General features: G+C 39.4%; 3 protein-coding genes and 1 non-coding gene across 4 annotated transcripts; all 4 read left to right on the forward strand.

The window, feature by feature from the left end:
- Positions 1 to 3497: 3497 nt before the first annotated feature.
- On the forward strand, positions 3498 to 5493 carry LOC110159359 (DNA damage-inducible transcript 4-like protein). Its single transcript, XM_020923911.2, has 3 exons — positions 3498 to 3615; positions 3784 to 3931; positions 4277 to 5493. Exons 2-3 carry the CDS (start codon positions 3841 to 3843, stop codon positions 4765 to 4767), a joined length of 582 nt encoding a protein of 193 aa, XP_020779570.1. The 5' UTR covers positions 3498 to 3615; positions 3784 to 3840; the 3' UTR covers positions 4768 to 5493.
- A 7035-nt stretch (positions 5494 to 12528) lies between these two features.
- On the forward strand, positions 12529 to 31289 carry spag17 (sperm associated antigen 17). The gene is made up of 47 exons (XM_055156829.1): positions 12529 to 12618; positions 13357 to 13497; positions 13758 to 13817; positions 13891 to 14019; positions 14102 to 14264; positions 14347 to 14535; positions 14613 to 14794; positions 14881 to 15027; positions 15106 to 15175; positions 15256 to 15368; positions 15444 to 15644; positions 16251 to 16349; positions 16429 to 16576; positions 16664 to 16873; positions 16983 to 17020; positions 17097 to 17210; positions 17282 to 17436; positions 17524 to 17624; positions 19036 to 19103; positions 19179 to 19421; positions 19501 to 19615; positions 20302 to 20442; positions 20560 to 20655; positions 20743 to 20876; positions 21167 to 21275; positions 21396 to 21544; positions 22108 to 22216; positions 22321 to 22475; positions 22662 to 22785; positions 23548 to 23882; positions 24456 to 24650; positions 25870 to 25991; positions 26415 to 26545; positions 26832 to 26965; positions 27035 to 27226; positions 27819 to 27932; positions 28009 to 28039; positions 28139 to 28223; positions 28298 to 28348; positions 28436 to 28529; positions 28640 to 28739; positions 28838 to 28877; positions 28972 to 29030; positions 30272 to 30405; positions 30483 to 30661; positions 30991 to 31051; positions 31122 to 31289. Exons 1-47 carry the CDS (start codon positions 12529 to 12531, stop codon positions 31287 to 31289), a joined length of 6018 nt encoding a protein of 2005 aa, XP_055012804.1.
- Positions 15708 to 15778, forward strand: trnag-gcc (transfer RNA glycine (anticodon GCC)). Its single transcript has one exon. It is a non-coding gene; the product is annotated as a tRNA-Gly (tRNA).
- Positions 31290 to 32354: 1065 nt separating the features above from the next.
- On the forward strand, positions 32355 to 47274 carry LOC110159320 (transmembrane protein 151B). Its single transcript, XM_055156709.1, has 6 exons — positions 32355 to 32473; positions 44208 to 44543; positions 44943 to 45077; positions 45351 to 45490; positions 45574 to 45613; positions 45694 to 47274. Exons 1-6 carry the CDS (start codon positions 32405 to 32407, stop codon positions 46861 to 46863), a joined length of 1890 nt encoding a protein of 629 aa, XP_055012684.1. The 5' UTR covers positions 32355 to 32404; the 3' UTR covers positions 46864 to 47274.
- Positions 47275 to 72089: the final 24815 nt, after the last annotated feature.

Raw genomic sequence — 72089 nt, forward strand, 5'->3', positions numbered from 1 at the left:
TAGTAGCTGAAGTAGTAGTAGTAATAGAAGTAGTAGTAATAGTAGGTAGGAGTAGTAGTAGTAGTAGTAATAGTAGTAGTGGTAGAAGTAGTAGTAGTAGTAACAGTAGTAGCAGTAATAGAAGTACTAGTAATAGTAGTAGTAGCTGTAGTAGTAGTAGTAGTTGTAGTTACTGTAGTAGTTGTAGTTGTAGTAGTAATAGTGGTAGAAGTAGTAGTAGTAGTAATAGTGGTAGAAGTAGTAGTAGTAGTAATAGTGGTAGAAGTAGTAGTAGTAGTAATAATAGTAGTAGTAGTAGTAGTAGTAGTAGTAGTAGTAGTAGTAGTAGTAGTAGTAGTAGTAGTAGTTGTTGTAGTTGCTGTAGTAGTAGTAGCAGTAATAGTATAGTAGCAGCAGCAGCAATAGCAGTAATAGTAGTAGTTGTTGTAGTTGCTGTAGTAGTAGTAGCAGTAATAGTCATAGTAGCAGCAGCAGCAATAGCAGTAATAGTATTAGAGTAGTTGTAGTAGCTGTAGTTGTAGCTCTAGTAGCAGAGTAGTTGGTATAATATTTGTTTTACATTTTTAATTGTAATACATTGTTAATTGTTAATATTTGTGTTGCATTGTTAATTTCTATGGCAACCACAGACTGATGGCAACTGTCCTCATTGTCCTCATGCTGAAACCTGTATTGTTGCAGTGGACAACAAAACAATTCAAATGCTTTCTTGTGGCGATTTTTGTCAGTAGCAATAAAAATAGTATCTGTTGCAGGTTATAGTAGTATTTATAGTTGTAGTACTGGTAGTATTTTAGTAGTAGTTGTTGTTATAGTAGTTTTAAACGTTGTTGCATCATAATTGAATCAAAACGTCAAAACCTACAGACTTACTTTAGCATGTACATGAAAAATCTTTAGCACTGCCAATGGAAATGAACATCTTTGAAATCTGTGGCAGCTGCAGTAAACACTCGGGTCTCTGGCAGAGGTCAGTCAGTCCTATCCAGAAGCATTTAAAGTAAACTAAACACCAAATAATTTTTAAACAAATACTTCATTTCTTATCAGTGCAGAATGGGGCTGAGTGAGATAGAGATCCTTGTTTTGATTGATGTAAAGTTTCGAGGCTTTTAGTAATGAGCTTAAATGAAATAAACAAGACTTGTGTAACAGATGAACCCTTTCAACCCCAAAACTATTCAACATACAAATATTGCCATGTAACTCCTCCAAAGTCTCAACTTCCCACAACATTCTTTTACTGATACATGCAGGATTGGCTGTAGACATCTTGAATAAAAAGCCCCTAAGTTTATAATTTGTGATTTTAAATACACATTATCTTGATCAGAAATAGCAATATTCCAAGTTTAGGAATATCTTAAAAATTATTTCCACTGATTAAGATAGTGTCAGTGTGAGAATTTGCCCTTGACATATACTATTGCTTAAGTTTTTTATGAGAAGTGTAAAATGTGCTACTGGGTCTAAAGGCTGTCTGTCTTGTAAAGTGAAGCAGAGAGAAGGAGAGAAAATCACATATGTGGGTCAGGACCTGATTATACTACACCATACACCATCTGCTATATTTACTGTCTATAGGCCCAAAGATCAGGTCACACAGGCTAACGTGCTATCAAATATTTACTTTTGGGTACTGCAGTGAAGTTTAGGTTAACATGTAAAAGCCTCATTTATATTTAGTTTATTTAAATGCTCAGTTTTTGTTTGTTACTTCTGTATAATTTTGAGATGTAATATTCAGATGAGGGGAATGAATTTTGACATTTGTAATACATAATTTTAGTCACACAAACAGACAGAACAGACCTCACTCCCCCTTCTTCTTCTTCTTCCCTCGTAGCCTTTTACAGTGGTAAGAGCAGCTGGACTGAAAGGGCTTAGCACCTGTGGCTGTGAATGCTCTCACCTCACAGCCACATGGATTCCTGGTTCGACTCCCAGGTCACTCAGACCTTTCAGAAGTCAGAAGTTTGCATGTTTGTTCTCATGGGTGTGTTTCTCCATTTGACCACAACATGCACAATAAAAGTGGGTAAACAAAATCCCATGAAGTTCTTGTAAGAGAAGTACAATATTAGTGTTAGTTGATAAGAATAGTTTCTGTAGTCATGGAACTAGGCTGTAATAGCTTGGCTTAGGCCTGTCACAATAATTACTGTATTGAGAGATTTTTTTTTTTTTTTTTGCAAAAGCTGGAAGATTTGGAGTATTAAACAGAATTACATTTGAGCTATAAAAGGTTGGCGAATCATTGGTACATTCTGTTATTTATTTGTTGCAGTTTATGCGACTGAATGATACTGTCTATTTCAAAATTGTTTACTGGGATTATCCTGCATTATTGTTGTTGTGTCAGTGGCATAAAGTAGCTTCAGTATTATTGTTTATCACACTGTATCTGTGTAGTTTCAAATTTTGTTATCAGTCCAAGCATGATTTTCCTTTTTCGAGCCAAAAACAATGCTTATGTACCCATTTCTACTGTATCAATATTTTATCTATGACAGATTTGAAAGCAGCCAATGCATGTGACGCTGTGACGAAGATACAGTCTCTGCTTTGGCACATGTGACGGGAGAAACTCTCGTTCACTAGATTCTGTTACCCTCACTGGGCTGAGCTGCTGGGGGCAGGAGGGGCAGATCCAGTTACTGCATGGGGCAAAATGTGTGTTGAGAGCTTGAGTGAGTGGGATAACAACTGTCTTCAATACCCTGTCTGCCAAGTCACATACACAAGCTATACACATTTTGGTATAGTAGTAGTAGTAGTAGTATGCCAACTCATGTTTTTATTTCTTAGAAGTTATTATAAAACTTGAATCATTTCCCCACTGTTACTACTACTACTTTTACTACTATTACTAGGCTTGTAACTGTATAAATATAAATGTAACTCTAAATTTATCTATGTAATCCATTTAAATTACACATTTGCCAGCAGTATTATCCTTTTATATGAATGGCTTCTGATATGTTTGATATGTGATAAACTTTCACCGACCACAATAATGTAACACAATAGACCATTTATCAAGAATAGTTTTAGTTAGTGTGTTATCTCTTTGTACATATTGTTTGTACCTTGTGCATGATTAAACTAAACGCTGACAAGAGTCCAAGTGTTCTAAAATATAAAACTCAAACACTGATCAACTGGCAAGCCTCTGAAAGTCCTGTCAAAGAAACACTATACAGGCAATAATAAAAAAAAAAATTAGCAAGGTTTTTTCTTCCTTTTCTGTGCAATAATTAGCCAAGTTTTTTCCCATTCCTAGATTTTTTCCCAAATCAAATTTCAAAGGTCACTGGGCAAACTGTGGTCACATATTTACTCGATGCATGTAGCAACACACGTTTTCTGGGACGGAATTGGTCAGTTATTTAATTTAAAGCTCCAGACCAGCCAATCAGCGTGATCCGTGGAGGCGCGCTGTGATTGGTCCAACCCTCCTGTCAGCTGAGCGCAGGGTATAAAAGACCCGCAGGAGAGTCTGGGGCGCGTGTTCGTGCGTGCGTCTGTTTGTCAGTGTTTGTGGAAGAGGCAGTGCGTGTGTCTGCGTTTATTTATGGAAACCCGATTAAACTAAAGCACTAAATAATATTTAAGGTAGGTGCATTCAGCCTAGTGACATTAATTTGGGCGTGAACATGATTTGAAAGTTATTTTGTTAATGATTACCCCGCTGTGGCTCCTGTTTCCGTCCTGACTCGGCTTTTTGAATGTCGCTTGGAGTTTGGTTGATGTTGACGCTACCGCTGCTACTTTTGTTCACAGGCAGCTTCGTTTAAAGCAGAAAAAAACAACTCAATCCCAAAGAAGTAGACTGCCACCATGGTCGCCACAAGCACATTAAAGACCAAGAGCGGCGAGTGTATCTCTGAGCTGGTTGAACGGCGGTATGACCAGGCGTGCATTGAAAAAGGTGAGCGTTTGTACACACAAGTAGTGGGTCTTTAAGCCCGAGGTGCGCTTGTTTATGTCTGTGTGGTGCAGGGCTGCAGCGGAGCAGGAGGGAGGGGCGGGCGGCTGGAGATGAAGTCATATTTAGCCTCTGCACAGCATCAGGCCATCTGCTTAAAATGGCATGTTTTATATTAAATGCATCACTATGATATAATGCACTTATGCATGTATGACTGCTTACAATAACAAGAAAAGCAACTTGTGTCCCATAATGTTTTATTTTCTATATTAATCTTGTGAGTTGTTGTAGCATTACATGGCACTGTAAGTAGGTCTGACAGTTATGTTATTGTCTTTTTTGCAGAGCTGGACTTCTGGGAGCGCTGCCTGGCGGAGCCGGAAAGGACGGCAGATGTAACTGAGGACAGGACCTGTCAGCAGCTAGCTAAGATGTTTGAGAGCTGTTTGTCCCGCTCTAAAAAGACTGCGCTGCACTGCTCATCTGTGCTGGTGCCGGAGCGTCTGACGTGGAGAATCGCGCGGGAGGTTGTGAGGCTGGCCTCATGTGAGCCCTGTGGTCTGAGGGGATGTGTGCTCTATGTTCACCTGGAGCTGGACAAAGGCGTGAAGCGACTGGATCGCATCGTGTACGACGCCTCAGTGGTGCCAACCTTTGAGCTGACTCTTGTGTTTAAACAAGATGGCACAGCCTGGCCCAGCCTCAGAGACTTCCTCTTCATGGGCACATGCTTCGCCCCTTCGTTTAGGCACGCACTCAAACTGAGTCCAGGATTCCGATTGGTCAAAAAGAAGCTGTACTCCTCCGCGGCTGGCACCGTGATCGAGGAGTGCTGAACTATGGGGACAAGACTTTATTTTTGTGTGCACTTATTCCACCCAAATCTGACACTCCTGTGTCTCCTTTTCTACTCTGCTTTTGTACATGCTTTTTCATTGAACACTCTGAGCTGCTCAAGCCATACTTCATGTGTTCACCTGGGACTGATGTCAGAGTTTGTGCGAGCATAGGCCTGACATCTGTGGGTTTGGTGAAGTGCAGTTATTGACTTCAGATTGTTTACACAATTTGAACTGATACATTTTGCAGATGAATGTAGAGCCACGTTTGACTTTATTTGGGAGCGATTTGCTTTTAGTGGGTACACGTTAAACACTAGCCACTTTGTTTTACATGAGCGTTAAAGCACACTGTTTGACTGGCTGGCTGATTGGACAGCAGTCAGTGGGGCCATATGTAGCAGTGTTGGGGCTAAGGAGATTCCTGCGCCCTGAATGTATAATTGTTTTTTGTATGGGGAATGAATGCCTTAAATTTAATAGAAACATATTGACCTCTGAGATTACATGTGCAATCCTAACTTTTATCTTTTTTATAGCCTACTATATAACTTCATCTGCACCTTTTAGACAATTAGAACAGATTGCCTGAAACTTAAGGTTTTATCAAAACTATGACTGGATATCCATGTTGTTTGTGAGTGTTGTCTCTTCTCAATTTTGCAAACTTTTTGACCATAAAGCAGTTTTTGTCTACTAGACAATAAAATATTTAAATCCTAACTCAGTGAAATGTGCTTTTTTTCTTCACTCTGGACACATTATTGTAGCAACTGGTAGATTATGTTACAAGGGCTGCAGTCAGTCCCTGAAACCTCATGCAATACCTTTTTATCTACTCTTCAGAATTTAGTGATTTATTTGACAAAGTGTGTAAAATTTGCATTCTGAACACAACAGACCTGTGTGCAGAGGGGGCATGACCTTTGAGAGTAAGGTGAGCGTGCAAGGTCTATAGTTTGTGTGGCATTTCTCACTATCTTTAATGAACACGTCTCCTGGTGATTTTTCATAAGCCAAACAAATAAACCCAACATACATTTACAGCTCATTGTAAAATCTTAATATTTCCAAGTATAGCTCACAATAACCTCACAAGTTGTACTATTCTGAGGTGACCGCTGTTTACTAGTTACACAGTTGAGTCATTCATGCACAGGCTGCAGACTGACACAGATACAGTGGGGTCATGTGATGTTTCATTTCATTGTGAAGGGACAAAGCTGTGGTGTCCTGTCACTCCCTTTGCTGCTGTTCTGCTGTAAACAGCACAGAAACTGTTACAATGTACTTTAACAAGAAGCAAATCTGTGGTCTGCAACTTAGTGTTCAAGGACAAATTATTAATAATGTACCAGAAGTTAAATATTTAGGCCTGTATTTGGATTCAGCTCTATATGATAAACAAATTAAATATCTAAAGTAAAGTTATGAAATTTAATATTGTAAACTTCAGGCATACTCAAAACTCCCTAAACATGCCATGATTTTTTCTCACTTACATTATTGCTTAGTTTGTTGGTCATAAACAGGAAAGACCTAAAAAAAAATTGAGACTCTTTTTAAGCATGTTAAACTTTGACAATATGATTTTTTAATTCTGATATGCTGCTGCTCCATAGAGTTCTCCACCATGCCGCTCCCCCTCCTTTAAAAGGCTTCTTCCAGTTAAGATCAAAACAGATGAGTAGAACATCTCGCTCATCTGTAAATTCTGATCTGACCGTTCCCTTTTAAACGTACTGTGATGGGACAGTCGACAGCAAAAAACTGGAACACGCCTCCAGCTGATCTTAAAACTTGCACATACTCCCATACTTTCTGTCAGGGGCTAAAATAATGTTTTTTGAGCAGCAGGCGTGTCAACATTAGGCTTCTTCAAACATTTAAACATTCCAGTTGATTGTACTATAAATGTATTGTGCAGCGGTAGATGTATTGACATTTGTCTTCATGTTAATGTTGTTGATTAATTGTATTTTAGAGGGTTATAATACTGATGAATTTGGTAACTGCACATTTTAGAGGATACTGATGACAAAAATTTTGAGTATTTTAACAAGATAATGATTTAACGTCTTGTATTTATGGAAATTACAATTAATACATTTAGATTGCTTTTTAAATGTTTAATGATGAGCTGGATTGTAGTTATTTTAAGGAGACACTGTTACTGATTAAATGTTGTTGTTAGAGTTGGTCTAATGTAAATATTTTCTTTAATGTATTTTTACCTGCCCAAGGACAGCAGATGGAAAGTAGTTTGTAGCTAAATCTGGCGCAGAGCATCTTTTTTGTCTGAGATTAATGTTTTCTGTGCACTGTCCTTGCTTTAAATAAATAAATAAATAAATAAAAACACTCACAAGAGGATTGCATCAGTTTTCCCAAAGGTCATTGCATGTAATTCTGTACCATGCCATGGAAAAGTATCAAAGGGTTAGAGTGACCTGACTTGGACACCATTTTGCCTAAGCGCATGAATTTACAGTGGAGACATTAGACCCTTCTGTCAACATGTATTTACTGCAAAGAGTGGTCCCAACACCTGTACCAATACTGCATTTCAAATACGTAATGAGTGGCTCTATATTTTATGATCTGGCAACTATTTAATGTCAGATATGCTTGCAATATGACTGGAGTTGGCCGTATGGGTGAAGTGTCTTCCAACTGCTGTTCTCCTCTTGGCAAACGAACTAACCTCTCTCTGGGAACAAGGAAATCTGATGAACTAGGTCAGATGGAAACAGCTTCCTTATTTGTTGGAAGCTGTGAACACATTTCAAACTGGAGATTTTTACCAATTAATTTTACTTGGTTTATTTTTTTCTGCATGTCAAAATTAAGAATCAAGATTACTTCATTTGTCCTGAGGGAAATTTATCTTGGACACAGGCTGCACACTGAATAACACTCCTCAAACAGACACTGAAAATGACACTGGGTCCATATACCAACAACATCCTAAAACATACAAGGGTGATCATATACAATTTAAAACATGCTTTCTTAGTAAATCCTTAAAATTGAAATCTTATTTACGTATTTCATCTTTCATAACATGGTGGTAATATAATACAAATGGGTACCACATACCACAGAGGTACAGAGGGAGGAGATGTGTGGCAATCTTTCCATGAACACTGAGCTACTTTTAATTGCCACACTATAAATTCATTCTTTGACCTGTTTATTGAAGATTGCGTAAGGTTTTGGCACTCCGCAAGTGTGTACAGTTTTCAGATGACCAGACCTACAAATAATTACCTAATCTTTGGTGGTGTGGTGTGATGCTAATTCTATGTTCTGCTTTGTATGACTCTCTGCTGCTCAAGTTAGACTTTAATCTGAACTTTAATTTAACACTATCTGACCAGAACGAGGTGACAGTCCAACAAGGTCCATTTGGTCTTCCGATAATTTATGTTATTAGGTTCTTTTTTTCAGACCAAGAGTTTGTCTTCATACATGACACTTTCGACTGCTCACTAGCAGTCTTCCTCAGAGTGGTCAAGTGATGCTACTGGGGACGAGGGCGCTTTTTTACTCTCACACACCTGGGATACTGTCCTGAGGAAGTTGGACTGCAGATGGCGCTGTTGTCCTGCCTCCACTGGTAGGAAGACAGTGCCAAAACCTGTATAAATCAGCTCACTGGACACGTCACAGTAACATTACGTGATCACTCTGAAGAAGACCGCTAACTCGAAACTGTCATGTATGAAAACAAACTCTTGGTCTGAAAAAAGAACCTAATAACATAAGAGGTGACTTAGTTGGAACCACAACAGGTGATCTGATTTTGTGCTGTTAAACAATGTCTCACAGATGGAATTACAGTCACAAGCTGGAAAGTGTTCAGTCTGTCATTCTCATATTTTAGTTGAAAATTAAATACCAAACAAGACCATGAATGCTCGTATTGGTCATCTTGAGTTTTCATACTATCTTAAACTATTACTTGACAGTGTTTACTAATGCATACAGTATGTCTCCATGGTAGCTGCTGAACATTCTACCACAGAGATACATGTAGAGCACCTCAGTGTGATGTCACTGCAAAGTATCAATCTGTCCTCGCCATCTTATAATCTCTGTATCAAGAAATAGCCTAGACACATTCCAACATTGCGCCCAACATGTTATAACTATTGACCGGAACACTTTGCTGTCAGTTACTTTTAAAAACTTGTGTAAGCAAATATCCGAGTCACACGCACATGTTTATCAGCAGCAGTGTAATTCCCAAAATAAGAGGTATTTTAGGATGTTGCTATGCTATATGCAGCCCAAGTGTTACTATAGTCACTCATGTTGACCTTGGAGGGACCCTTTACTTCAGATGTGGATTTCATCTCTGACAGCTGTGGTGCCACACTGTCTGTTTTGGTATATTCAGAATGCGCTGGGCAAAACCTCATTTAAATAGCTAATGATATTACTTGAATAGAAAACAAGTAGGTCAATGATGATGTTGCAAAACGTGAAACAGACACTTAATTATATCACTCAGACGGCCTATTCAAAGACGTGTAGCTGAGGTTTCTTTGTGTGACAGAGCGGGGGAGGTGAAGTGGCCTTCCTCAGCCTCGTCAACATCATTATGACTGTTTTATTATTAGGCCCACTTAAACTTCAGCCAGTGCACAGCATCTCACTTCACATACTGTATATATATATCAACACGGCATCTTGGAGCAATATATGTTATGGGTTGCATTTCTTCCCTGTGTTTTCTTATTGTAGGTCAGATGCTCTTTATGTTATTGAGCTGTTTGGGAGTTTTGTTTTGTTTCATTCACACAACTTTAACACACAAACCCTGCACATTTAGGCCAAGTTCATTTCTCATATGAAAAAACACTATTCCACCTTGTCCTGCCATATGGTAATACAAGAAGTGCTCCACTGTTGTTGTTGTTGTTTTTTTAACCCATATATCTTCACTAGAATAATGGATGATTTCAGCCCTATAATTGCCAGTCTCCGCCGACTTCAAGGTAAAAGGTAGCTGTTAACTTGAAAAAGCTTCATGACATCAAAGGTGGAAAAGAGCATTTTACACTTTGGAGATGTAGGCAAATATGTTTTTGATCAGGTAACAACAATATAACATGGCTTAATGGAATAACTTATGTTGTGTACATTTTGGCATGGTGAGCAAAACATCACATAAAATAGCTAAAAAATATAGATGTTACTGTATTATTATAAAAGCATTAACTGGCTGGACTAAAATCTAACTAAAAATTACTTCATTACTTTTACATTTATATCAAACCGTCCAATATTTTAGGTGTAGGAGAAATTTATGGTGTTACAGAAAAACAAACAAACAACGACTACAATAATAATAATAATAATAATAATAATGATGATGATGATGATGATGATGATGATGATAATAATAATATAATAATATATAATAATAATAATAATAATAATAATAATTAAAGCCGCGCGCGGCGATGGTGGCCCTCGCCCCGCGCCCCCTGGCGAATGCCGGGGACTCGCGACCGCCCCGACACACCGCTCTCTCTTCCCGACAGCTCTCGAGGCCAACAGCTCATCCACCAGAAAAATGACATAGTGTACCTTTAAAATTGGATAAAGTGAATGATTCTAGAGACAAACTGTAGACACTAAGCCACAGGTCACGTGACTTTAATGGTCAAGAGCACTGTCACACTAAGGTCGTTTTCACACCGCTAGTTCGATTATTTGGTTCGCACCAGGCAATAAAATTGTTATTATGTAGCAAATACACTCCAGTGTGATCCGCGTTCACACCGGCAAACGAACCAAAACTGGTTCGATTGACTCTGTTTCCCCGGTAAAACAGCGATACTCCAGTTATCAACACCGATGTTCCTGTTAATACCACGGGCCGTCCTCATCTCAAATTATCACCATGAACTCATAAAACAGCAACATGTAGAACTTTGTACAAACTCACCGCATCAGCCCAGAGTTCGGGTAACAGCAGCAGCCAACAGCTCCTCAGGACGGGGCTGGGGTCTGGTCCTTGGTCTTCTGTTACAAGCTCGTTGGTCAGATGGTCCGGAGGCTCTGTCCTCCATGTGCTGGTTCCAAACGGTGGCGAGCAAGACCAGTGCTTGATGGACTGAGTCCGAGCGGGTAACTTTCAGTCGTCTGCGCGCTGTTTCCGTGCGGGAAAAGCAAGAATGCGCTGTGGACTACAGGTCCGGGTGGGCTGCTCCGGTTCTCCGCGCTCAAGAACCGCGGCTGGTTCCAAAACTGTCGTGTGAAAAACCCGAAACACCTCCACCAGTGTTACATAGTGCTTTTAAATTTTCAAAGTGAAATTATTCTAGAGGCAAAGTGGTCAAAACGGGATTCTTACTGACTTTTATGATGAGGAGTACGTCATGAGTTTTGCAAAGTTTCAAATGACAGTGTAAAACAACTTTATGGTCACACAATCAATAAATTGTGTGCATTCATATAGGTGGCGCGTGACCCTGATAACACTGTTATTTGGCAATAATCAAATGGAACAAGGGTCATGCAGTGGTGTATAGACTGATAGAAAAACTGTCATTTCACCAATCGGTGATAAACATGTGTCATATAAAGTCAATTTTTACAATGGATTCTTTGGGGGGTTCTCTTGCTTGCCCCTGCTGGCCAAACGTTTTGGAAAAATGACACCATGACTGTAATAGAACCATTTTTGCTTATAAATCATGCAAAGAATTTATTCCCCGAATTTGGTCCAAGTCCGATAATGTTGACAATTTCATGTCTAAAGGGGGCACTGTTCACACCAAATGCGTCAAAAAAACGCCATGACGCCTCTATTTGGACGCGTTTGCATTTGAGTTTAGAATTCTTTGACGCCGTGAACAAACCAAAAATAACTTTGACCGCGTCCGTGCAAACAAAAGCCCAGTGGTCTTTAAACAATTTAAGAGAGTGTTTTATGACATAAAACATCAGGACAATTAATGTGGCCATGACAGGTCACCGAAAAAACAGGAAATGAAGGCGTTATTCGCCGGCGTGCTACGGGCGAACCGTAAGAAGTATCCCAAAAAAAATTGCCAACTTCTGTGAGTTCATGTCTGTAGATGTGACATGTCAAATCTGAGCTCATTTGGACCAAACCCCGGGGACTTGAATCTTTTTGTAGACCCCCAAGTCAAAACGGCGGCGAATGTTTGATCCAATATGGCCGACTTCCTGTTCGTCATAGGGTCATGCTCCAATTCATCTTTTGGCTTGTCTCATTGTTCTCTATCACTGTCCCGAATTTCGTTTCCCTGCGACAAACTTTGCCTGTCCCCACTCCCATAGGGGTCCAATTCTAGGCGGCGCTGTTGAGTCGGGTCACTCGGGTCATTGTTGCGATGCCCATTTTATCGAATTTTTCGCCGGGCCGATCGATCTGGACCCGGTTTGGGGACTTTTCGTCGATGTTCAGGGGGTCAAAAATGCGATTCAATGTGGGGAAAAAGAAAAAAAAAAAGAAACCGACGAAGAACAATACCCCTCGCCCCTAACTTTGTTAGTGGCGAGGGCCAATAAAGACCACAACAGCAACAACAAAAACCTCGTAAATAAATAATATGTGTTTACGGTAGCCCGGATGGTTCAACATTTGTGTACTGTCGTCGCTATGGTAACACAGCACCGATCGAAGCTGGAGCTGAACGAGCTTTTTACAACAAACGAGGCTTCCCATGTTTAAGATAACATTTTACTCTTATTCTGTATGTTAAAAGTTGAACAAGAATGGCGCCAAAACCAGCAAAAGGCTCAGCTATAAGAGATGCGGGAAACAAGAACTGGGAGGCAGCTCTGACAAGTGAACACTTTGAAGAGGTTTGTTCAGCTTTAGTTCACAGTTAATATTTAGTAACTTTATCAATGAATTAAAATGTATTTCTGGGCGTGTTTAAGACTTTTTTGTATAATTTTATCTTTCTGGTTATTGTAAAAAAACAGGTGCCTTACCTCTAGCTGTGAACTGCTCATAGCATTAGCATGTTGTTGTTATTATGGAACGTAAGCTTTTGTTATTATATCTTAAGTGTTTGTCGCAATGAGCAAAAGTTTTATGGTGTTAAATTAATCTCCTAAGAGAAATTATTTATTGACCATCACTAGATTTGAAAATAATGACATCTTGTGGTAAAATAGTAAACTGCACTTGTTTTGAAAGATGGCTGCTATGAGTTATGGTGTTATCTGTGTAACAATCCAGTCCACTTTATTTATATAGCTCATTTCATAAACAAAACTGTTACCAAAATGCTGCACAAAACAAATAAAACGTATCTAACAGAAGTATAAAATAAAGCTCTACTTAACTTCACTAGTCCTCGTTAAGACAATAAAAATAGTAAAATCATATAAGAGCAAGAATATCAATAAATAAGAAAAGGGTAAAAAACATAAAAATAAAATAAAAGACACAGATGACCACTCAACTCATGCAGTGTTAAAAGCCAGAGTGGGTCTTAAGATGAGACTTAAAACTCTCTATTGTGGGGCTGTTTGGACGAGTACTGTCATATTTGTTTATTTTTATGCATGCATGCTTTGTCGTGTTCATTCCAGGATTCATGGAAGGCCTGTGTGTCTCTGGTGGTGGAGACTTCCCCAAAGGTTGAAGTATTGATCGCAGCACTCTCTGCAGCTGTGCAAAAACCACTGCGGAAACTTTTCTCACTCTTGACCTGGGACGACACCCAAGCTAAGGTTCTCAATATTTGTACTTAAAAGTTCACTATACATATTGTTTGTTGGAGGGTCACCTGTTTGTCTCATAATTATGTTTAGTTTTTCCTTGAATGTTCCGCAATATGGCATTAAAGGTACTTGTCCTGCTTTATTTATTGGTCTTTTTAATGCCAAATAATACTTGCTTCAGACCCTCCATCTAAAAATGACTCAGTGCACCTTTTATATGTTTTGCTGTATTATGATGTTGTTTATAACATGTTGTTACAAAATCACAGATTCATGAATTTGGTAATCCCAAGAATAAGAAACGTGATAATGTACTCAAGTTCTCTGAGGTAAAATTTTCATAGATACATTGTTTTGTTTTTTTAAATTATTAATTTTACTTTGATCTGATTGTGTTGCCAGGTTACAGAACCAGCAAAGATGCTACTAGATGCCGGGGAGGAGATTCCCGTAGATCTTCTGGCAAAACTAGTAAAATTTCAATTGCTGCAAATTAAAATCAATGATCAGCAGAGAAGACAAGCTGAAATGGCAAGTACACAACCAAATATTTACTATTAATGTACATTACAAGAAGATTTTGAATAACATTTTAATATTTTTTTTCTTCAAGGTTAAACCTTCAGAGGAGAAGGCCAGAGAGCCTCCTCGCTCTGCTACTAGAGATAAAGATAAAGGAAACGGTAAAGACAAGAAGGGAAAGCCACCCTCTCCTGTACTGGAGAAAAAGACCAAGCTAAAACGCAGGGATGAAGTGGACCTTCCTAACTATATTGGTAACAAGTCACACATTACTATGCTTAAAACAATACTTCACAATTGTTTTATATTATGTCTTTTTCTGTTTTGTGACTAAAGATGATGAGCCGGATGATGGTCCCCAGCATTACATCCTGATAGTGGGTTTTTATCACCCACATTTGTTTAGAGCACTTGATTCCATAGGCGTACAGATATCCAATGTCATTAAATTATCACAAGAGACAAAAGAGCAACAGACTACTCAGAGCAACAAGGAAACTGAAGACATACCTATAAAGGACACAGGTGGATACAAAGTTTGATGAAAGGAGGGGAAATTCTAATATCAGTATTAGTTTAAAATTGTGTTTTTTTTTCTATAGAAAATGAAGATGAAGTTTGCAGGATGAGGCTTGCTGCTCAGACCAAGAGGTTGGATGACTTCTGGTCTGGTCTGCGCTCTCATTTAGATGGTGGACCTCCTCACTCAAAGCTCCATGATGTGGCTGAACTCAGCTACAGCACCAGTCTCTCCTCTGTCAATATAAAAGAGCCAGAAGCTATGGTAAAGTTCAGAATGTTCAGAATGTTCTTTGTGTGAATATTTTTTTTTTGTTTTATTTGTTATATGTTTTGTTTTTCTCTTCACAGCTAACCTTTGGAAGCAGTATTTTTGAAGGTGTAGCATGTCTCATCTATGACACTCTGGACTGGCGTAGGCAGCATCAGCGCTATCTGGACAACTTGAAAATTATTGATGTGCCCAAACTGACCACACCAGACCCACAGCCCGTTGACGTATGATTTTACAGTTAATACAGATAATATATGTATTTTTCATTCTATACACTAAAAGTCCAAATATTGCTTTTTTAGCCAGTAGTGTCCACCCCTCTCGACCGCTCTAAAAAGAAACTAGCACATGAAGACAGCCTTTTAACACAAGGTATAATTATCTATATGGTATGTAAAATGCATATAACACAATAATATCCAATGTTATTTACAATCAAATTTTTTGTCTAGAAACTAAGGCACTCACTACTGATGTTGACATGTCTCACTACACCAAACTACTGGACACAGTTCCTCCTGAAGCCTGCTCTGTCCCCCTTGTGTTACACTGCATACTCGAACAGGTCTGTCTATAATGTGATAGGATAAGGTTGACTATTTGAAGAGAGAATTTTTATTAAGTTGATTTGTGCTTTTAGGTTGTTTTGACTTCAGACCCACCTGCTCCTGCTCCCTCTGAAGACAAAGAAGAATCTACAGATTATAAAGGCCCATTCTTAGACCAGCAGTTGGTCAGCTGCATGCTCCATGAATTCCTTCCTCTAGTTTACACAGAAAATGAGAAAAGCCACTTGCTGAACAGTTTGATTGCCATGGTGACTACAAATGAGAATAAAAAAGTAAGAACTCAGTACCACGTGCAGAAAGGAATTATAGGATATATGCAAAAATTGGTACCCGTAGCATTGGTGGTTCAGTGGTAGAATTCTCGCCTGCCACGCGGGAGGCCCGGGTTCGATTCCCGGCCAATGCACATTCCCTTTTTCCTCGATGGGGTCTGTCTGCACATGCTCAGATCGCATTTCCCGGAGGTCAAGGTGATGGAGTCAACGCGTTGCCAAAAATGTTTGAACAGCAGCTGTGTGAATAGTTAAGAGCTATTTCAACGCAAGACAATATGAGACACAGAGCTGCAGAGCGGGGGATGTGCCGTGGGAGGGGGATCGCCTTTTACAGATCACGTGAGACCACATGACCTAGAGGGGGAGGGGTGTGCAGAGAGTGCACTGGTTTAAATTAATTAAATTTTAATTCAACAACAAACAATACAACAACTCAAAAGTCAGAACAAAACAAGTAATATATGTATGAATTTCATTTACAAAAATATGCAATTATCATAGAATTATTTATTTTTCTATGCATTTACAAAAATGTCCACCAGATGGTGCTGTAACCACAATATAAATACTGCATTAATACTCACATAATGTATTTTTTCTTAGAGACTTTTGGAGCAGTATGGGACAAATGACGAGAAAGCGACAGATCCTCAGGTTTTCAGACATCATGATGAAAGGGCCCTACGCTTGAGGAACTGCAAAGTATTCTTCTGCTTCTGTTTTGCTTTTTTAAGATACCTACACTGCTTAAGATCTAATTACACATCATGTTTCACCTTAGGCCGTGGAGAAGTTTAATCCTATGGAGGCGGAGGAGAACATGCTGAGGTTGTCTCCAGTGTTTAACCTGATCCAGTCTGTGTCTCAGCAGAAGAATGCCTTCTGCTGGATGGCCATCAAACAGCAACTACAATACTACTGCACTAATGGTTTGTATTACTTATTTCTGTATTTGTTTTCTTGACTTGTCAAATTTCTAAACTTATAATCTTATATGATACTTTAACCCCACACAGATGTTGTCCCATGGCCCGATGTGGAGCGCTTGTTTGACCAGAGTGTGTTTGAGAGCATGCCCCTGACTCAGCTGGACCAGAGGGGAGTGCTGCTGAAACCCAATCAACCGCTGGACTCATTAGGATCAAGACAAGACTCCACAACCGCAATACCCTGGGACGACCCGCTGTCTTTTGCTAAACAACAGCTCTGGCAGCTGCAAAACCTAGGTCTTCAAAATTCCTAACAACTGAATAGAAATAAAAAATGCAGATAAATATATGAATGTTTTGTAATTGTGCAATGACTTTAGTCATTTTTACATCTGTCTCCTTCTAGGTCCAGCATTTGTGACTGAATATCTGACTAACACAGAGGTATTTGATTGTTGATATCTGTAATATACATAATTAATATAGTATTAATTTGTTCTTATTTTTTGCTGTTGTTAAGGTCAATAAAGATGTCCCCATTCATCTGAAGCTATCTGACATTCAAAGTTGCAGACATAGATCATTATTTGACTGGCACTATACTGAACACCACAATGCTGCCATATTTCCTCAGGTAACAAATGCAAATGTTCTTCATATTTTTGTTTGAATAATTGAAAATAATTGATCAGTATCTTTGTGTAGGTTCTTCAAGAAGCCTCAGAGCAATATCTCTGCTTAGACACTTTTCAGGGAAGTAATAAAAATATTCTGTACATTTATTGTCACAATCTGATGAACAAGAATCGCCAATTCAAGGAGTCATGGGATGTAACTCTACACACAAATGTCAAGTTCAGGTTAGAATTTAACTACCACTTTCTTTTATTGTTTAACTAATATATCATATTATCTGATTATTTATTATTTATGGTTTTTTTTTAAAGAAAATATCTAGAAAATGTTGCAGATAGAATTTCTGAATGGACAAGGGAGGAGGAGGCTAAGAGAGAGGCAATGATGAATAAAACTGTTGCAACAACAAAAGGTACTTACCCATAAACGGTATTAGGATAAATATACAAATCCGTGTATCATTCGTTTTTCAATATAAAACTAAAAATAAGAAAACGAAAAAACAACAGTTTTCTTCGTTATTTGTCTCCAAAACCAAAATGAAAAAACGGATAACGATTCGTTTTTTTCAGTTTTCGATTTTGTGTTTAAATGAAGAATGGAAAAAACGGATAACGGCCGTTTCCCGTTTACGTGACTTCCGTGACTGCGATACCGAACTTTTGCACCGGGTACGTACTGAACTAGGACTGATCCAGGTCCGAGACCAGATCGAGACCAGAGCGGGACTGAGACCGGGACCAGACCAGGACCAGAGCGGGACTGAGACCGGGACCAGGGCGGGACCAGGGCGGACTCCGAGCTTTGACTCCGAGTCTCCACGGGGTCCGAGCCTCAGCTTCGAGCTCCTGTCCTGCCGTGGGCTCTGAGCCTCCGGTCTGGTCCCGGTCTTGTCTCGGTCTCGGTCTCGGTCTCAGGCCCGCTCTGGTCCCGGTCTGGTCCTGGTCTGGTCCCGGTCTCAGTCCCGCTCTGGTCCTGGTCTGGTCCCGGTCTCAGTCCCGCTCTGGTCCTGGTCTGGTCCCAGTCTCAGTAGCGCTTTGGTCCCGGTCTAGTCCCGGACCTGGTCCATTTGAACCAAAAGCTCTTAGTTTGATTCATTTTCATTGGTGTGAATGCGTCAGTCGGAGGCTTTGCACCACCTCGGATCCAGCCGCGGTTCTTGAGCACAGAGGACCAGAGCAGCTCTGTCCCGGTCTCAGTCCTGCTCTGGTCCCGGTCTGGTCTCGGACCTGGATCCGTCCTGATTCAGTCCGTATGCGGTGAGACTGGGACCAGACCGGGACCAGAGCGGGCCTGAGACCGAGACCGAGACAAGACCAGGACCAGACCGGGACCAGACCGGAGGCTCAGAGCCCACGGCAGGGCCGGAGCTCGAAGCTGAGGCTCGGACCCCGTGGAGGCTCGGAGTCAAAACTGGGAGTCCGCCCTGGTCCCGCTCTGGTCCCTGTCTGGTCCCGGTGTGGTCTCGGTCTCAGTCCCGCTCTGGTCCCGGTCTGGTCCCGGTCTCAGTCCGTACCCGGTGCAAAAGTTCGGCATTGCAGTCACGGAAGTCACGTAAACGGGAAACGGCCGTTATCCGTTTTTTCCATTCTTCATTTAAACACAAAATCGAAAACTGAAAAAACGAATCGTTATCCGTTTTTTCATTTTGGTTTTGGAGACAAATAACGAAGAAAACTGTTGTTTTTTCGTTTTCTTATTTTTGGTTTTATATTGAAAAACGAATGAACGAATGATACACGGATTTATACAGTCTATGGTACTTGCACTTGTTATTGACAAATAATCAAAACAAGTAATCAAAACAAATCTTATTTTGTTAGTGGAGGACATAGCACCAACTCCAATCGATAATGTGCAGGAGCCACTCATCAGAAAAGAATCTCTCAAAGTCAGTATCGCGCAAAACTACAATATGTCTATGTTTAATTTATGACAGTAATTCACTGCGTGATTGTTAACACAGGCATGGAAGCTGGAACAAGACAGGCTTAAAGAAGAGGAGTTAGCCAAAAAAAACAAGAAAGAGCCAGTACAGAAGGACAAACAGGCAAAAGAGGAGACCGCTGCTAAGGACAAGAAGCAAAAGAAAGCTCCAGAAATTGCGAAGAAGGGCAGAGTGGACACAGCCAGTTCAGCCAAGACACTCACCGACTCCATAAAAGTGGAGGAAAATAGAGAAACCAAGGAAACACAAGAAGAGTTTAATGTGAGATAGTATAATTATATTGCCAATGACACGTGCTGTTTTGTAGGTGACTCCAAAATGACTAATGTGTGAATTACAGGGGTTTATAGGTTATGACATGGATGGAAAGTTGATTCATGTTTCAGGAAATCTTCATCATCTTTACCCCTCAGATGGAGGATGCATCATTGTTGAGACTGCCAGCTATGTTGAAGGTATGAATAGTGGCAATGGTGAAAAATCACTTAAAGCGGCCAATATTTTCTAATCTATGTTATACTGTTGTTTTCTCATCAAAAAGATACATGAAGTTGTGTTTTGTTTCACTCACACATGTTTAACACATAAATTATACATATTTAGGCTGAGTCTGTTCCATCTTGTAATGTCATTGGATGATTTCAGCCCTGGAATTGCCGATCTCTACTAAACAATAGGTAAAAGGTCGCTGTTAATTTGAAAACTACCACTATATGACATCACAAGTTGGAAAAGAGCATTTTTAGCATTGGAGATGTAGACTAATAATAAAGGATTACTCAAACCTGTGTGAATGAAACAAAATACAACTCCAGGTATGTTTTTGAGAAGGTAACAGCATTATAACATGACTTAAAACTCACAAGAATGAATTTTGAATAATAATTTATATTACAGTATTGTATTTTATATTACAGTTATACAATTTTGTGACAATATTTTACATTTACTTGACAACTCTTAAAATGAATGGGCTGCAGCTAACAACTATTTTGCATTTTGCCAAGTGATTTTAAAAATTTTGATTGATTACAAAATTAGTTGCTGATTATTCCTGTTATCCACTATTCATCTGTCTATCCACTGTTAGCCCCAGCTTGTCAATTTAGGTCATAGCCATCTCCTGTTCTTTTTACTGCAGGTTCCAGTCTCATGAAAGTTGCTGTTAAAAAGGACGGCCATAGTTTCTACACACATATAAGCCACATTATTGAAGAGTTGACCCCAGCCCCTCAGCATACTCAACCCAACGAGCCCATTACACCCAAGGAGGAAAACAAAAGTAAATGCCTTGTTTATTCACTTCTGCACCAAACTGATTATGCCTTTGTTTTATAGTGACCTTGTTGTACTGAAATAGCTCATCCGCCTGTCTGCTTTTCTGTGTCACTGTCTGCAGGAACTGTTAAAGTGAAGCAGGGCTCTCTCACCGCCATGTTGAACAGTGGAATCCGCCTTTCTTACAGTTTCTATGGTCCAACGGGACAACACAGAGGTTCACCATATAAATTCCTAGTGCATTTTAAAACCTTGAATGCTGTACTGGAGACAAAATTGCCAAGTTTCATATGTGATTTTTCAGAGGATACTCAAGAATCAGAACATCCTGAGACTTCATCTAATAAAAATGTTAATCATGACCTCAAGGATACGCAACCAGGTTCACAAAACAAGCCCCAGAGTACATCAAGTCCAACTGAAGCACCAGTAGCTCAGGTCTTGCTCATAACACGAAAAGACTATAATGTTAAAATGTGTATTCTGTTGCCCTTTTAGATTACAACAGTTGCCTTAATTAAGTTCTTATCTCCGCTTTTACACCCTTTGTCTTCTTGTCCTCTTTCACTACATGCATACATCTTGTGTTTTTCAGTGCTTCTATACATCACCTTTCTATATTCATTATACTGTTCTTGACTAGATTAATTTACTCTCCCCACTTTGCAATAAAGCAATGACAAAAAACTACTTATAATTTATTATAATCATGTTTTTTGTACATTTAGGAAGTTGAAACTGGGTTAGTCGCCCCCTGTTGCTCATTTAACAGCCTCAGTGTATCTCTCCCCAATTGCCTCCTGCTGCAGTTGCTATGCGAGGATTCACAAGGTCAGTGTCTACTTATGCCCTGTGGAGCTTAAACTAGTCAATTTAAAGTGCCCTTGACACAAAGTCATACCAGGACAGATATTTCTACTCTATTACTTTTCTAAAGCTATAGCCTGTGTGTTCTAGGTGTACCATCTGAAGAAGTGGGTATGCTGGTCAGACAGAGCTTCCCTTTGAGCAAAGAGATTCCTGATTTGTCATTGTCTAAAGAAGTGTCTCGTCTGATCACAAGTCAAGGGGCTGTAGTCCGCAATATGAAAGATGGCTCCACTGAGGTACAAAATCTACAAATACATATAAATTATCAAAGCTAGTGTTTCTTAAATGGTGGTAAATGTCCTAATGTAAAGCAAGGGGAAGTAAAGGTTTGGATAACTTATTGATTTGGTTACATAATATACCAAAATATAGCAGTATTGATCAATAATAAGGAATAGGCTACTAGTTCAGATATAGATGAAGATAATTTGTAAAACCATTCAGAAAAATTCCAAGTTGGTCTACAGTTGTCAAAAGTATGGAAACTCAGATGCTAATCAATACTAAAACTAGTACCAAAACTAGATACATATTTGAAAAAGTATCTATATTAAAAAAGTCACATTCACAGGACAGAAATGAACGTTTCCAGAAATAGATTTAAAATGAGCTTGAGCTGTATCAGAACAAGTGTAAAATCACATAGACTAGTATACGTCCATGGACTGATGTGTAACATTACCGGACGACTGAGGGATTACACAGATATAAGGTCATGTGGCAGTATAAAATACAGTACTATTATTTAATGTAGTTTCAAATGTATTTAAACTTAATCTAATCTTCGTTTATCGTGCAGGTTCTCTTTGCAGATGGGTCTGTGAGTTCCAGTCAGGATTCAGGTCCTGTCTGGGTCCCTGTCTCTGATACTCATAACACAACTCAAGAAACCATGAATGACACAAAAGGTTCCACTTGAGCAAAGGATAATAAGATTGAAAATTAGATTCTTTAGTCATGATTAATTTGCATTCAGTGTTGTACGTCCTTGTCATTCTGATTGTCTACACAGAACGAAGCCTCGCACATAATAAAGAAAATGAAAGAGGATTTTGGTCAACAACAACGCCATCTGGAGCCCGTATTAGCACTGTCGGTACTAGCCACAAATGTTTACCCACTTCACCGCTTCTAATTTTTAAAGCTACAGACCCAAAGACCAAAGAGGTGAAAGAGATGCATTGCAAATTTTAAACGTATTTAACCATAACACTTAACTGAACTATTTTTTCATCATGAATTCTTTCTTCCTGCTTTATTAAGGTTATAAATGTTGTAGTTACTCTAAAGCGTCACCATTTCTTTAGCACATCAAGTCGAAATGATCAGTTAACTTTGACTATCAAACCTCAGGTGATGCTGACAAGGGAGGATGGAGTGGTGTCTGTTCAAAACCCCGATGGATCGATGATAGTGGAGCACGCAGACGGGACCAGGATCACCAGTCTATACGAAGAGTCTCTGCCCATACACAAAGGTGATACAAAACTGACAATATTTATGATCATATAATAATGCATTAACCATACATTTTACTTAGCATCTGTAACATGCAGGTAGTAAAACTATCACATTAAATAAATAACAATTGTATGGACCAATGTTTAGTTTACAATAGTTACAGTTTCAGCTTGATAATGTAATATGAAATGGGCATATTGAAGTTTAGTTGTAGTGGGCAAGATTTTAATAGCCTACAGCCACACTAGGGATGCACTGATCCAGCTTTTTCAATTCCAATACTGATATCAGTACTTTGAATTTAAGTATTTGCTGATATCAATTAATTCCAGGGCAGAAACTGCATGTATTTTCTTAAAACACAAATAAACTGGTTCAAAATTGTTATGTGTAGCTCTTCAAGTAACTAAAGAAAGGGTATAATTTGAACCTATATCTTGGAATTGATATCCAATCCAGCAATATTTAGTTAACTATATAACATCTAAATAGTCCAACAAGGTTCATTTGGTCGTTTATTAGATAACTTTTTCGCACCAAGAGTTTGTTTTCGTACCTGACAATTTAAACTGCTCACTGGTTGTCTTCCTCAGAGTGGTCACGTGATGTTGCTGTGACATGTCTGGTCAGCTGATTTAAACATGTTTTGACCAGACACGTCACAGCAACATCTTATGACCACTCGGAGAAAGACCCTTACTGAGCAGTTGAAAAAAACTCTAATAAAATAAAAATATATAATAGCTTCTTCTATTCTAACTCTTGGTCACCTTTGTAGGAGAAAGGCCTAAAAGTACAACTCTCAAGTCCTCTTCTGCTGAGTCTGAAGTGAGCCTGAACAATCACAGTAGTGAGAACACAGACTCTGCTTATTTAGAGCTGGGGAATAAGGGAAGAGCTCACACCACCATCTATGAAAACAGCCACGAGAGTTTGTCTGACAGTCGCAAAAGCAGCTCAAGTGAAAATGAGTGCGTGCCCATGAAGGAGAAAGTGGTTTTAGTGGAGAAGGAGGGCTGTGCCACTGTGGCCATGTACCCGGACCGCCACATGGCTCACATCTTCCTGGCAGATGGTACTGTCATCACAGGGAACAATGAAGGGGCATATCAGGTGCGTGGCTTTGGAAGTATTAAATGTATAAAAAGATACTATGATCATATATGAGAACCAATACGCACAAAACTGATGCACTGTATTCTGGCATCTTTTTCTCACAAGTGGCTGTACAGTGATATGTTGATGTTAAGCCAAATTGTTATCTGACCCTGTAAAGAACTGCCAATTTAAGGGATGGTTATGTTCTGATTCAGAGCTTGCAAATTAATGAAGCTCTATTCTTAAAACTGACACTTTTCCCCTATTTCCTCCCAGAAAGCATGAACTCTCAGTAGAAACAGATTAATAATTATCTCTGAAGTCAGTGTTATGCTGCAAAATATTAGGCTCTAATAAACATGAGGTTTTTTTTTCTTTCAATTACAATCTCTTGATAGATTGACCAAGAAGTGATCCAGTCTAAATATTCAAATAATACCCACAGTTTTAATGATGATAATTCCCAGGCCCTAAATTAAATATATTACATAATCCTTTATTCTCCGTGGTCATAAAATTATGCTTTATCAACATTTCTACCAGTAATTATGTGTTAAGTAACATTTCTATCCAATTCTGTCATAATAGGTTTTCCCAAATGTTGTTTCAAATGTGGGCTTACTCCAGATCCACAGCGATGGAAAATGCATGTACACCTCTGACCCGCTTGACACGCACCGACCAGGAGGAGGCGCCACCGTAAACCAGTGTGGGACATACACCATGAGTCACCGCGATGCCGTGGCTTGTGACGTCACGGATCAGGAGGGGAACCATTTTCAGGTCTGAGCTCGGAGTGTGGCTCGGAGTGAGAGATCAGATTCAGCATTAGCTCAGACGAGTAATAAGACCGTAAAGACACCATAAACCAACTGTCATTAGGAGGAGACAGAATAATGTATACATAATCGTGGACTTCACAGGGGGTCGGACTGTATTTCAGTGGTTTATTGCTATAATGGCTCCGTCAAGATTATATGCTCTCGGGGCAAAAAAAGAAATTATGTTAAGACTGGGCACTATACTGGTGTACTGGTACAAACTGAACTGTGATCTCATCCCTGAGATGATCTGCCTTTTAGGTCATATTGTGATTCTTTTTTTTTTTCAAATTCAGATTTTTTTCCACTTACTTCGCCTATTGGTTAGCCTCTGGAATAAGGCTTTGAGTGAGTGACAGCTGGATTTAACCAATGATAGAAAAGCATGAACATTCAGAAGAAGCACTTTATTTCCCTCTTAAAGGCAACAGAAATAAACAGTTTACATGAACTGTGATTAAATCAAATTAGTGATTTGATGCCAAGAAAATTGTGATATTACATATGTTTTTTCATATTGCTAACTAGTAATATATCTATAATTATAAGAAAGAGAATCAGTCAATTAAAAGTTTTGAGATTAGAGGTTACTAGTAGAGCCTACATTTCTCTGGGGACATGCAGCTCAAGCCACAGGAGGGGGTACAACTTTAAATTTTCAGGAAACAACTGTGAAATTGAATCGTACTTGAAAGTACAATGTTCTTTGTAGTACATTTTACATCCTCTAAGTGTGAGACAAGACTTCAGGGGCACTCAAGAGAAATGGGATTGGAACCACTGTCTTACATGATACCAAGTTTGGGGGGAAAAAAAGACAAAAGGATAAAAAAAACAATATTGGAGTCCTGAGACAGTATTTCAGTTTGTCAGATGAATCTAGAATCAGTATTACTTCAAGACATTGGCTTTATACTCTGCCTGTATTCTCACTTATTTAGATGCTCCCAATTCATTGAAAAACACGATAGTTCAAGTGGCTTGCAGACTTGCATACTGATGACCCATCTTTGTTAGAGCTGTAATAAAAGTGGGCTTCTATTTAAAGATTCAGACAGGCAGCTCTGGGACAGGGGTGGGTTCGTGTCAGCTTGTTTGTGCCTCCAACAAAAGCAGCAAATTCGAAACAAACACTGTCTCAGATCACAGCTTCTAACCTCACTCTGGTTTTCTCACTTCAGGTGATGGAAGACGGGACCATATCTGTTTTAAACCTCAGTCCAGCTTCTGGCACATTTGGGAAAGATGATGAAGAAGACTTAGAGATGGCTAGATCAGAAAAACGCTATGAACACAGCCCAAGGTGATGCTTAAAGACTGTTAAAACAATTTTGCAATCTCTAGTGAGTTAGTCCTTTTTAGATTTCAGGGCTCAGGTTTATACATATACTATATATTACTTACAATTTGGGTTTATTAGTGAAGTTAAATAAACATTGACACACTTTATTGATCTACAAGTACACAGTACACAGTAGCTCACATATTGCAAAATAATAACAAAGAGCAAGAGATTAATGGTAATAAATTTCAAAATAATTAAAGTAGCAAAGATAGCAAAATAGGTACGCCAGATTATAGACACACTACCTAATTACACATACACTCTTCTTAACCTCTATACTGTAAAAAGTCGTGCAGTGATTGGTTTTAAATGAGATGTAGTGAAACCATATTATAATAATGTATTTTAGGAGCTTTATAATGAACATAATTAATGTTCCAGGCTTTTTATTGCACATGAGAATGGTTCAGGGACTGAACTGCTCCTCTCTCAGAAAGTGGAGGATCTACTTTTTCAGGCGTACTCTGATCCCACTGTGGCCGTCATGAAGGAACCACTGCCCGACAGACAAGGTGCAGGCACAGCTTCATTTACAAACACCTTTCATTGTCATTTCATTTGATTTATTTCATTATTGTGAATGTTTTTTTATTTTGTGTACATGTGTATTACCTTATTTTTTTATTTATGTAATTTATTTATTTACTTTCATTAATTCATTTATTTATTCATTCAGGAACCCAACACAGTACTTGTATTGTATGCTTGTATAATGAATGAATGAATGAAGTGAATTTCATTTAATTTATAATAAGTAAATAAGTTTAATCGGGTAGTAACAAGCTGCTGTCTGTGCAGATGAGTTTGGCATTACCATACTGACGCCTGGTCATGAGAGCGTGTGGTCACAGTGGTTATTAGCCAAACAAAAGTCAGACATTACTCCTCCCAACCTCAGAAACCGCAGCTGGAACGACTTCCCCAGAGCAGAGGTACATATTAACCAAAGAGTCTTTACTCTTTCAATTTGTATTTATTCATCTATTTATTGTCCAACCTAGAAACCAACTGCCGGTCCTCCCTTTGGCACAGACATGGGTAGATGTCTGTCCCTCACTCCCAGGTGTGATGGTGGTTCAGTGACGCAGAATGTTCCAGTGAGGAGTTGTCCCAAAGTTTTGGAGATGAGGGAACTGCAGCAGCACCGACCATTCACATCTCCTCTGAGGAACAATCTGGACACACAACTCAAGGTTACAACACATATTCTAGAAATAATACTATTTAACAGGGTCAAAGAATAAACATGGTTATTTTATCTTGACATATTAGACACCAAGTAATACTATGTATGTCTTAAGGGTAATTGTGGGATATTTTAGCTTGTTGCATTTTAAAGGTGCTGTACCCAATTTTTACTGTCTTAAAAACTTGAAAAAAAACTAACTAGTTTACAGTGGTTCAGAGTTATTCCTTCCTTTTTTCCTAATTATTAACTATGAAGAGATTCTAAGTGGTTTTCACAATTTTCAGAGGCTGGACCATAGTTTTACTGTTACTATATAATGTTATACTCTACTATACTATACTATATAATGACAGCTAGCATACTGTGTGTTAATCCTATTTCGCAGAAGATAAAAACGCTTTATAATTAGATGAAGACAGCACACAGTGCTGCTCTTACCATATACTAGGGCAAGACTACATTAATCAGGCACAGCCTCTTTAAAACCAGTAGAATTATATTGTGATGCAGGATTTGTTTCATGATCCTAATAAAAAGATGGCAAAAAAAGTATGAAAGAAACTGATGATGTATGGGCGGTGTGACTGTGACTATAGGAATACATTGAAAGTTTAATGGAAAAGGAGCAGCGATCAGAACAGATGAAGATTAAAGACCCTCGCTCAGAGAAGGAGCACGGCCATGCCAGTGATCTGCTTCATCTTGTTCTGGTGAGCACCAACCAAAAACATTTCTGCATCCTCAGATAATATGCTAAAATGTACTTAAATGCAATGAAATGTTTAGTCTTTTGCAGAAGAGGAAGATTTATCACAGAGCAATGAAAAAAATCTCAGGTGAGCAATGACTTGATTTTATAGGTTTCAGTTGGCCAAAATCTGTTTTATAATATAGTAATCGCTGTGTTTTTTTTTAGATATTAGTAGTCTTTACATGCAAGGGATTAGTGGAACAGTTGAATCTGATCCTTCTGAGGAAACAAGCACACTGGCAAGTGAAAGGTAATGATCACAAAGCAAACTTAGATTTTAGTTTTAGGGAATAATTATGATATTTTTGTTATTGTTGATTCTAGTTTTGCCATTGGAAGTGATTCACAATGGTCCGGGAGGCTTGCAATGTATAGGTAAAACTTTGAATGCTATTTTTGTTTGTTTTGTATGCTATTCAAGTTTACTGGTAGATAGTGTTCAGTACAATATGTATTTTTCAGACAGGAGCTATTAGAGGAGAAAGCATGCAAAGACGCTTTGAGAAAGAAAACTATTGTTCCTTATTTCCATTTAGAGAACCTTTCACTTTATGAGGTAACATTTATTTTAAAAGATGACACAATGAAAACAACAAAAACACAACAACAACAAAGGCTTTTATAGTAACAGGTTTTGAAAATTGTTTGTCGTTTTATGTTATCTAGAGTCTACTCCATCAAGAATTATCGAACACAAGGATTCAAGTTTCTTCAGTGCCCCCAAAACCTGACATAGAGAGAAAAGAAAAGACCAAGAAAAGACCCTGTGAGTTAACAGTATATTACACAAGTTTATATACATCTGTGCATATCTCCAGTCCAAATCAGTTTAATATTTTTTGCATGTTTTTGTTTTGTTTGTAGCTCCAAAACCCATTAAGTCAAGAGCCTCTTTGTCACCAAGGTACAGACTAGGTTTCTGTGAATACACAATACACAACCCCACATTTTGTTAAACTGTTGCATAAAATCTTTCTTTTTTTGTGTTTTGTTTTTAGCCCTACAGCGTTGAAGATTTCAGCCAAAACCCCTATTGACTCTCCTCATCAGGCTACAGGTTAGTTCTGGACTGAAGAATTGCTCTCATTGTAAGGAGATAATTAACCTCGGTCCACTCCTTATAATCCATCTGAAAACACTGAAGGACACGCTCTAAATCCTATTTTTAGGACAAACAATCCAGTGCATATACCAGCCAATTACATGCATGTATGTGGGTGAATTTGCTACACTTACTTCAATGCCTTACTGTGTATTGCTGGGTTTCAAGCTTTGGCAATGATCCTCTACCAACAATTAGGCAGATCAATGAAAGCATGATGTATTTTGGACATAGAAACCTTCAAATCAGGCAGGAATAATTTGACTGAAACTAATGAATAGCAGTCTATCAGCTTCCAGAGCTGCTCTTGGCATACCAGTCAAAAGTTTGGGCACACCATCTCTATTCAGTGTTTTTTGTTTGTTTGTTTATTTTCACCACTGTCTACATTTTAGATACAAAAGATATCAAATATATTAAGTAAGATACTGTATTTTCACTATAGGGCGCTCTGGATTATAAGGCGCACTGTTATAGAATGGTCTAGTTTAAATTTTTTTTCACAAATAAGAACACCGGACTTTAAACTAAACACAACAGTTGGATGGGTCAGTGGGACTTTGTTTGGCGTGTCCACAGTGACTCTGGTCTTTGTTCAGTTGTGGTGTGTAGGGAGGGTGCTGTCTGGGACCGCTGGATTGTTGGCGTGTTCACAGTGACTCAGTTGTTCAGTTGTGTCTAGAAGTGGCACATTGCACTTGCTTTTTCGGTTCGTTCCTTTGTTCCGTTCTTCGTCCAGGTGGAATGATGAGTGTGTCTGTGGGTGTTTTTCGCTGTGTGGTCGTTTTCTGCTTCGCGTTTGTTTGCGTGTGCAGCGGGTGGTGCGGCTTTGTAGTGTAGGGGCGCGCTGGATTGCGGGGTGCCCAGTCGTTTTTTGATGGGTTTGAAGGTTTAAGAGCGCACCCTATAGCCCGGAAAATACTGTATATGAAATTATATAGTAAAATGTTGCCCATAAAATTTTTTGTAGAGTTTTTTGCTTGTTTTTTACTACATAGTTCCATATATCTTGCATCATATATTTGACTGGTAGTGTAGGTTAGGTTCACGTTTTGTAATTTGATTATTTCAAAGTCTCATGTAGATGTAAAATGTAGGACTGGTAACTGCTGTTGTATTTACCAGGCCAAAGCATTTGCATCTCAAGTTGCTCAAAGCTATCATGCCATGAACACCACCTGCTATGTTCTCTTTAGCTGAGAGCAATCTGAAGACATCTGTGCAATACAAATCTGTCACTGTAGATGTGACCGGCCAACCCAGAAAATCTAAAGTCAGATTGCCAACTTGTATCAAGACTACTAAACCCAGGAGTGTACCCAATCACCAGGTAGAGCACTCATTCAGACCTTTATATCGTTAATATGTATTGAAACTCTTGTGCTCATAACAAATGTTTGCTTCTAGTTTCTGTCTGTGGAGGAGCCAGTGAGGAGAAAGTGCCGCACTGTTTCTCTGATAAATCCAGAGTGTGTAGTGAGGGGCTTCCACCTCCACCCACCCCGTGTGGACTTTGGCTCAGTGCTGGAGGGAACTACCTCCTCTGTCACGGTGCTCATGAAGAATGTGGGTGTGGACACATGCAGGTGAGTTTATTCAATTAGATCTAAAGCTACACTGTGTCACTTTTCTGGTGGGTCTGCTTGTCTCCATGGAGATGGTACTGCTTTGCCTGGATTGTTCCACAGTATGGCAATAAATGTATCTATCTGTGACTTTATCTTTTTATCTTGAAAAAATACATTCTTAAAGTGAACAGATGTGCCTCTTTACAGATCTGACCTATAACTTGGCCTGGTGGCATCATCTGCTTGTCATCAATGGAGATAGATACAGTACATTTAATGCCAAACTGTGGAAATCTGCAGTTCAGTGGAGAGCTAACCAACATTTTTTTTCCTTTTTCTTTTCTAAGATTCAGTATCAAACAGCCTCCTCCGTCTACAGGTCTTCGTGTTGTCTACAATCCTGGGCCTGTAAGCCTTCAGTAATTATGTTTTATTGTCCGTACATATTTCTGCTTTTAATCCTTATTTTTGTCTGTAGGTGGCCGCCGGTTTGCATGTTGAGATACAAGTTCAGCTGCTTGCCATGTATTCAGTCCAACCTGGAGAAACTGAGACGAGGAAATCACTCTCTCAAGACATCACCATCCACACTGAGACAGATATAATCTACCTACCTGTCATTGCTAATATCCTTTCTATAACCTAAGGGTTGTCTAACCGTGACAACTAAATACTATGTATTCCAGTATTAAGCCATATATTTTCAGTAATTAAATGAAAATCCTAATTACAATACCTGAAACTGATTGATGCTACTAATGCTTAGGACTTACTAATGTCCGTATGTTCCTTAATGATATTCACCCATTCTGTCGGAGAGGCTTTGTGAGATCTCAAGGCAGGAGCAATCCAGAGGGCACAACAGAAGAACCTCCAGGACATCCAGACTCTCAAACAGTGCCACACTACAGCCCACTAGGTAACTTTTGAAGGACACTTTTTTTATTCTAATTGTCATTATGTTACTGTGAGCATGTTTGTACATGAATGTTTTTGTTCTTTTTAGATTTTAATTCCAGACTCAGTCTTTGAGGAGATGTCATTGTACTACAACAATACAATAAAGTATGAAAATGTTGAAAACATGCAAACCACACTCGTTGGATCCGTACTGTCTCACTCTTGATATCACATCACATCATGTACGAGTATGAATAGGAAGAGCACGACTCTCCCCCTGTGCGCGTGCTCGCGGGATGTTGGTGTGTGACGTCAGTAGGACTAGATGCGGGCATCAGTTGAATGATAAATATATAATAAATAGAACAGACAGACAAACACAGGCAGACTCTCGTGTTTCTCCTCCTGCTGTAACAGTGAGAGTTCAGTGAGGATCTCGCAGGTAAACGCAGAGCCTTTACGTCAGTGCTGGGTTTCCTTCGCGCAGTTGGGCACGCGAGCGCACGTGCACCTGCACACGCGCAGCATCCGGAGCGGTGGCAATGGACGCGGAGTGAAGCGGAGGAGAGGCGCTTCGACAGCGGAGGCGCTTTTGGCTTAGACCGAGTCAAGGGCGCGATGGAGAGGCGAGCTAAACACTGAGCGCACCGAGAGCCCGCGGAGAAATAACACAAGCGCTGAACCAAGAGAAAACGAGGCTTGTTTGCCGCAGGCCCCGCCATGGTGAAACCGGATAGCAACTTGCGGCGGATGGGGTGACCGAGCTCGCTGCTCCGCCGGGGAGGTCCCTGCCTTCGGACAGCACCGGGGAGGGAGCTGCCTCAGCCCGCTGCTCGGAAGGGAAGGAGAGGCAGCGGAAAGATGCAGACGGAGGAGGACACGGCCGCCGCACAAGAGCCCATTTTGGAGGAAGGGTCAGGACGAGAGCAGGTACGAAGGACATTTTCTACTCACTAATCACCGTCAGGTGTTTCACGCGGACAGTTGGCGCGCGCATCCTCCAGTGCGATAGGACTGTACAGGACAGTATGTATGTAGAGTCATGTTTGTGTTGACATGTTTTCACTGGGCTGTCTATGTAGCCCTCTGTGTAGATCTCTAAACGCATCTCTAAACGCAGTAAAGTGCTTCGTCTGCTCGGCTCGGGGCTGTCAAAACATAGTCACGTTTCCAGTCGTCTTCTGAGCGTGCAAGGGCACTCCGGACTTTGACCAATTTACAACGAGACCAGAGTGTTCCAGACTGGAGAAGAGATGGAAGCCTTATGCTTTATGAAGAATTATATTATGCTTACTATCTATTTTTAACCAGCATCCCACAAGACACATGTCAGGTGTTTTTTTCTCTCTTAATATGTTAAGATTACGATCTGCTCATGCTAGTTTCTTCTTTGAGGTTATCTTAATATCTTAATTGAAAGGGAGTAGTCTTCTTTAAGGGTTGTCACGCTGCCTGCACTTCTCATCACACGCACCTTTAGCATGTGACTGGCGCCATCACTTATTTATCATGAGAAAGACTCGAATCACTGCTGAATAATATTGAGATTTCTATAGCAAAAGATGACATAATGAGACTAGAAGCAGAAAATAATCACGGTTAACTCAGGATGTGGGCTGGCCTATCCAGTTCCACACTGCCATTCATAATTGCACTATTAACATGATTTGCCCTCCATCCCTGGAGTATACCCTTGTGTGCATGTGTGTGCATCAAATATCCCAAAATAACCATTTCCTGTTAAAAAATACAAGAAATACAACAAATAGCTCATGTTCTTTGAGTAAGTTGTGCCCACTGACACAGCAAATCCTCATATTGAATCGATCTTTTCATCCATGTTGTTTCTTGTTCCCATCAATTAGCCTGCCCTACCTTCAAAAATACTATATGTATGTGCCATGTTTAGTATAAGTGCTTTTGCTGCTTTGTCTTTTTTGTAAAATACTTATGATTCTATTTATTCAGATGTCAGGTGAGTTATTCGGATGCCCTCCCTGATGTAATTCTTCCTCTATATCTGAGTTTGGGCTGTCAAAAGAAAATCAGTACTAAAACTTATTTGATACTGAAAAAGTCACATTCACAGGACATAAATGAACCTTTCCTGAATAGCTTTAGAATGATCTTGAGCTGTATCAGAACAAGTATAAGAGCACATAGACTAGTATACATCCATAAACCACAATGGAACACATGGGAATATAAAAGAAAATACTATGATTTAATGTTGAAAATGACTTTTTATTGTCTAAATAAACAGTGCCATTTATTATTATTGTGGTATCAGAATCAATATTGAGTATTGAGTCTATTTCTTAGTATCAAAATAGCATCTGAAATTTAGTATCGTGACAACAGTAATTACAGTAATAAGTTTATTTAGCAATGGGCTGGATAATATTTTTGTACTTTGACTGTTATCTCAAATGTCTAACATAAAACCACATTCTAAAACTAATACTAATTTAGTATAGTATTGTAATATTAATCACTTCACAAGTCTGTTCATCACATGTTCTAATTATGGCATTAAGTGTCATACAGTGGTATACAGGGGTGTGCAAAAATATCGAAATATTGATATGTCATATCATTTAATGTGATGATACAGTATCGATATCGGGGGCTGCTGGGAGGTTTTTTTGGTATATATTTCAATCTTACAATATATATATATATATATATATATATATATTTTTTTTTTTTTGTTTAGTTTTTTTGTTACAGCGTTACAATTTTGTTGCTTGTTTAGAGGAAGAAAAACTCATTTATGCGACACATTTGACATTTTCACTGATGAGTAAAATGTTTGTGTTTCATATGAACTTTGCACAAGAAGTGGTTTAAGAAAGACTTTTAGTATTACAGCCATGATTTAACCTTTATTTTTATTGAACTGTATTGAATCGATTTAAAATATGTCGAATCCAAAGTGCATTGTATCGAGATATGTGTCGTATCGTGGCCTATGTATCAAGAGATGTATCGTATCTGCAACTTCAGCAACCCTAATTGTAATACTAAGTGTTTGGTATAGTGTAATTCAATGAACCCATTTTCTGCATTTGCCACCATATCTCCCTCTCATCCTTTCATTTATTCCTCCTTTCCCACTCACAGTCATGCTTCCATATGCTCTCCTCTCCATAACTCTTTTTCTCCAACATGTAGGCTACACACTCATATCTGGATGATTTCAGTATCTTCTCTCCCACGAGGCCGGTGTTGATTTCAATTTGCTGATTCCAGTCTTTCCAAAAACAGACCGGTGACACTTTACACCGGCCTAAAATGGCTTCGTAAGGTGTTAATTCGCCACAACCTTAATTTTGCCGTTGAGTAAACACAAATTCAACCACGTAAATGTTTACTGAGGCATTTCTCGCCCCAAATGCTTAAAAAAACTCAACCGGATAATTGTGGTGACAGGGCTAATAGATACCTGCCATAGGGAATGAATGGCTTCTACTGTGGGAGTTTTTTTCCATGTGTTGTGGGCCTTCACTTCACTTCTCTCACTTCATTTGCCTCCCACATGCTCCCAGTGCTAATTATAGACACTCGAGGCACACCTAGTCATCCGAGTCTTATAAGCAACCGTGAAGAAACACTGACATTTCCTGTTATGATCCAAAGAGCCGTTAGCGCAAAGACACAGGTGCAGGTGAACAAACGCGGGAATCGAGCGATAGATGGTCAGACAGGGACATTTTTCTTTCTTTTCCCCTGGGCCTGACAGCACACATTAATAAGAAACACAGTCTGAAAAATGGATCAGGGCCCCGCAATATGACTTTCCAAACAAATACGGAATAACTGAGGATTGTGCGAGCAACCTTCAACTTCACAATATTTCTGGAGATCAAAGGAAAGGCCAGCAGCACAATCGTATGTTAAGAACTTCACTTTAAACAGAATCTGAACCTTACATTTGATTTATACTGCAAATTTCTACTTATTATTTAAAAAGCATGCAGGTTTTTTTTCACAATTTGAAGACAAAGACGGAAATGAACAAAAAACATGTGGGGTAACATTTAGTGAAATAACAAGTAGACAAGGCAGATTAACAAATCAGAGAGACATGATCCATTCAAACATGACAGTTTACACATAGAAAACGGGGAAAACAACATTAGCATTAACAACATTTTTACACAATCAACAATCAAAGCATCAAACTATTATTATATGAGAATTTTGGAGAGGTCCGTCCACAGGCTCAGTCACAACTCGGTCCTTCCCATTGTCCTTCTCTGACATCTCACGCAGCACACTCCATCTTCCTCCTTCTACATTTTCAGTGTAGGAAGACTGAGCTTCTTCCACCATTACAGAATTATCTGAGAGCATGTTACCAGTGCAGTTCTATTACTGTGCTCAGATATGGCACCAGTCGCCCAGTAGACACAGCCCTGGTCAGTAAGGAAGTAACACTAGAGCCGGTACCATTCAGAAGTTGACGATACGATACATACCTCGATACACAGGCCATGATATGATACATATCTTGATACTGTGAGATTCAATATAATTCAATACAATATATTTCCAATCAATTCGATACGGTTCAGTTAAAAAATAAGTGTTTAATCATGGCTGTGATACTAAAAGTCTTTGTTAAACCACTTCTTGTGTAAAGTTCATATGAAACACAAACATTTTACTCATCAAACAGTGAAAATGTCAAATGTGTCACATGAATGAGTTTCCTTCCTCTAAACAAGCAACAAAACTATAGCTGTAACAAAATTATTTAGTAAAATATACCAAAAATTACTCTTGCCAATGTATCGATACAGCAGCACACGATATCGATACTGTATCATCACACTAAATGATACGATATATTGATATTTAAAATTTTTGCACACCCCTATGTAACAATAGTAGAAATACTGTGAAAAGACTCTCAATAATATTGTAAGCCATCCCAGTAAATCGAATTACAAGCTCCTTTGCATAAGAACATTGTTTTATAATAGTAACAGCTAAAAATATGAAGGAACTACACACGACTTGATCCATTTCAGTGAAGACAACACAAAGAAATATCTTTTTTATTTGGAGTTATTCTTGGAGTTATGATAGAAGTGATTTGCCACAAGGTCTTGTGAAGGTGTTTTAAAAGCAAAACTTGCCTATCTTCAAACTGTAAACCATTCAAAATATTGCAATAAATATTGTACCATGAGCTGCATATTTTACATCCCTACTGGTGAAAAGCTTTAGAAACATTAAAGACATGAGTCATTCCCTTCACTGGTGGATGCCAACCTGCACCAATGACCTGTCCATCACTTCTTCTATGTAAAAATAGTAGAATTGTTGAGTAGAAGGTTTTATTATTGTAGTGTAGTTCTAGTAATAATAATAGAAAGCTATATTGAGTAGCACAGTAATACAGGTTTAAGTGCCTATTTCATTCCTCTTAAAGTTGTCCATCTGTTTGAAGAATATGACTGAAAGTTCAACGTGATATTCCACTCTAATATTCCACTGACCTATAACCATCGAGACCAGTATAAACAAGTGTCCCTGTGCCTGTGCCCTGCTTCACTTCGGCCTCTCCTAATAAGCTCTTTAGATTCTCTCGCCTTGTGTGACTTTGAGCAAATGGCCTTCGTGCGATACAACTTTACTCTGATGAGGCCATTTAGATCTGCAGCACTCTGGAGACAAGCTGTGATAGTACGATGCGACCAGCTGCTTTTTAACTTACATTTCAGGCGCCTCATAGCATAACTGCCCAAGTCATTCTGAGTCCAACTGAGGCGCCTTCAACTCTCCAGACCTTCAGGCATCTGTACGTGTCACTGGCTCTACCTTCGGCCAATCAAAGTTTTTACAGCCCCTAAAAAGCAGAAACCTCATCTTATTGACATTATGCTTTAACTTTATATACTATTATATTTTATATATATATATATATATATATATATATATATATATATATATATATATATATATATATATATATATATATATATATATATATATATATATATATATATATATATATATATATTATATTATATTATACTTTATGTTGTAGTTTTTAGTATTTTTTTTTTTTTACAGGGGTGGGAGTTTATAAGGTCACACTTTATCTCAGTACCTTTGCAAGTGGAAGTCTTCAGATTTAGAGATTTTTTTATTTATTTTTATTTTTTTTTGACATATTTAAGACCCATGTTCGAAATATGATTTTTATATTTCCCCCCAAAACATGAAAAAGGACAATTCTTCAGATTATCAATTTTAGCTGCTCCAACAGTGAGTCTGTCAAAAGCAGATCCCTTAATGACATCCCATAATCTCACTTTACCAAGCCCATTTTCACTCATTAAAGGATTTATTCAGTTGTGACAGAGAAAATGAACTGGAATAAGATCACTTCTGTTATATAATTTGTGTTTGACATTTCAGTAGGTCCCAAGGGACAGAGAGAGGAGTGTTGAGTGTAATGTCACAGTTGTGTAGTGTATCCTTTGAGCCTCAAGCCTAAACACAGAATATGACTGGCACTAAGAGCTTGGAGCCACGTGATTTGGGGACCCAGAGAGAGAAAAAATAACTTTAAAGGCCTTGTCCCTGATTAGTAACCATGAGTAAAGACTGAACTGTCTGTTTCTAGACGTGAGTTGCCTCTGTGTGGGTCACATCTAACAGAATACCTTTTAAAATGTTTACTCAGTAGTAGTGGGTCAAATTGAATGAATAAGAAATGAAAGTATCACTAGTTTTTGGAGTATATTGCAACTGTTATGGCAGTTGTGTCTAAACTTTTTTCATCAAGGGCCACATATCTAAACACAGATGACGCAGAGGGCTGATCAAGGGCCATAGACTGGAGCTCAATACAGTGAATAACTGAAATATGTGCATGTTTAACACGTTAGAATGAGCCATCAGTCTTTATTCATGCTAAGATTATAAACCCACACTAAAACCTCACACTAAATATTAAATATGAGCTTTATCAAGGTAGATTTTTCCAAAAACTTGCAGTAAAAAGTACATTTTTAATTGATGCAAGGTAATGTAGGCCAATTCACCTGGAAGCCTGAGGACAAAGAAAAATTTGTCTGAGGGTCACATTTGGCTCACGGGTCATACTTTGGACATTCCTGTGTTATGGCAATCCAACAGATATGTGCAAAATGATATCAAAATGTATTTGTAAGTGTAAAACTAATTACATTAATACATTTTTTACACACTCTTTTTGCAACATATTTATAGATTTTTTAAGATTTAAATTGATATAGCTAATGTTCAGATTTTACTAATTCACAATGCACACAAACCTTCACAATACTATTTCAATATATTTTCAACCTCGACTCAAATAAAAAAAGTGAGGTCCACACCCTTTTAGATCAAGAAACAATATATTGATATATGATATTGTAGCTCCTCCTTTAAGAATTGAAAATGATATTTGGATAGGAGTTAAATACATACAGTAGTTCAGGTAACTCTCTTCGAACCCTTTGATACCACGGACTACTCCTGGATAACTGAAGTATCAAATAAGATCAGCATGTGCCGTATTATAAGGTACACTCTCATATTGCTCTCATGGCATGAATGTGTTCTCTCAGATCAAATGGATAGAACTGTATTGATCTCACATTGAATACACTGTTTCTTCTTCCGGGAATGTCTCTAACTAAAAGGACTGGCACTTGTGGATACATAAGAGTATATAGCATCTAGTCTACCACCAAAATCTTCTTTAAAGGTGCACTGTGTAACTTTTTGGTTGAGGGTCCATCACCTGTTTGTTTCTATGGACATGTCATTGCTCTAACCAGACTGACTAGTTCCACAATATGACATTAAATGGCTCTTTCTTTCATATATTCAATTACAGGTGGTTTTATTGCTCAAAAAATACCTAGAAAAACAGGTATTCTGACTGTGAGCGGGGTTGCCTCTCCTCAGATCTGACCTGTAACTTGCCCTGGTTTGGTCTCCATGATGATAGAAAGGTTTAATGCCATACTGTTTTAAAAATTTCAGACAAAGTAATGACATCTCTATAGAAAAAGCAGGCGGCAGACCATTCCCCAGAAAAGTTACACAATGCACCTTTAAGAAATAGTGAGTGTAAAGAGTTTCTAGACAGTATCATCTCAAAAGAGTCTAGTGGTCTTCCTGTGACCTCTGGCTTCCCCCCTTCCTCCCCCTTTATCTCTGTAAACCTAAGACACATCTGTGGTTGAAATCTGGACATCAGCAGTTTCTCTGATAGATGAACTTTCATTGCTCCCACCATCACGCCACACTCAGTGCTCCCATTATCCTATTATTCAAGCTTTGTCAACCTTTTTGGACACCTTCTCTGTGGTGTTTTTGAGGTTTTAACAGGGATAACTTGGCAATGGAGAATTTGTGTCAAGTGATGCAAAGGGGGAAGATTTTTGAGGGAAAATTAAATCACAGTTTTTCCCACAACTACTGCAATTAGATTAGCAATATTTAAAAAAAAAAGTAGGATTCTGTTCTCTTGCAATTTCTATTCGATTGCGGTATAACGGGAAGGGACTTGTCAAGTGGTCAATGTTCTGTGTGATTCTTTTAGTGTGTCTGAGAGCTGCCCCAGCTTACACACACACTCCAGTGCAGGTGAAGAACAACATTTGTCTAAAAATAGTTTGCCATATTTTTCCATTTCTTGTTTGAGAATATGTTGATGTAAACTGTGCCCTGAGCTGGAAAGCCACCCTCTCTTCTAATGGTCCCTTTTTGTGAGAGGAATGACTCACTTACGGCAGATCGGAGCTGGAGGCCCTCAGCCATTTCACAGTGTAGCTTTTATTGTTTGTGTTTCCCTTTTCGGCTCCATTGATTCAGAGAAAGTTCGAATAGGGACAACATTTGGCAAAAGAGATTGTGGTGAAGGACAGATTGTGTGAGGACGATTCCCCAGAGACCGTCTGCTGCTGAAAATGTCTTTGAGATACCATGTTTGTGACTTGCATTTTGACTGTGTTCACGGTCAGTATGATACTTTGGAGTGACATCGTGGGGGTGTTCTACCTGTATGCCTATGACAGAATGTTCAGCAGTTACCATGATGGCACAATGCACATATCAGCAAACACAGCCAGATCAGGTTATAGAAATTCTCAAGAAAACTTAAGGAAAAAATATACACATTAGATTTAAACACCACATTTTGAGGAGCCTGTGATCAGTACAAGCGTTCATGGTTCTTTTAGGTGTTTGATTTTCAACCAAAAGGTGAGACTGACTGTGACTGAAAAACTTTGCTGATGCTAGCTTGTGACTGTATTTTTGTTTAACAGCACAAAGCTGCAAACCTGCTTCTTAGTTCCAACTAAGTCAGTTCTTTCTGGTCAGACTGTGTTAAAACAACGCTCAGTTTAAAGTCTAACTTGAGCTTCAGACAGAGCAGTGCCTACAGTTAGCATCACACCCCCAGGGAATGTAGATGACATCAGCTTCTATAGTCTGACATATAGGCTGGCCTATGTAACATAAACAATGAATTACCATTTTGTTCCTAAAGCTGATCACTGATGATGTTCACTATATTTTATGTGATCTAAAGTAATAACATTTTTCAATATTACATTCTAAAGTTGAGTTTAAGTCAGTAATATCTTCAAAAAGTTTGTTCTGCTCATAAACAGAACAGAGTATTTAACTATTGTCGTTAAACATAAAACATTTCACTTTCTTCCTCCAAAGTCTGACAGAGGACTGGTTGTGAACTTCTCAATTAAAAGAAAACAAACTGAAATGACTGAATCTCAATCTCCATTAAAACAAAAAAACAGAATATAATATAATGATAAAAAGATGTTTTCACTGCAGTTTGTAATATAGTAATAAAATATATAGCTGTGGGTGTGTACAGAATGAAACACTGGAGAGAGAAATGTCAGAGGAGGTCAGACAGGACCAGGCCTGGACGGCTGCTGCTTCACTGTGTCACTGTGTAGTGACTGTCTGCAGTGAAAGGGACAGAGGTGTGTGTCACTCACTGCTCTTTCTACTCACGGACTGAATTACAACCGCAGTGAGCAGGAGAGAGAGTGAAGAGGAGGAGGAGGGGTGTATCTGCTGACAGGACAGGCTCACTGGAGGCGAGAGAGGACGTCAGTGTCAGCCAACAGTTTTGTCATCAGCTTATGGGTTTAGTCTTTACAGCATTCTCTCTCAGTCTTCAGAGAATCTTGTTTGTTCGGCTAAAAGTTGAAATCTATATACACAAGGGCCGCAATGCATGATTGTTTTGCTAATCAATATTTTTTTTTATTAATCAATGAGTCGTTAGAGGGCACATTATATTATAATATAATATAATATAATAGTACATTAGCCCCAGATAAAGCTGCTGCTTGAGAACATGGACACTGGTGAAGTTCACATATGGACATGATTTTTTTAAATTTGTCACATTTCCTGTGTCATTTTGACTGTTTTGTTTTCTGTCAGCACACGGTAAATGAAATTTGGAACAGTTTGGTACCAAATTTGAGAATACATTACATGTGTCATTTTTCATGTTGGCCAGCAGGGGCACGAAGATTCCTACAAACATTTAAAGGTATACTGTGTTATTTTTCTGATGGAGGCTCTGTTGACCTGTTCAGCTGTCGGTGAGGGACAATAGTGCACTGGGGCAGTGGTGTGGGAGAGGCGTGCACACCGAGGAGTGGGTCATTTTGGCCACAAGCAGCTTTAATAATTTGATTGTACTTTGCCATGAACTATCAGAACGGTGAACTCCCAAATAAGGAAAGGAAGGAAATAATAATAAGATTATTTCTATTATTTACTTGGCCCAAGACCATGCTATATTACAACAAATATCTGCAGTTCAATAACTACTTCTCCTGTCTGACAAAAACTGAAGACAGAATTAATATTTACTACAGAGCACACACATCATTTTCAGTAGTAAATTGCATTTTTGATTGAAAGTGTTTTGTAAGTGAACAGAGCAATAAGTGAAATCATGATTTTAAATGTGATTATTAGCCCTGCTTTAATGTGATCTGTGTATTTCCCACACAGTTGTTGCTCACTGACACCTGACTCACTCTTTGAGAGAGAAGAGTTTGACCTGCTCTGTGGTCTCTCCACTCACTCCCACTGTGGCCTCCTCCTCCTCCTCAGTGTAGAACAGTCTAGAAGAAGCCTGCTCTCTTCTAAATTATTGACACAGGCTTTTGTTGGATGCAAAGTAGAGACAGAGGCGGCGTCTGTCTCTCTATCTATCTCTCTGTCTCTTTCTCGCTCCCTTTCTCCTGTCTCTATCTCTCTCTGTGTTTCTCTGTGTCTCTCTGTGTCTCTTTCTCTCTCTCTCTCTCTGTGTCTCTGCATCTCTGTTTGTCTCCCTCTGTGTCTGTCTCTCTCTGTGTCTCTTTCTCTCTCTCGCTCTTTGTGTCTCTCTCTATGTCTCTCTGTGTCTCTGTCTGTGCCTCTACGTCTGTCTGTCTCCCTCTCCGTCTCTTTCTCTCTGTTTCTCTGTGTCTCTGTCTGTGTCTTTGTCTCTGTGCGTCCGTGTGTGTGTTGAGTGTGAGCTCTAGTGTGTCTCTGTGGAGTGTGTGCTCTCTGCACTTATGCACACCTCGTGTGTGTTGGGGGGTATCTGTTACATCATGGGGACTCAGACCATAGGTTAGAGCTTCCTGTTGTAAGCAGCATTTAGGAGGTTTTTAACCATTCAAAAGATGGAAGTGGTGAACACATGGATATACTGTACACTAGGGATGTTAAGATGATCAAGTTAATTGATAGTCATAAATATTTAAGTCATAATATAATAGTAAGAACAAAAAGGTTCTGGTGACAATTTTAGAAGCCAAAATAAGTCTTTTCATTTCACTGACAAAAGGTAAAGCTAAATGTGCTAAAAGTGCTTTTGTCTTACTATTTACTGAACTTTACTCAGAAGGTGTGGTTTGATCAAACTGTCACAGAATGGTGCTTGATTAAACAGAGTCAATCAAAGTGAGTTAAAGATTTCACTGTGGATTCAGTGATCGTAAGAATCGTAACATTCAGATTTGCCTACTGCCTGCCTTATTGGGACAAAAACTAGGACCCAGCTTTCATATTAGGACAGCGGTTTAAAGTTAAGATAGTGATTAATTTAAGTTAAGATTAGGGTTTAGGAGAATGTTAGACAAGTTTTGGTAGTAGCAGTGTCCACGAACTGAATTTATGCTAATGTAATGTCCCCTAAATGCATGGAAGCCCAGCAAGTGTGTATGAGATGAGTGGCACTTACGGGATGAGCTGCGGTGGACAAAGAAACGCTCTCCTCTGCTGCACATCTCAGCTACATGTTCTACCACACACTGGTTTAACAAACAGTTTATATCGTTCAAACTCAGCAGAGGCAGAGACAGGAAAGAGGAGCATTCACTTCACAATTTAACACAACTGGAGTTATGACACTGTCACTCACTTCAGAAATGGGACAGTTCACATCTGATAAGACCATTGCAGTGAATAAGATGTGTATATAGAGCTGCCATGTTTGCCAAGTTATACAGTTATGTGTGGTAGTTAGCATGCTTCTCCTTGTGACCTTGTGTGCTTGTGTGTGCTAGTTGAAGATTCTACATTCTAAACCCTCTAAACCTGTTCCTTATGCCCCTGTCTGTGCCTGCAGCAGCGGCCCCAGCAGCAGTCCCTGGCCTCGTCTCTGTGCAGAGAGTCCCATTGGAAGTGCCTGCTGCTCACCCTGCTTATGTACGGCTGCTTTGCCACTCTGGCCTGGTGCGCTCTGTGCCGCGTGCCCGTGCTGGGCCCCTCTCTGCCTCTGGGGGGCGACGATGATCCTGCCTCAGCTGCGTACTACAGCGACATGGTGCATCTGGAGAGCCCCTGCTCCAGTGGTTATGTGTACATCCCTCTGGCCTTCCTCGCCATGCTCTACGTGGTCTACCTGGTGGAGTGCTGGCACTGCTTCTCCAAGACAGCCATGCTCGCCCATGCTGAGTTTCAGGTACAACACTAAAGTGATCACAGACTCACAATGATAAGCACTAAGGCCTAAGCACTAAGAACTTCGTGTAGATTAGGAATCTATTTCACTCTTTTTTCTTTAAGTGTTCCAACAGCAGGGGGCGCTCTTAATGTGTGCTTATTCTGGTGTTTGAAGTTCTGTAATGAGTGCCTGACCTCAGGCTGTCTCCGTCTTTGTTCATTATGAGCTTTTCCCAGAATCCTTCACTTTATAGGCCTCTCGACCTCCACATTTATTTGACTTTATTCACAAAGCCCAAGGGAATAGACTGTGCTTAATTATAATGAATGAAATGAATATCTGAATACTTTTGTTCAAGTCATTTAGCCTTGTTCAAACACAGGGGGCTTGATTGATTTTTCTCTTTTCCCTCTGTAGGAAGTGTACGAGCGAGTACAGCGCCTCCAACAGGCCACACCGTGTATTTGGTGGAAGGCCATTAGTTATCACTATGTGCGCAGGACCAGACAGGTGACGCGGTACCGCAACGGAGACGCTTACACGACCACACAGGTGAGACCGAGCTCATAAACACATGAAAACAGGTAGACGTGACCATTTGTGCTGCTCTGTACCAGTGTCATTTATGATTTTGCATGCTGTAATCATACGTGTCATGCATGTTTTAATTTCTCCCATAGTGCAGTATTGCGGGGCAAACAGCTGCGTGCAGTAAGACAAATACCATTCTCTTTAGATCTTATGCATTTAGAAGTTGACTCTTATAATACTTCTCTACATTCCACAGCACATTACATTGTTCTCTCTGTGTGCTCTGTACCTCAGGTGTACCATGAGCGCGTCAACACTCACGCCTCCAGCTCGGAGTTTGACTACGCTCGCTACGGTGTCAAAGACGTGTCCAAAGAGCTGCTGGACCTGCCTCTGCACCCGGCCGTGCGCCTGCGCTTCACCAAGTGTTTCAGGTCAGACCAGCAGAGGGCGCACTACACAAGGACACACGTGGTGTACTCATGTGGAACAATAACATGTCTTTGTGCTTGTGTAGCTTCTCCAGTGCCCGTGCTGAAGCCGCCTACCTCACTCAGGTGAGCAGCCAGAGTTTAAGTTAAAGTCTTTATCCTGAAAACTCAGAATGCAGAATGTTCACAATGTTGTGTTTGTTCAGCGAGCACGCTTCTTTGGGGAGAACGAGGGCTTGGACGACTACATGGAGGCACGAGAGGGGATGCACCTGAAGAATGTGGACTTCCGGGAGCACATCCTGGCCTTCCCAGACCCAGCGCACCCGCCCTGGTTCTCTCGACACCGGGTGTTCTGGCTGGCCTCGGCATTCCTCCTGTCATGGCCTCTTCGTGTGGTGTCAGAGTACCGTACGGCGTACGTGCACTACCACGTAGAAAAGCTGTTTGGAGAGGACGAGGACTCTGTGGGGGGAGGGGGGCTGGGGGGAGGGGTGCGGGACGGGGCCGAGAGTGAGAATGGCATACACCCTGGGGGCGTGTCCATCGGGATGGGCCTGAACGGGAACAGCTACAGAGCCATCTCTCGGGTCAACACTGTGGACATGACGGAGCTGGAGTGGCACATACGCTGTAACCAGCAGCTGGTGCCCAGTTACTCTGAGGCACTGCTTATGGACCTGGACTCCAGCGCTGGCACCAACCCCACAGCCAGCACCCCTCTGTCGGGCCCCGGGACCACTCCCCTACAGCCCCCCCACCCTCCCGCGCTGGCCCTGCCCGTACTCTTCAACTCGGCCTATCTCCTGCAGAGCTGTCCCCGCTGCCGCAGGACCACCTCCAGCTCAAGTCTGCCCTCCAGGCTGAGGGCGCCCATGGGCACCACAGCCCTGCTCAACGCCACTGTGGCAGGCATCCGAGCGGCAGGACAGGGGGGCCCGGGCCCCGGGGGCCGGCTGGTGCTCAGCCGCAGTGGCTTCTCTCTGGGACGTCTGGGCACCGGGCGCCAGAACAACCTGTTCCACTCCAGGAGCATGGGCGGAGGACTGGCGGGCAGCAGAGAGGAGGGAGGGGGCAGTGGGAGCGCCAGTACCACAGGGTTTTTAGGCTTAGGCTCCCGACAGGGACAAGACAATGAAGAGACCAGAGGGGTCCTGGAGGGAGAGGGTGAGGAAGAGGAGGAGCAGCCAGACGAAGAGGTGCACACGAGGGAGGACAGAGGGAGGACGGGACTGGAGAGAGAGGACGAGACAGAGCCGGACACTTCAGACAGGCGGGACGGGGACAGAGAGCGCCCCCCCTCCTACCAGGAGGCCTTCTTCTTCCCTGTGCTCATCATCCACGGAGAGGAGAGCTGCCACGCAGACCACATGTGAGCATGGACAGAGACGCTCAGAGCAGCTCTCTACAGGAGCAGACAGGTGCAGACAGGCGCAGACAGGAGCAGACAGGGACAAAGAGTGAGGGAAAGAAATGGAGAGGATACAGAAGTGCAGGGGGCAGACTGTATAAAGGGCACATGAGTGAAATAGGACGCACAAGTTTAAGGAAATCATCAGGAGACTTGTGTGGACTGTGAAGCTGTGAGAAGATGGGGTGATAGTGCTGGAAGTACTTGAGCACAGAGCGGAGGCAGCTCAGAGGGTTCAGAGTGTCTGAGGATTTAGATGAAAGGCAAAGATGACGAGAAATGAAAGAAAAGTGTTTTAGACCAAATCTATGCAAGTAAGTGAGTAGGAGGAGTAGTTAAAAGAGCAGCTAAGAGAGCAGTGGTTTCACTCACTGCAGCAGAGAGGGACCAAGTGATGAAAGTGTGGTGTGGAGCTCACGACACCACAGAGGCACGCTCCACTTCAGATGGTTACTGGGTAAAAGGTGGGCTAAACGCACTGTTTGGGAGTCCAATGTAATCAAATGTTTCAATGTAATTTTTCATGCATAAAGAACCACAGCATATCATCACTATGAGGTTTTTCACAATTTCTTGAAAGACTCAAAGGGCTGTGAATGTGCTCAAGCAAACAGCACAGTGCCGCTATGAAGGCTGGAGAAGAGAGGAAAGTCGATCAAATGAACAATAAAACATCTTAGTGCGGGGAGAGTTTATAGAGCTTCAAAGACCCAGAGCCAATTTCCCAAATAATACACCAAAAGGTGAGCAAGCTGTGAATAGCAATCTTTTGATCCTTTTACAACAAATAATGATAATGTATTAGGTTTATTTATTGATTTATTTGTCATCATGTTTTTTTTTCATCTGAAGAACCTCCACTCTCAGTTTTTAAGCTGTTCTGGACATGAGGAAAATCAGCTGGAGTGTGTGTGTGTAATTCTATTGTGATATTCCAAATTTCATATTGAAATGTATGAAAAGACGATATATCACGAGTGATATGAAAGGCCCCCCCCCCCGTATCAATCCACTAGTGTCTGTCATTTTGCGTGCATTTGAAATCCGGGCAGACCTTGTTCTGTTGTTAATAATCAATAATCCTTAATGTTTGACAGTGAGCTCCACCCTTCTCTTCCTGCTTTTAGAGAGCAGCCGATCAGATGCTCAGGCTCAGATTTCACTCACACTCACATCCTTCACGTGCCTCCCTTGGAAATACAAATGCAGATAGAGATATTTTTGTGTCCACTGGATCAAAAGGTTGCTAACATTCTGGCTGTTTCAAGTGTGTTTTTACTGTACATGTTTGTGTAGCTTTACTTTATACTTAAACATGGACGTTTCTGTGTTCCAATAATCGATTAGGATCATTATCGAAGCCCATTTTGTCCAACAGAGCAATGTCCCACTTTAGCAGTGTGTCCTAAACAACCTCAGAGCAGCAGCGAGGTTCCTGATGACTGTACACATAGTACATGGTACACTAGTGTACAGTACAGAAGAATACTGGTGACTCTACCTCCTCTCACTGTACACAGAGCTCTGTGAGACATGGCCTTACTGTAGACGAGCCTGCCACTTCCTGTAGGTGCAGAGCAGGAGCTAATCATAGCAGCCCAATGTAGCAAATGTGATGCCATTAGACAAATGGGAGCTCAGAACAAGCCCATGCATTAGGAGCAGGACGTGTGTGAGCCCACCAACAGGGGGCGGTATACGACTGATGAGGAAAGAAGGATTTGACTGGGATTCTGTGCATGTGCACTATATCAGACATATTCATAAATTATACAGTGAACTACTGAGAACTGCTGTTGCATGAATTATACCGTAAAGATACACTTTTACCGTAAAGTTCTGTAACATCAACCAGCTAGTTGATCAGAGACTACACGTCCCATTACTGAGAACTCGATCTGTGCAAAGAAAGAATGTACTCTGAGAGTTATTACGAGAGGCAGTAAACTCTTTATGTCTAATGCAGGAGACATTTATTTACCATCAGTACAGCACCCAGACACATGAACACTGGTAGTATTGTCCATTCAAGTCTGGTCATGCATCTATATTAGAGATTATTACACATCTGTAGTAGGGGATTATTATACATCTGATGATGCAGGTCAGACAAAGTGAGAACATGTAAACCTCACACAGAAAGATGAAAGATGAAATGTATTGTGAATGCTCAGTCTCTGATGGACTAAGCAGTGGTGTTTTACTGTAATCAAAACAATGATTCATGGGCTTTATTCTTTACTGGCATCTGTTGCTGTTAAACATGTTCTTCTTTGAGTGTTACGGTGTTTGGTCTGCAGTAGAAGGCAATTGGATTTCCAGCAATGCTTCAAGAAAACTGAGCCACTTTGCCCTATTGAAAGTTTTTCTTTATATGAATAAAACATGAGATGTAAAGCTAACACTGAAAAGCACAGTGCAGTGAATGCACGGCCTTAACAACATGCAGCTAACCTGGATTCAGCAGAAACCAAGAACACTCCACAAATGTAACTGTCAAAAAGGAAAGTAGAACAGGCCCATGGCCCAGTTTGTACAGGACACACAATGACTCCTCACATGACGTGTAATGGAGCTGAGCAGCACTCACACCAGACTGTGTATATACAGTCTGTATACATACTCTGTGTATACATACTTCTGTATGTACACAGTCAATGATCGGCACAATGGACAAACAGAACCAGGAGCTGTGTTTCTAATGCAGTCTGAGGAGCTGACAGCTGAGCAGGACAAAAGAGAGACTTTTTTACTTGTACAACTCTTCATCTGGACTGTGGTGACATCAGTGTCTTTGGACTAAACATCAAACAGCTCACATGAGTTACATGATCTTCTTTGGTTTGAGTCCACAAAGGTCCTAAACGTACTAACCTCTAGACCACATTTATTTATACTGTTGAGTTCAACTCATTTTCCATGTAACTTCTGAGCTGCTGTTTACACATTTGTCAATCGACTTGCTTCTTGTTTGATGCACTGTGTGCAGTACCTTGCAGAGGCTGCAGTCAGATCAAACAGACTGTGAGCAGTATCAGTTCTGATCAGTAATGTCCCAGACAACCACATGGTTTATCTTGTTCTTCTGTGTCCCTCACAGAGCTGTGGCTCAGCATAGACTCTGTACACTACACAGGTTTACTCATTTGAACTGTTGGATTGTTTCACTTGTGTCTTCAGCTGCTTCAAGTGTGCCAAGAGAACTCCATGATGTCTCACACAAACACGTGCTTTTGCATGTTTAGTCACTACAGTTAGCAACACATATACAAACACTGCAAAGGAAAGATCTGCATTAGTTACAGCTACTTGAATTCAGAATAATCTTTTTAATTTTAGTGGAAAGTTTTATGAACCTGTCATATTTCAATTATTTGCCAATGGCTTAAGAAAATTGCAATGCTGTTTCAAGTAAAATAGTCTGCACCGTATAAACTACTACAAAACAAGTAAAAACTACTCCAATTAAAATGATTCTGAATTGCAGTAACTTTAAGGTTTTGCAGTGCAAAGAGCTGATTTTAGACTAGACTTAAATGAACATAATGTCTGTTTCTAAACGCGCTGAAGCATGAAAACTGTTGCCTTTGCATTGTATCTGCCCACTTCACTTCTCAGGATTTGAGTTGATGCTGCATTCCTGTGCCACACTTTGTTTGTTATACACTGACAGTACATTTCACATTCAAACTTCACTTAGTAGGCAATGTTCAGACCCTGTGATATCTTATCTTCAAGGAAACCAGTCCTATAGTTCACCTGTTTGATTTGTGGCAGTAGACTGTAATTCAAAACAGCAATACTCAGGAACAAACCATTTTAGATTATTGACTGGTTACTCCATCCTCCCACAAACAGACAAATGTCTGAATAACTCCAGATCTGTTCAAAGTTTTAGCTGTCTACTAGGGGGCGCCATAGCTTTATTCTTAGCACAGTACTAACCATCTGGGAAATGACATTAGCTGACCATGAACCCAAGTTTATTTTGGCCTACTCCAGTTTGCAGTCTGAAAAGCAATAACCGACAGCCTCTAACTTCATTCTGAACAGCTTTCGGGTCTTCATTATAATTTTATAGAAGGAAGACATGTTATCTGTTTCTTGTTTTACTTTGTTGCCCAGTTTGACACAAGTCCCACATTAACTACACATTTAAACATTTCTGACCACCACTAAATTATGTGTAGACTTTGTACTCACTGACTATAGTACATAGTACATCATACTTGACACTAAACAATATAAGACCAATGTATTGTTGCTCTCGTGGTCATTGGATGGTTTCATGCCCAACACTGTAAAAAAACATCCTCAGTTGGTTTGACCGAGGAGGTGTGAAGTCCAGCTGCATTTGAGATGATTATTTTTCACTATGATTTTTTGGTCACAGTAAAATGATTAAGAATGATTCAAGTTTACTCAATACACTAACTCCTAACCCCTTAATTAAAGGTGGGCTCTGTAACATTTTTAATGCCCTTAAAACATGTATTTTTGTGAGTGGGCTTGCTTCTCCACAAATCTGACCTGACCTTGTCTCCATGGAAATCGGCAGATTTAATGCCATATTCAAAGCAGTGACCTCTAAAAGGAGAAAATAAGAAAAGTTCCATAGTGCACCTTTAAGTAGTTACTAAGCCTGTCATTCTTTTGTCCATTTGTTCCTGTATTATTAAGGCTAATTAAGATGTAGGTTTTCTAGAATTTATTTATTTGTATTTCTCCTGACATCTCAAAAGAGCTGTACTTTTGGCGATTCTGTGACCAAATCATTCAACACAATTTGACAATGCAACTTCTATAATGTTCTTTGCTACTATGTTCTCCACTATTAACTTCATAATGCTATAGGCTAACTGAGCACTGCATTATTTTGAAAGTATTGATCCCAAATGCTGCTGGATTTCCCCAGAATGGTGTGGACCATTGACTCTTCCTCAGTGTCATGGTCCTACTCAGCCAGAGGATCAAACAATAATGTTACTTACTGGTGCATTATTGTCCAACACAGTAACCATGTGAACAAGCCAGGAATGGGCTTCTCTGTTTAAAGCACCTTTTTGAGCAAAACGTTCTCAATATTTAAGCTGAATACTACTATGTAAACGTGATATGAGATTGTCAGTATCACAGAGGATCAGGTATAATGTATTTGAATGGGGAGAGGCTTTGGGCTAATCCTGTTTTGTTGCTAATCCTGGCTATGATGTTGACAATTAATTATCAACAAATAAAGTCAAAATGCTTGGTTTACAACTTGACTTGTGTCTTTCTTTCTCAACCATGGAGTGCTAACCCAAATGTCTACTACTCTTGGAGCTCGGAGTAGAACCGCTGCTCAGGCATCTGTTCCGCATGCCTCCATGGAGAAGTGCTTTTGTCAGTTCCTGTCGGGAGGAGGCCTCAGGGAAGACCCAGGACATGCTGGAGTGACTCTGTCTCTCAGCTGGCCTGGGAATGCCCTGGGGTCCCACTGGAGGAGCTGGAGGAAGTGTCTGGGATGAGGAAAGTTTGGGATTTCCGGCTTAGACAGCTGCCCCCATCGCTGGAGAAGCAGAAGAAAATGGATGGATAGTACTCTACAGGATTTGGAACAGCTTCAAAATTTCACTGTGTAACTCTAGTGGGCCATTTACTTGTTTCCATTAGAGATGTTGCCAGAATGCTTCACCATGCAGTAATAACACGAGCAGGTGACAGCACAAGGCCAAGTTAGAGGTCAGATCTGAGAAGTGTTAACTCTGCTTATAGCTTGTTTTCCACTACAGCAGGTTTACACTAGAATACATGCAGTCACTTCTGTCGTACACTGGTTTTCTCTTGATCATCTCGGGCACATAAATCTTTTCACGTCTAATAAATGATGAAAAAGGCACTGGTTATATCACATATACAGTGAATCACAGGTGCAATCCAGTACTGAACGTCTGTGTCCTTGTCTAACACTGACAGTTTTCTGCATCATCTCTCTCGTATTCTGGAGCCATGTGCCATTTGCAGCTCAAGGTGTTTGAATAGTTTTACTGTTTTTGCTGAAATAGAGCGCTGCCAATGTCGCTGTTTAAATCATTTGTGGCATTGAAAGTTTGCCATCGCGTTTTATCTTGTGTGATTCATAACTTACACTAGGCCCCATTGCCCCACAGCATGCCTATTCTACCCCAATCCATTTTTAATTGGACACTAGAGGGCACCGTAGACAACTGCATCCAAAGGAAATAATGCTTAAGTACCAGCTGTCTCATGCGCAGACTGTTAGCCAGGATAAGAGTTTGATATGGTGATTTTCAGGGGATGATTTCATGCCCCACTGCATAACTTTTTAGTCAAAATATAAACAAAAATAAAAGCACAATTCATTATGGATTTATTTTTAAAAATCTTGAAAAATAAGCATGCATACTCCTCAAACTCTTGGCAGAAGAAATGTGATCACTTTGGAGAACTAATATTCCAATATGGTTCGAACTTAACCCTAGTGACCAAATTAGACAGTGTTGCTTTAAGTACTTTTTGTTATTTTTGTTATTTTCTCATTAATTAAATGATGAACCTCACATTTGAGCCTCTGGATAACGACAAGCACACAATGTCAGTCAGTACTAGTGAAGCGAGTCCAAAAATGTACAAAGAAGTGTGGAGTCAAAGTGCATGAAATATGGTTCTTTAAACAGCCCGGCCATGCCCCCTGCTGTTTGGTGTCCTTCTTCTGAACCACAGACAGACGGGTGTTATATCAGGGCTAGTGAAAAAAACAAGAAATGGTGGATGACATTTTAACATCTGACCTATTTTTTTTAAAGTCCTTGCTATAGCGTCATCAAAGCCTGGAGTGTTTGGGACTATCAGAAGCTGTCCTCATGTTTGCTGTTCTCATGTGTATTTGCACACGTCACACTGACGCTGTGTTGACTCTTCCCTCATGCTGCTCCTCTGAGTCCAGATTGGCTGGTGTTGTCTTTGTGCCGTGGACTCCTGGCTTCAGATGAACATACAGTTCACACACACACAGACATGATGATATAGAAAAAACATTCTGATGGGTGTGAGCAGAAAATCATAAAAATACAGGCTGTTTTAGACCAGCATGTGCTTTTAATGTAACGTGAACCTGCCCTCTTTAGACAGATGATAAGTAATAGTTAAAGCCCTATATTATGTTAAATTGACTCTTGTGAGCCTTAAGTCATGTTGTAATGTTGTTACCTCTTCAAAAACATACCCAAAGTTGTGTTTTGCTTCGGTACACATCTTTGAGTAATCCTGGTTTATTATAACCAGGCTGGCACCACCTAGTGCCTCCGCTCAATTTCATTTCTCTCAAGCGACTAGGTCAGGAATCAGAATACACTAGATGGTTTGCAAGAACCCCGGAAGTTGCAGACCATGCACCGGCCAATCAGAGAAGAGCTGTGAAGCCATGACGTCAAACTCAAGCACCTGTCTGGGTCCCTTTTGTGGTACAGCACAAAATACAAGATACAAACCTTGCGTTTTTTATTGCACCTTTAATTTACAAGTTCATCTCACAGAAACAACAATGATTGTTGACAGACATGTTCAATCTCTGCTTAGTTTGCTGTTGTGCTGGCAATTACTTGGACACTATTGAGCATCCTGGTGCGTTTCATACGTCACGACCAAATAGCAGCGATTGGTTAAATTAAAAAAGTACCCGCCTATCGTCAAGTGAACAAATCCTAATGCTGCGAGGTCAAAATCCTCTTGTTCTACCTTGTCATGTCACAAAGTGGTATTTTTCATATTAACAGCTACTTTATACCTTTAGTTCAGTAGAGATTGGCAATTCCAGGGCTGAAATTACCCATATTCTACTGAAGGTGTATGAAGTTTAAAAACACAGTGGAGCATTTCCTGTATTACCACATGACATCACAAGGTGGAACAGAGTGAAGCAAGTGATGCAGGATTTGTGTGAATGAAACAAAACACAACTCCAGGTTTGTTTTTGATGAGGAAAGAACATTATAACGTTAGATCAGAAAATAGCACAATAGGCCCTTTAACAATCAACATTAAAAGAATCTATGTCTTTTTTGCAACTGAGAAAAAAACCCCAAACAAAACACTAACTGCTTATATATTGCCAAAGTAGTGTAGAAATCTCGACAATACTGCAGCTGGCGTTCACCCTCCCTGTTGTTCCCACTTTGAACAGTAGGTGGAGCTGCAGATCCACTCATCTCCTCTTCTATTCTCCTGATCGAGCAGACTCTCCATCAAGGCTCCAGCTCCCGATTCCACGAGAAATACCCAAAAGACAGAACGGATTAGCCCACATTTGGTAAAGTTGATTTGAGTAAAGCCTGTTTTATAATTGGTAAAACGAAACCCCTGAAGCAATCGCACTGAGGAGCTGCGAGTGTAAACGTCTCACCATCTGTATCCTGTGTCAGATCCGTCACCTACACCTCTGAAAATGTGAAATATGCGAACGATTTTGCATGGAAATAGGAAGCTCATTCTCTTTTGTCTATTGCAGAAGGAGGAAGAAGAGAACTTTTCAGTACAGTGACCTGCTTTTGTATTTCTGTGCAAGTTCAGATTCTAAATTAGGGTTTGCAACGTGTCATGAAGTTACACAAGCATCTGGAGGGAGACCTTCTAAAAGCAATGGACCTGTCTCGCAATGTCCCATAGCTCAGAGGGATCATTTAGTTCAAGAGTAAATGGTGTGAAATGAATAAACTGACAAGCTTTGAAAAACACATTACTTTTTTTTTCAGTTCAGTGCTCATTTAGTTTCAAGCCAGATGTCCTCCCACGTCCATCTCAAAAAGCTTTCTTGCATATCTGTCATTGAACCAGATCTAATCCAAGGTTAATCCAAGAATAAACCATGTCCTAAACCAGACTAAACCTGATCTAAAACAGAACTAAATCTCTGAATTATCTTTAAATCAAAACTAAACAGAGACTAATCAATTCTAGCAGAGTCAAACCAGGACTAAACCAGGATTACAATCTCTTTTTTAGATTACTATGCACTACAGTGTGTAACTTTGTCTTTGTCATTGTTTTATATTATGTCAGAAATCTGTTCCATCAGATTTAGAATTTTGAATACCGCTAAATTTCTCACTTAAAATGTTTTAACTCTAAAAAAACATGTTTGAATTATTTTTATTCTGAATGGCAATTGTTGAAATTTTAAGGGTGCATTTTACAAGTTTTTCCAAGGAAATTGCCTAGTGAAACTACACTGTGATGTGTAAATATGAAGTGTTTTCATTATGTTTGGACACTTTTGTGGTTTAAATGACAATTTCAGTCACTCGTATTACTGCAATACCTCACCACATCTGTATCACTGCCTGGCATGGGTGTCAAACATACGGCCTGGGGGCCAGATCCGGCCCTCCAAGACCTTTAATGTGGCCCTCAGCTGATTTTCTACTAAAATATTTAAATTATATTTTCTATTAAAATATTGTAAATTTTCTGCTGCATTTATCATAGCAGCGTCTCCAGCGCCTCTGTACGTGGCCCCTCCCACCAGAGCAGCACAAATGAAGACTTGTCTCTTTCCAAACGCTCTTAAAGGACGATCATTTTGACTGTTGACCGTGACACCCTCATCAACAAAATGTCCAAAATGAGAAAAGTGGAGCTGAGTGCAGGATTTTCCAAGAAAAATTTACTTATTCCTTATTATGATTATTTGCATACAAGTTCATGTTAAAACATTGTGTTCAAATTGCATTTTTCTTAAAGTTTCAGGTTGTTCATAATATTATAATATTTTGTAAAAGAAAGAGTTCATCAATTAAAAAATGATTTTTGTAATAGATTTGTGTTTCTCTGCACAAATATTTGAACTTATTGTTATTTTTGGGGTTTATATGCCATGAGTTTTCTGATCTGGCCCCTTTTGATCAAAGTAGGTTGGATATGGCCCCCGGACCAAAATGAGCTTGACACCCCTGGCCTATGGGTTTGGTAGTCGGTCTTGTGGTGAGGCTCTCCAAGTCTGGGACACGAAACATAATAACGCGCTTCAAGCACGGATGTGACGTCAAATCTTAGGTCCAAATGGGAGTCGGAAGATAATCGAACCCAGGGTAAAATTTGCAGCAAAGATCCAAGATGCCAAGGCAGAAGCAATCGATCCAAAGTGATTTGATCTAATTTTGCTAATTTTGTAACAAGCAGGAAATGGTGCAGTGAACCAATGGTCACTGATTGGTCAGAATTAGCCTCATCCAAACCTCAAACCCTGCCCACAGGTGAGAATGCCCAATAGAAAACAGACTCTGTCCTCCTCGCTCACACAGGATCGATCGCTTCTGCCTTGACATTTTGGATCTTTTCACGGCGAATTTCACACTCTGAATTTTGACCAGGCTTGAAAATATTTATTAATTTATTTTTTATTTATTTTTAAATTTATTAAATATTTGTGAACTTTTTATTTCGAATTTAAGACATATTGAAAAAGTATACTTACATTTTCAGCAACTAAAAATCAAAATAGGAATTATTCAAACATCTTTTTTCAGAGTTAAAAAATTCAAAGTGAGAAATTCAGCAGTATTTAAAATTCAAAATCTGATAGAACAAATTCTCTTCCATACAAAAATAAATCTATCTTGGTATTTTGTATATTAGGAGTTATTATATTATATTATATTATATTATATTGAGGTTATAATATTTGAATACCCTGCACTGCTTCACAGGCGTGTCTTCAAGGAGATAGATAAGTTTAAAGTTACGTAGTGCTCCTTTAACAGAAACCAAAAAGAAATAAAACCAAGCGTTGACCTGGGACCCCATTTTGAGAAACACTGCAGTGAAATAGCCCATAAAAGTGGGTCAGGCAACAGCACACATACACACAGAAAGTACGCACAGAAGTACACACACACATTTACAGTAGAGCAGGCGCTGGCCTGCTGTGGAGTGACTTGCTGCGGCCAGTGGAGCGAAGGATGAGGAGAAGAGGGAAAGCAGGGAAGAGAGGAAGATGGTGAGGAATACAGAGCAAACACAGAGTGACACCAGCGGACACGGATGGTCTCCAGGGTAACACCGAGATCTAAAGTCAGTCTCCAGCTGTCTCCCATGTACTTACTACTGCAGTTAGAGTAGACAAATAGGGCTGCACAGTTTGGGGAAGAAAATAGAGTTGCAAATTTTCAGGCAGATTTGAAAGATTTGACAGATTTCGATTTCTGTTTTCAAACCAGGATTCAGTTAGATGTGCACTTTTAAAGGTCCAATATTACTCAAAATTGACTCTTGTTTTTACTCCCTCCAAAATATACTCAGAGCTGTGTTTTCTGTGTAATCTTGGTTTATTAGTCTATATCTCCAAAGCCTCAAATGCTCTGTAGTAGTAGTAGTTTTCAAGTCAATAATAAAAATACAATACACTTTTATTTATAATGCACTTTTAAAAATAAGGTTTACAAAATGCTGTACAAGCAGCAAAGAACAATAAAAACAGCATCCAGAAAGCATAGAAAATCAGATAATGAAGCAATCAATTCAATTCATTATAATAAATAACTTAATAAAATAGAATACAAATAAATAAGGAATAAAATCAAGGTAAAACCAGCTAAAGGAAGGCCAACCAACAATGGGTTTTAAGAAGTGATTTAAAAGATGATCCTGATGGTGCGAGCCTTCTCTCCTCAGGCAGGTTGTCCCAAAGCCGAAGCGCCCAGACTGAAGAGGCTCCATCACCTTCGTCTGGAGGCTGGACTCTGGAACAGACACAGGGACCAGTCTGAGGATCTGAGGCTACATTCACACATAGCCGGGTGTGTTGAGAAAAGAATATTTCCCTCCCTTCATTTTTCAAAATAACATCGTGCACACAGCATCGCTTTCAAACAAGTTTTCGTTTACATCAACCCACATAAATACACCATCGAGCGCCGTCATCACTACACCAAGTCTACGGGCAGCACCTGGATTAGAGTCAAACCTGCTGCATTTATTTCATTACAGTTGTAAGTTACAATCACTCAAAAATACCTTGAAAAACATACATTACGCTCGCCTCTCCACAGATCTGTTAAAGAAATGGTAAAATCACTGACCTTCGAGCCTCATTGGTCTCTGGACATGGATATGAAACATCAGCTGCGTGTGCAAATGCAAACACATGAAAAGTGTTTGCAGCAGAAGAAATGCGACTGCTGCTCTGAATGCTCCATCATCATCATCAAGGCAGTTTTCCAGAATCTCCACTCTAGCCGGAGTTTTTAGAAAGATTTGTTTTCAGAGGCGAATTCGAGATTTGCGTGTAAAAGAAGGGAACAAACAAAGGGAAAAGTCTCAGTCTCAATACCTGTGTACGTGTAAAAGCCTAACGCTGTAGGAGGGCTCATATGAAGTTAAAAGTTCTGAAATGTAACATGTTGCAAGACGTAAACGACCTTTAAAAGTGTGATGGATCTGGATTTAACAGCTACCTTTTTCCTTTTGTTCAACAGACATTATAACATAGATCAGGAAATAATATAATAATGGCCTTTTAAAATACCGTAGATCTCATCTGGTAAATGTGGTAACAACAAATCAGCTTCTATTGTGAGTGAACAGAGAATAATCAGACCAGTTTCTCTATTGATCTGTCATCATTTGTAGTGGATTCAACAGTATTGTCAGTTTTATAAAGGCCATTAAAGCTCAATATCTCTCACTCCAAAATATCCACGGTTTCTCCAATATCCCGTCCCTGTACATATTTACTATCGCAAAACTCTCCCAATACTTCATTCCTTCTTAAACTTTGCTTTCTGTGCTTGGCCCTTATTGCCTTTGAACCACAGATTATGACTTATTGACATGTTTACTCAAATAAATTCAAATGGCGTTATCTTAGTTTGTCTCAGAGTTATTAAAAAGTATAGATTTGTTAGTCAATGTCAGCCTGTCCATTGTGGTTAAATAACTCCCACAATTGATCCCTTCCTTTCTGAAAAGTGTTTTTGTTGAGAATGATCATATGTAGCTGCGTGTCATTGGAGTAAAATCATTTTCCGATGAAGTAGTAGCAGTATTTTCCAAGTCGTCTGCAAGTTTCTTCTTTCCTGGTAAAATTGTAGTGATTTTTTAAAGTATATTCCTCAAAATAGTTAAGTGTACTTCTTCTTCTTCTTGAATTAAATCTTCTAACTGCATATTATCAAAGTCACATCATTTTCAGCTAATGTAAAAGCCCCCAAAAGTGGATTTATAAGTACTAGTACTAGTATTTTCAGCGTATTCTACATGTTTCTTCTGTTCGTGTTCGAGTATTTTTTTTTTTCGATTTTTAAAAATATATTCCTAGAAACCAGATAATCAGTATATGCCTTCTTACCTACTACCAAAGCCAGATCATTTTCAGATTTTCCCTAAAAAGTAGATTTATAAGTACTAAGTAGTATTTTCAAAGTACTCTGCATGTTTATCCTTTTCTTGTGAAATTGCAGGAATATTTCAGTTTGAATTTTTAAATATATTCCTTTTTTCTTCTTCTTAAATGACATTTTCTAACTACGTATTATCAGAGTCAGATCATTTCCCCCGCAGAAAAGTACATTTATAAGTACTAAGATGTATTTTCAATGTATTCTGCATGTTTATTTTCTTGTAAAATTGCAGGAGTATTTTTTCAATTAAATTTTTTAAAAATATATTCCTAGAAATCAAATAAGTGAATGCCTTCTTGAATTACATCTTCTAACTGACCAAATTTAGATAATTTTCAGGTGAAGTAGTAAAGTAGAAGTGCCTAAAAAGTAGATTTATAAGTACTAAGAAGTATTTCTGTATGTTTCTCCTTTTCTTGTGAAATTGCAAGAATATTTCAGTTTGAGTTTTTAATATATTCCTTGAAATCAGTTGTGTGTTAAGTGTGCCCCCCCAAAAAATAAAGTACATTTATAAGTCCTAAGGAGTATTTTCTTTGTATTCTGCATGTTTATTTTGGTAAAATTGCAGGAGTATTTTTCAATTTTAGATTTTAAAATATATTCCTTGAAATCGGCCAAGTGTCTTCTTCTTAAATTTCATCTTCTAACTGTATACTAGCAACATTAGATCATTTTCAATGTAGTAAAAGTTCCCAAAAAGTAGATTTATAAGTACTAAGTAGTAATTTCAATGTATTCTTTTCAAATTTAGGTTTGAATTTGGTTGTATATCTTCTTCTTGAATGACGTCTTCTAACTTTATACCACCAGAGCTCGATCATTTTCAGCCAAGAAGTAGATTTGTAAGTACTAGGTATATTTTGAATGTAGTATTTCTGAGCACTCACAAGCCATCAGCTGAAGTGTCAATCTATCCAAAATACTGCACGAATCACAAAATCAGAACCAGCATAATCTTCCTCTGCCGTATGCTCGTCTTTTTATATCCTCGTCTCTTTTGGTGGATTTTAGCACAGGCTGCGTTCATGCTACTCCTCTCATCTTCATTCCCCTCCTGTTTCCACACCTCCTCTCCTCTCTCCTCTCCCACAATCCTTTGCTTCTCAGCCTACCTCCGCCACTCGCTCTAATAATAGCCATAATGTGTTAGTGAGCTTCCACAGTCGCTCTCGGCGCAGCTCGTGCTCTAGTCTTGGGCTTTTCAGCGTGTTTCCGGATTGGGCTGTGTCATGTTCTTTGGTGCAGGTGATACTCAGAGTCCATTAAAACCACTTGATCCAGACAGGTTTTTTTTTTATATGTTTCATCATTGTGAGATAAAAATGTGGTCCTTTTTACCCTCTTCTCTGTGTATTTTTTTGTTCATTTATATGAGACAGCAGATCATGTTAAAATATATTTTGTATTCAGAACAATCATCAGTCACAGCAGTAATTCACCAACCCAAAGGTCAGAGGATGAACGACTCAAACCGCGTTCTGTCCTTAGGCAAGACACTTAGGCTACGTTCAGACTGCAGGGCTTAATGCTCAATTCCGATTTTTTTGTGAAATCCGATGTTTTTGTGAGGTCGTTCACATTTCCAATTAAATGCGACTTGTCTGTGACTCCAGTGTGAACGGTAAATGGCCCGAAAGTGTCCCGCATGTGCACCGGAGGACACGATGACGTCAACCCCATGCGTCAACCGCAGCGAGCTCTGTGTTTACGGAAGTTGTCCAAATATGGTCGCGAGCATTGAGCAACTGGCGATTTTACAGTTCCGGTTTCCGCCTGCTTCAGCGCAGAATAGTGACGTTTGTCGCTTGTTAATGACGTGTAGGTCGGATGGATGCACTTTGGTCGTTCAGACTGAAGTCGCATGTCAAAAGATCGGATATGTATCGGATTCAGGACCACATATCCAAGTGGCCTGGGTCGCATTTGAAAAATTTGGATCTGTGCCGTTCAGACTGTCATTAAAAGATCGGATACAGGTCACATAGAAGCCAAAAAATCAGATTTGGGTCACTTCAGGCTGCAGTCTGAACGCAGCCTTATATATGTATGTAAAATATATATGTGCCACTGACTGATGGTGGTCAAAAGGGCAGATAAAGGTAATCAAAGATATAATACTCCCTACAGCAGAATAGTAAGACTGTTACCAGACTAGCCTGACCAGCCAGTCCCTTCTCCATTCTGTTCGAATCCAAAAGGTTCTGGAAATGGAGCGTAGAGCGTGAAAAACCTCTGTTCAAAATTGAGACGGTCCAACCACAAGCATTAATTTGTAGCATGTGTCTCTCAAATGCTGAAGACCTCTCCTCTCGAAAACTCTTGTATCGTTCAGAACAAAGGCAACGTTTATATGATGATGGTCTGAACAGAAGATGCAAAAGTGGCGTCGTGTCTTCACTTTTTATTCCGTGTTTAGACGAAGTGTTTTCATGAGGAAATCTGGTGCATACGATGACGCAAAAGTGTGTGGAATTCGACTGGGTATGCATGTACTTAAAGCATCTTTGGATATACAGAAGTTTTCACGCCACGTATTTTCATCAGCTACTCCTTCCACAAAGTTGTCACCATAGACTGGTTCTCCAGGTCTCGTCCGTAGTCGTCTGACTCGCCTGCGAAGAACTGGTGCATCCAGAATTTGACAGAGATAATTGTAGTTCCTTCTCTGTTCACTAATAGTATCTCTGCATATTGTGTACATTTGTTGGGAGCCTCCTGTAAGTTTATTAGTGCTGCCAGAGAATCTTGAAGGTCTGACACATGGAAATGATCTGACATGTTTGTTTCTGTGTACTGTATTTATGTGATGTAAATATGTACGTGATGTGAGCAGATCTGACCAGAGTTTTGCGTCTTGGACAGTAGACAGACAGAAACGCTACAGCAGAGCATATTCAACTTTTCCGCTCTGGAGGGTAGTTTCAGATTTTTGCGTTTTTAAGCCTCCATCAACGTCTAAAGCAGGGCTGTCAAACATAAGGCCTGGGGGCCAGATCCGGCCCCCGAAGACCTTTAATGTGGCCCTTGGCTGATTTTCTACTAAAATATTTTAATTATAATTTTCTATTAAAATATTGGTAATTTTCTGCGGTGTTTATCACAGCAGCATCTCCAGCACCTCTGTACGTGGCCCCTCCCACCAGAGCAGCACAAATGAAGACTTGCCTCTTTCCAAACGCTCTTAAAGGACAATTGTTTTGACTGTTGACCATGACACCCTCATCAGCAAAATGTCAAAAATGAGAAAAGTGGAGCCAAGTGCAGGATTTTCAAAAAAAAAAAAGAAAAAAAAGAAGGATTTATTCCTATTTGCATACAAGTTCAGGATAAAACATTGTGTTGAAATTGCATTTCTCTTAAAGTTTCAGGTTGTTCATAATATTATAATATTTTGTAAAATTAAGAGTTCATCAATTAAAAAAGATTTCTGTAATAGATTTGCGTTTCTCTGCACAAATATTTGAACTTATTGCTATTTTTGGGGTTTATATGCCATGAGTTTTCTGATCCGGCCCCTTTGGGATCAAAGTAGGTTGGATACGGCTCCTGAATCAAAATGAGTTTGACAACCCTGGTCTAAACGAAAGGCACTTTCGATAAAATATTTTGTCATTTTTACCCACAAGCATTCTCGTGTAAACAGACCCAAAATATTAAACTTCTTTTACCTGTTGATTCTGCAAAAATGCATACTGTTTCTCAGTCGTCTGTGTTGTTTTTCTCTCTTTTTTAAGATGACAGGTTTTTTTTTTACCAAACAGAGCATGCTTCTCTCTGATTGGTTAATGCACCTGTCAATCACGCCATCTGTAATCTGGAAGAGAGGACACAGCTCCAGAACAGTCTTTGTAAAGTTTCAACTAAGCATGTGGTAGTAGCTGGCTGGGTAATGACCAGACTGGACTGAACAATCACAATGTCTTGAGTTCATATCTAGGAATCCTACAAAGTTTTGAGTTTTATATTCTTACTTGCTTGTTCTCCTTGTTTCCGGGTAGTTTTTCTCTGGGTAAATAAGCAGACTGAACTTCCTGATACCACTACAAATGATCTAGAGTACCCACTGCTTCTGACGGGTCAAATGCAGTGGACCCATTTCTCAACCGATACGAGGAAATATCCGGGTTCCATCATACACACAGCGCACCACCTTTTTGTGTGGAAAAACTCTAAAAACAACCTGTATTCTATCCTCATCTATTTTTATACTGGCACACCTTCTCATAATCTGTCTCTGCAAACGCACATCTGCTGAATACACAAGTCTGCCCCTTTCTTTTCAAACAAAACTACATGCGTACAAATACCACTGCTTCATGAAATGTACACCCAGCCCCAGTTCCTGTCTGTATAACCACATCCCCTTTACACAACACGAGACATTTTTGCGCTTTAATTCCCAGCGTTGCCGTGGTACCCAGACCTCATTATAACTCCAGGTAGAGAGAGGAGCAGACCGAACAACAGAGGAGGCTAGGTGAATGTCTGCTTTCTTTTGCAACATAATTAGAAAGGCATGCAGACAGAGCTAAAGAAGGGCCAGAACTAACGCAGGTTTACAGAGATACACGTGCTTTAAGAAGGACTTTCACAGGCTAAGAATAGTGGGCTCATAAAGAATTCTATTCAAAATTCTGCTATTGTAAAGATTTGTATAGTGTTGTGCTTATTGTTTGGTTGGTGCTTCTGTGTGGATTATTAAAGGTCCTACATTACGCAAAATTGATTCTTGTGAACTTTTAGCCATGTTATAATGCTGTTAACTCATCAAAAACATACCTGGAGTTGTGTTTTTTTTCATTCACACAAGTTGAGTAACCATATATTTGATTGTGTACATCTCCAAATTCAAAATTCCACCTTGTGTTGGTATTTTCCAATCCAGTCCACTTTATTTATACAGCACATTTCACAAACAAACAAATACATACTAATAACAACAACAATAATAATAAAACCACAAAAATAAAATAAGAACAAAACCATAGAACAGCAATAAATAAATAAAGCCAATAAATAAAAAATAAAAAAGACACGGAGAACAACACAACTCACCTGGTGTTAAAAGTCAGAGAGTAAAACTGGGTCTTAACATGAGACTTAAAACTCTCCAATGTGGGGTCTGTTCAGAAGTGTGGGAGGGCAGAGCGTTCCAGAGTTTGTGGTCGGCCACAGAGGAGGTCCTGTCCCCTCCTGGTTTTAAGTCTCGTCTTAGGCACCCTGAGCTGGAGCCGGACCTCGGACCTCAGATCGTGTGGAGGTGTAAGTTTGGATGAGGTCCGAGACGTACTGTGGGGTCAGTCCATTCAAAGCTTTAAAAACAAACTATAAAATCTTAAAATCAACTCTAAAATGAATAGAAAGACTCAAGGATTGGGGTTATGTGCTCTCTCCTTACTGTTGTGCTGCAGAGTTTTAGATTAACTGTAGTCGGTACAGTACGTTTTGTGAGATGTGTTACAGTCATCCAGACGTGATGAAATAAAAGCGTGGATGACTTGTTCAAAAAGTTCAAAAGATTAAAAAAAAAGGTCTGACTTTAGATAAAATGATAAAAACTAGATTTTAAAACATCACTGATCTGCTTGTCAAATTTAAAATCACTGTCTATCTTTTACAAGTTAACAGATACTTTTTACTTTCTGTTCAGTAGAGATTGGAAATTCCAGGTCTGAAATCATCCAAATGATTCTAGTGAAAGTGCACTGAGTTTAAAAACACTTTCTGTATTACCACATGACATCACAAGGTGGACCTAGTGTTTTCTGTTTGAGAGAAGGACTAAATAAGCAGTTTTATTTTATTTTTATTTTATTTTATTTTATAAGAATGCCCCTTGAGATGAGCCATGTCATTTTCAAGGGGCCCAAATAACACAAAATATTAGTAACACACGATACAATATAGTACAGTACAATACAATACTACAGAAGCAGAGAGGGGTCACAACAAACGCAAACGCCGCAACAAATACAAATGCGACAACACAACAAAAAGCCACAACAAACCAAAAAAAGCCACAACGGAAATGAACACGGGACTCTATTTTAATGCAAACGCCGCAACAAATACAAACGCCACAACACAAATACAAATGCCGTAACACATTAAAAAGCCACAACACATCAAAAAGCCACAACGGCCGATCAAGCGGCAAGTGAAGAAGAAGAACTACAACGTGAAAAGTAAAGGAACGGAGAAGTTGGAAACGTAAGTAAAAGTAATTTATTGTTTGTAGTTTGTTGTAGTTCTTCTTCTTCACTTGCCGCTTGATCGGTCTGTCGGAAAATAGAGTCCTGCGGTCACTTCCGTTGTGGCTTTTTGATGTGTTGTGGCTTTTTAATGTGTTGCGGCATTTGCATTTGTGTTGTGGCGTTTGTATTTGTTGCGGTGTTTGCATTAAAATAGAGTCCCGCAGTCATTAGAGTTGAGATTGAGTGAGACCTTAAGTTTGAAATATTTGAAAAAAGCGAGCACCAAACATGCACAAAAGATAAAAAAGCTTGAATCTGGCAACTGCACTCCATAATTTGATCTTCATCCAGATAATGAAGAGTTAATAAGTGAACATTTGGCTGCTTGGAGCCACATTTGCTGTATATTAGTTTTTGCCGGCATGCAGTAGAAGTGGAGACTGTTGGTCCGTGCGAGTGACCTCCTGACCCCTGCTGGCTGCTGCTGGGGTTTACAATCTGCTCTGTTTATGTCATACTTTGCCTTGAGCTTTCGCTATATTTACTGCACATGTTAATTATCAGTTTAAAGCCATTTTAATAAGCGGATGGGCGAGCGGTTTTGCACTATGCTCTTCAGTATCAATAAGCTGAGAAACTATGTAATTATACTACACAATACTAACATTTCAAACGCAGTTTCAATACTAAGGAACAGACTTGATACACAATACTGATTCTGATACCACAATCATAATAAAAACTCTTTATTTAGACAATAGTATGGAATTTTTAATCATAGTACTTTCTATCCCTCAATCGTCAAGCTACTTCGGGAAAGGTTCATTTCTGTCCTGTGAACGTAAATATCAATACTTGTTCAAATGAGTATCTGTGTTTGATACTAGTTTTAGTGTAGGTTAGTATCTGATACTTTTGACAACCATAAATTATAGATAGCTTCTTGCATGGATTCAAAGAATAAACGTTACATGCACAAGTATCGAGAAAATGGATAACATGATTTTAGTCTACCATATCACAATAACCCTGGTTCAGTTTTTGATAAGATATATGTTTGAACCTACATTAAATTAGAAGAAACCAGTATGCTCATAGATAATCCAGTTATAGGCACAAAAAGACTGAAATGTTGGGGGTAGTGAGCTCAGCTGGAGGGCAGAGGGAGGCAGGTGGTAGTGACTAAATGTCATCAAACTGCACTATATGAGACTCTGTGGGCTTCATACGTAATCTGTCAGGTGATGAATCTATTTCAGTCTATACATCATAGTATATAGTGCACAGTGTTGGGAAGGTTACTTTTAAAATGTATTTCCCTACAGATTACAGATTACAAAACCCAAAATGTAGTTTGTAACTTAATCCATTAAGTAATCTGTAACGTAATCTGAATACTTTGGATTACTTGATATCGTCATGTTTTTTAAAACTGCATGAATGTAACAACCACATCCTGAAAATTCTTGTTTGTTCTCTTCAAATTGTCTGTTGAGCCCAAGTCTCCATGAATAGGCAACTGTTTGCTGTAGAGAAGCAAAGATCTTAACATAAGATGTTTTGTCTGCCTAAAGACAATAAAAAACTCAGTCTGTCCTTAAAAAAGATTAAAAATATTATTGATAGAGAAATGATTTTTATATGAGATCACTGCTGCTTTAAATTATGTCCACTACTGTTAGGTGTCATATTATTTAGACCTGGTTTAGTCCTGGTTTAGCCCAAAATATGAAAACAGGAAAATACCGCTATGTAATCCATTTATTTCAACAAAGTAACTGTAATCCAATTACCACTCATGGAAAGAGTAACTGTAACTGAATACAGTTACTCATAATGTGTACTCTGATTATGAATAACGCCGGTACATGTAATCTGATACTCCCCAACACTGATAGTGCACTGGTTCACAAACTGAGGTGCAGGAGTCATTATTTTAACTAAGAGGAATTAAGACCTTAAAGCTGCACTACGTAACATTTTGTTTGGGTTTTTCTATGAATATGTAACTACTCTGCTTGGAATGTCCCACAGTCTGACATTAAACACATCTACCTTATGTTTATTAAATTACAGGTGGTTTTATGGCTGAAAAATACCTAGAAAAAGAGGCAGTTGGGGTTGCCTCTCCACAGATCTGATCTCGGTCTGGTTTGGTTTACATGAAGATAGAAAAGTTTAGGAGGTTTAGGATAGAAAGGATAGAAAGATACTGTGAAACATTCCAGACAAAGCAATAACATCTCCAAAGAGACAAGCATTTGACAGACCCTCCACCAGAAAAAGTTACACAATGCATCTTTAAAGGGAAATCAACCTTTTATGCTTTTAATGCAATAATGGACTTCCTGCACCAATTGTTTACTCAGGAATCCTGCATTGTTTATGCATGAGTGCTTCAAAAAATTCCATTACCACCTACCCCCTAGCTCTGCCCACAGCTATGTGCTTACTTGATATTATCCACATAGTCATTTTGCAACATGAACAACAAGGAAATGATAAAATGTGTTGTTTCCTCTGATGAGACGCTACAATAAAGAGATGTGGTCTCTCTGTGCTGCAGTTTTGAACAGAAAGTCAGTGGACCTGTTTCTATTATTAGATCAATACTGTGGTTTACACAGAAACAAAATGTAAAATCTTGATCTATCTAGGTTATATTGAGCTACTAAATCTTCCCCCAGAATGATATCAAAATACTGTATGTCTCCCCAAGAGCTGCCAAAAAATAGTCCTGAATTTTGCCCTAGTTTAAGGATCTTATATTAAACATAACTGACTGTTGTGAGCTTTAAGGCTCGTTATAATGTTGCTACCGCATCAAAAGCATACCTGGAGATGTTTTTTGTTTCATTCACACATGTTTGAGTAACCTGCATTGAGTCTGTCTACATCTCCAAATCTCAAAATGCTCTGTTCCACCTTGTGATGTCATCAATTTTCAAATTAACAGCTTCATTTTACATTTAGTTCAGTAGAGATGAGCAATTCTTGGGCTGAAATGATCCAAATGATTCTAGTTAAGGTAACGTGACATCACAAGGTGGAAGTACTCATTCTAAATATGCAGGATTTGTGTGTTAAACATGTGTGAATAAAACAAAACACAACTCCAAGTATGTTTGTGATGAGGAAATATTATAACATGGATCAGAAAATAGCATAACATGAGCCCTTGATCTCTTAATGACACTTGATTACATGTAGATAATTTAAACTAGAATTAATCTCAGGTCAGTTGGTAAATATAGATTTATGTTAGCCAAGGTCTGAATTCATTTGAGGCCAATAATGAACAGTATAAACGGTAAACAAGATGTGAATTGACAGTGTATTCCCACTCTAATCAATTACTTATACTCAACAAAGCTGCAGTGGATGTATTACCATCTATCAATATTTGAGTAGTGACTAAGGCCATCGCCCGGTGCATGTAAGTGATGCTACACAGGGACAGTTCAGTCATGCATACATTTATATACTATACTTTTACCTCACAAATGATTCATAGTACTTCTGCACTCCATCTGCTGTGGGAGACATAATCCTCTGCCCTGTGATGAGGTAGGCCGACCTGTGTGGACGTGGTAAGGTCACGTCTTAAGAGCTCCACAAGTACTCGGTGGTCCAATCTCAGGATTTTTTCCCCATCCTAGAGAGCAGACGAAAGCAATTCAGTTTGATGAATAGACTAGATTGGCACTTGTGAAGTCCTTTACTGTCTCTTCTATAGTATGTTCTAGTGTAAAAGTATTCGAGTGTTATTGGATAGCACTGTATACCAACGTGATGATGTGTATTTAGTCTGGTTTATGTAATCCCTAATTTGTCCAGGTGGGGTTCATATCAGCGTTACAAGGTCAAGATGAGTCAACTATAGAAGGAAAACTGACTGGCATTTAAATTTTTTATTTATATATATATTTTTTAAATTTAGTCGACTGAATGCATACTAGTTCTCAAAATATATGAATATTTTAACTGTGAAATTAAAGACACAGACTTTGAGATTGTTTGTGGTATGGTCTGGCCAGCTCTAAAGTAGTAGTTGGAGTAGTTGGAGTAGTTGGAGTAGTTGGAGTAGTGGGAGTAGTAGTAGGAGTACTAGGAGTTGGAGTAGTAGGAGTAGTAGTAGTAGTAGTAGGAGTGGTTGGAATTGTAGTTGTAGCAGTAACACTAGTAGTAGAAGTAGTAATGTAGTAGTAGTAGTAGTAGTAGTAGTAGTAGTAGTAGTAGTAGTAGTAGTAGTAGTAGTAGTAGTAGTAGTAGTAGTAGTAGTAGTAGTAGTAGTAGCAGTAGTAGTAGTAGTAGTAGTAGTAGTAGTAGTAGTAGTAGTAGCAGTAGTAGCAGTAGTACTAGTAGCAGTAGTAGTAGTGGTGGTAGTAGTAGTAGTAGTAGTAGGTAGTAGTAGTAGCAGTAGTAGTAGTAGTAGTAGTAGCAGTAGTAGCAGTAGTAGTAGTAGTAGTAGTAGTAGTAGTGGTAGTAGTAGTAGTAGTAGTAGTAGTAGTCAGTAGTAGTAGTAGTAGTAGTAGTAGTAGTAGTAGTAGTAGTAGTAGTAGTAGTAATAGTAGTCATAGTAATAGTAGTCGTAGTAGCAGTAGTAGTAGTAGTAGTAGTAGTAGTAGTAGTAGTAGTAGTAGCAGCAGCAGTAGTACTAATAGTAGTAGTAGCAGCAGTAGTAGTAGTAGCTGCAGTAGTAATAGTAACAGTAATAGTAGTAGTAGTAGTAGTAGTAGTAGTAGTAGTAGTAGTAGTAGTAGTAGTAGTAGTAGTAGTAGTAGTAGTAGTAGTAGTAGTAGTAGTAGTAGTAGTAGTAGTAGTAGTAGTAGTAGTAGTAGTAGTAGTAGTAGTAAGTAGTAAGTAGTAGTAGTAGTAGTAGTAGTAGTAGTAGTAGTAGTAGTAGCAGTAGTAGTAGTAGTAGTAGTAGTAGTAGTAGTAGTAGTAGTAGTAGTAGTAGTAGTAGTAGTAGTAGTAGTAGTAGTAGTAGTAGTAGTAGTAGTAGTAGTAGTAGTAGTAGTAGTAGTAGTAGTAGTAGTAGTAGTAGTAGTAGTAGTAGTAGTAGTAGTAGTAGTAGTAGTAGTAGTAGTAGTAGTAGTAGTAGTAGTAGTAGTAGTAGTAGTAGTAGTAGTAGTAGTAGTAGTAGTAGTAGTAGTAGTAGTAGTAGTAGTAAGTAGTAGTAAGTAGTAGTAGTAGTAGTAGTAGTAGTAGTAGTAGTAGTAGTAGTAGTAGTAGTAGTAGTAGTAGTAGTAGTAGTAGTAGTAGTAGTAGTAGTAGTAGTAGTAGTAGTAGTAGTAGTAGTAGTAGTAGTAGTAGTAGTAGTAGTAGTAGTAGTAGTAATAGTAGTAGTAATATTCCATCCATCCATGCTTCAATTTAAATTCAGGTTAGATCCTCTGAATACATGTTTCTTTTAGTTTTGTTATGTTGTTAAGTCTGGTGTAAGTTTTTTGTAGGTCTTCTTTACCTTGTTCTATCTCATCATATTTTAAAAAACATATCTGAGACTCGCTCTGTTTTCTGTTTACATTATGGACTTAATTTGATGTAAGTCTGGTTTAATGATTCCTCTTTAAGCGTCTTTTCCAGGCTGCTTGGCG

This window comes from Boleophthalmus pectinirostris, unplaced genomic scaffold (assembly GCF_026225935.1).
Source record: "Boleophthalmus pectinirostris isolate CB_2022bp ecotype Guang Dong unplaced genomic scaffold, ASM2622593v1 HiC_scaffold_20, whole genome shotgun sequence".
Taxonomy (NCBI): Eukaryota; Metazoa; Chordata; class Actinopteri; order Gobiiformes; family Gobiidae; genus Boleophthalmus; species Boleophthalmus pectinirostris.

Coding starts and splice junctions, on each gene's coding strand:
- LOC110159359 (XM_020923911.2), top strand. CDS start 3,841: ATGGTCGCCACAAGCACATTAAAGACCAAGAGCGGCGAGTGTATCTCT. Junction 3,932..4,276: donor CCAGGCGTGCATTGAAAAAG/GTGAGCGTTTGT, acceptor TCTTTTTTGCAG/AGCTGGACTTCTGGGAGCGC.
- spag17 (XM_055156829.1), top strand. CDS start 12,529: ATGGCGCCAAAACCAGCAAAAGGCTCAGCTATAAGAGATGCGGGAAAC. Junction 21,276..21,395: donor CGAGGATTCACAAGGTCAGT/GTCTACTTATGC, acceptor TGTGTGTTCTAG/GTGTACCATCTGAAGAAGTG. Junction 23,883..24,455: donor ACAATGAAGGGGCATATCAG/GTGCGTGGCTTT, acceptor CTGTCATAATAG/GTTTTCCCAAATGTTGTTTC.
- LOC110159320 (XM_055156709.1), top strand. CDS start 32,405: ATGCAGACGGAGGAGGACACGGCCGCCGCACAAGAGCCCATTTTGGAG. Junction 44,544..44,942: donor TCGCCCATGCTGAGTTTCAG/GTACAACACTAA, acceptor TTCCCTCTGTAG/GAAGTGTACGAGCGAGTACA. Junction 45,614..45,693: donor AAGCCGCCTACCTCACTCAG/GTGAGCAGCCAG, acceptor GTGTTTGTTCAG/CGAGCACGCTTCTTTGGGGA.